The 72089-nt window shown below is 43.8% G+C and overlaps 1 long non-coding RNA gene across 1 annotated transcript; it reads right to left on the bottom strand.

Moving 5' to 3' along the window:
- Positions 1-40329: 40329 nt before the first annotated feature.
- On the bottom strand, positions 40330-53964 carry LOC143927045 (uncharacterized). The gene is made up of 2 exons (XR_013262222.1): positions 53829-53964; positions 40330-40525 (listed from the first exon to the last, which is right to left on the bottom strand). It is a non-coding gene; the product is annotated as an uncharacterized LOC143927045 (long non-coding RNA).
- Positions 53965-72089: the final 18125 nt, after the last annotated feature.

Here is a 72089-nt window from a genome sequence, read left to right as displayed (position 1 = left end):
AGTCTGACACCAACAATGGTTTTATAATGGCCATGGCAGCTAGGCAAAACGAAAGCCCCATACACACCATCAGATTTTCTTCAGATTTTTTCCTTCAGATATACAAAAATATAATATAAGGTCAAACCTTAGGCGTTTCAATTTGTATGCAATCAGGCAGGCCCTTGCACTACATGGTTTTGGTAAATCTGAAGACAAAAATCAGCAGAAAATCTGATAGTGTGTATGGGGCTTAAGAATTTTTATGGAGGTATTCCAGCACTGACATTCCAAAAAAAGTCAACCACACTAAATAGAAATATTGATTTTGAATGATTTTTGTATTTCATTTAAAATGGTAGCATAATGACGTCATGAAACTCAATATGAATTCAACTCATTTAAATACCAAACAAATTAAAATCACCCTAGCTCTTTTGATTATCTTTATGCAATCGTTTTTTAAAAGGTGTTTATTTTCTTATAAAACACGGGATATATATTCAGTATTCAGATACATACGTTATCAGTTTTTAATAAAGACATGGATTAGTGAGTTTGGGGTGGAGGAACTTGACTGAAACTTGTCCTGATCTCAACCCAATAGAACACGTCCAACATCAGTGCCTGACCTCACAAATGCATTTCTGGAAGACTGGTCAAAAAATTCTTATAGACGCACTCCTAAATCTCGTGGACAGCCTTCCTAGTAGAGTTGAAGGTGTTATAGCTGCAAAGATTGGGCCAACTCAATATTGAACCCTACACACTAAGACTGGGATGCCATTAAAGTTCATATGTGTGTGTAAAGTCAGGTGTTCCAATACTTTTGGTGTATATATATATATATATATATATATATATATATATATATATATATATATATATATATATATACACACACACACACACACACACACATATCTATAGATACACCCTTTGGATTTGCCTGGAATTTTGTTCTGAAGGGTCAGTCTACTCAAAATAGATATTAAAGCATTTGGTAGATTCGGGAGTACCAAATCACTGGACAGCTTCTTATATTTCTCAGGAACATTATTGATTAAATATCTGAGCTTGAGTTCCTGGATCTGATGTGAATGTTATGCTACTTTTGCAAATGAAATGCATCAAGAGAATTTAAAACACATAAAGTTGGGTGGTAACATCAAACACTCTCACGTGGACAGGAATAGAGACGGGAATTATGGTCAGTAGATTTTGTTCCTCGCATTCAAGACATAAGAATCCAGGGGATTCTAGCCCACCAGACTCCTATAAAGAAATAAACATTTTAGGATCTTTAAGGAGGACCTTAACTGTGGAAAGTTGTGCCCATAGAAGGCAAGCAGAGGGCCAAGGACTACTCATCACGATTGCCTATAGGTTTACTAAATCCGATTTTTCCTATTATTGACTTACCATGCCTTGTTCTGCACTGTACTGTTTTTCTACATGAAGACATCCATCTTGGCAGTGGCAGTAATTAGCTTCACGTGAGAGCTGCACCCTCATGCTGGAGAAAGAATATTCAAGAAAAAGAGATGGAGGAAGTGCAGGTCAACAGATTGGATAAAGAAGAAGCAGGGAGATCTGTGCACTTCTGTTCCTTGGATACAGCTGTTTCTCCAGTGAGGAGAACAGTGAGCAGTGCAGAAGTGACATCACCAAATTTAACTCCAAATCTCTTGAGACTAAGGGGTCGATTTAATAAAGGCAAATAGACAAATGAGCAAAAGATCTGTTGACTTCCATCATCCAATCATGTGCAAAGTGAAGCTTTACCTCATTTACTAAGCTCTGGAGCAACTGCACTTTGCAAAGTGCACAGCCTATTTGCCTTTAGTAAATCAACCCCTAATTGTCAGAGACAGCAGTGCCTTAGATCAGCCTTTTTCAACCAGGGTGCCCAGACACCCCGGGTGCCTTGCGGTTTCTTCAGGGGTGCCTGGCAAAATGCCTAAAAATGACCCCAAAATTGTATACAAGCCGGCGGGTGGAGGAAACCTGCCTTTTAGTTACACAAAGCCACAGGTTTTTATTGTACACCATTACAACTTTCTAGCTGCCGAAGTCCTAACAAACAATGACGTCATCAGTTGACAAGGAGGATGTCAATTGCCTGCATATCATCCTTGTTTGACCCTCCCTTGCCTCTCTTCATTAGCTTTGGGGTCTCATTAGCTAAGTGATGAAGAAAAACTGAGGGAGAAGAGAAACATTGGAATACTAGTCCATACCAGTTTGCAAAAGTGTATTTGCTTTGGGAGAATAAATCACCTCTAACATTGGGTGTCCTATGTTGATGTTGCTGCATTATGTAAAACTATTATGCTGCGTACACACGATTGGACATTCCGACAACAAAAGTTTGTTGGCTCAAACTTGCATACACACGGTCGCACAAATGTTGTCGGAAATTCCAAACGTCAAGAATGCAGTGACGTGCTACGCATACGACGAGCCAAGAAAAATTAAGTTCAATAGCCAGTGCGGCTCTTCTGCTTGATTCCGAGCATGCGTGGAACTTTGTGCGTCGGAATTGTCTGCACACGCTCAGAATTTACAAGAACGGATTTTGTTGTCGGAAAATTTGAGAACCAGCGCTCAAATGTTTGTTGTCGGAAATTCTGACAACAAATGTCCGATGGAGCCTACACGTGGTTGGAATTTCCGACAACAAGCTCACATCGAACATTTGTTGTTGGAAATTCCGAACATGTGTACATGGCATTAAAATATCTTTTACATTTTAGAATGGGGCACCTCAAGACTGTCCATATTTTGGAGGGCGCCTTGAGATTGTCTATAATTATAAAGGATGCCTATACTGTAAAAAGGTTGAGAAACACTTCCTTAGATGATCTCACATTGCAATCTCAATGCATAGAGATGCCTGAGCACACTCAAATACCAGGAAGTATACAAATATTTTTTAGGAAAAATACCAGATAAAAGATAAATCTTTCAGGCTGGGTTCACACCACAGCGATGCGGGAACGCCGCGAATCCGCTGCGTTTTCCCGCATCGCACACCTCCCGCCGGCAGTTCACACTGCCCTATGCGGACGGCTGGGAGTGTCAATGATATGTTAATGACACCCCCAGATCCGTCCGCATATCGCAGTGCGATCTGCCGACTCGCACAGGAATCGGATCGCATGGTGTGAACCCCCATGCGATCCGATTCTGTTGCGGACCAAAAAAAGGGTCCCGTGCGAGTTTGCTGCGGGAGCGATGCGAATTCAGCCATACTATCTGTATGGCTGAACTCGCATCGCTACGGAGATCGGATGTGATTTGCGGTGCGAATCACATCCGGATCTCCCCCCGCAGCAGTGTGAACCCAGCCTCAGGGTACTTATTTACGCATGTAGACTGCTAGAAGTTTCTTCTAAGATAACAATTTTCTTTTTTTGAGTTCAGATTCCCTTTAAAGTCCTTTACTCTCTCTTTTAATTCACTAAAATCCAATTTTCACATAACTCAACTGCCTTTTGCATCACAGGATTGTGTATTATTAGCTAACCAATCCAGTTTTATCTTTTTCATGGGGATAAACACAATGTTCTTGTACCCTGCCTACCAATGAAAAACACAAAATACATAGTAACATGATCAGTTTAAACTTAAGCAAAAATCAATATTAACTGAAAGCACATTGTCCCGAGAAGGATAATGGAAAGGATAATTAGTTTGAATGATGAGGATGCAGGTTAACAAAAGCATATGTTTGGAAGCCAGGGGAGCATTTTTAAGGAATCTCTAACATCCGTTTCTGTTATCAGCTCCAGGAAGTGTCCTGTCCAATTGAACCGCCGTACCAGATCTTTTGGCATTTCTGATTATCCTTGAACAAAACTAGGCTTTACTGAAGTATCCATTTGGAAAAGAGGATATCTTGATTTTTTTTAAATGGCAGTACCTTCAAATGTCTGAAACTAATTTAAGATTCATTATTTCCAATGCTCTTCAGGTAGCTAATACCCTTGAAAATCTAATGTCGATATTTTCCATTAAACTCTAGGAAAGCGATAGCTTACATACAGTATCTGTGATTATAGAAACTAATTATATATATATATTATATTCACGTACCATTTGGACTAATTAAAAAAATGATGACATGTAATGCCATGGAGTAACAAGGTACACAAATTGCTTGAAGCCATCAACGTTTTGGATTTTTGTGGAGCAACTTAATACTTTTTTAATTCATGTTTCAGGCAAGTTGACCCTTTTACCAAACAAAGCAATACTAATACAAAAATATTTCTTCCACTTTCTGTTTTGGGGGTCACCATGACAGGGACTAGAAGTCTTCCATAACAGAAACAAGATTGTAACTTTTTCCTTCCCTGTCCAAGCTAAAACTGAACTTTTTCCAGGGTCGCATTACACTTCACAAACATGCTCTGAATAGTGGGTGTCACTTAAAGCCCTGGTCAAAGTGAAAGGGAAAACCTTGACCGTGCTCCACCTTGGACCTTTGCCATGTCCATCCTGCCCCTCATTCTCCAACTAACCAATTTGAAAGCTTCCACAGGACAGAAACCCATTGAATGTGTCAAAGTCTGAGTTATGCTTGCATTTGGAAGGCTCCCTAATGCCACGTACACACGACCGGACTTTTCGAGGGACTAGGTCCGACAGACTTTCGACGGAGTTCTGACGGAGTTATAACAGAGTTCTGACGGACTTTCAGAATGAACGGACTTGGCCACACACAATCACACCAAAGTCAGACGGATTTGAACGTGATGACGTACAACCGGACTAGAATAAAGAAGTTCATATCCAGTAGCCAATAGCTGCCCTCGCGTCGGTTTTTGTCCATCAGACTAGCATACACACGAGCGGATTTCTCGGTAGGAACTGGGTCCGGCGGAGTTCCGGCGAAAAATTTGAAACATGTTCCATTTCTAAAGTCTGTCGGATTTTTGCAAATCAAAAGTCCGCTGCAGCCCACACATGATCGAATAGTCTGCCGGAATCGTTCCGTCGGCCCTTTGGATGTCGAAAAGTCCGCTCGTGTGTACGGGGCATTAGTGTACATAAAGTGCTTTGGGCCATTCTGAAGTCACATACAAGCACATTGTGGTGTCAGCTTTGAGGCTACTGTAACTGTACACTTTTGGCAATCCAAGCCCTAACTGAGCTGAAATTAAGTTTGATAAAGCAATGTGTATCATAAATAATTGCTATTTTTAAAATAAAATACTGTTTGTACATTTGTTCTTCTTTTTTTAACCCTCAGTACTGCTGATCTTTTTCAGCCTCTTCTTGTCTATATGCACACAGGTACCAGAGTACAACTGGGGGAATCAATGGTGGAGAAGGAACTGGGTGTTCTGGGAGATCATAAGCTTAATAATAACATGCAATGCCAAGCTGTGGTTTCCAAAGCAAGCAAAGTCATTTCTTGTATTAAGAGAGGTATGGACTCCAGAGAGAGATATCATTTTGCCCCTGTACAAATCATTAGTAAGACCTCATCTGGAATATGGAGTTCAGTTTTGAGCACCAGTTGTCAAAAAGGATATCAAGAAACTGGAGAAAGTACAGAGAAGGGCAACCAAACTGATAAGAGGCTGAATTTATTCTCTCTTGAGAAGAGGAGATTAGGGGGGGGGGGGGGATATGATCGACATGTACAAATATATAAGTGGTCCATATAGTGAACTTCACTTTAATGTTATCACAGAGGACAAGGATGCACTCTTTACATCTAGAGGAAAAGAGATTTAATCTCCAAATACAGAAAGGCTTCTTCACAGTTAGAGCTGTGAAAATGTGGAATAGACTCTCTCAAGAGCTGATTCTGTCCAGGTCAGTATATTTGTTAGGATCTTCAGATAGTGAGTCTGACTTAGTGGAAGGGGACCTCTCTTACGGCTCTGGTTCTGGTCTCACTGGAATGGGAACAGGGAGACCGGAGCGCAGCGGGGTAGGAGAGTCCAGCCAGGTGCAGCAGCAGATGCCAGGTAGATGAGGATCCTCTTGGAGCGGGAGCTCTCTGTAGCAAGAAGGCAGCTGGGAGAAGACCACGGACTGTGGAATCAGGATGGCTGGATCTCAGGATGAGGAAGTAGCAGACACAGGAACAAGCAGGAGCCAGCAGAGGAATCAGGTAACAAGCAGAGGTTCGGCAACAAGAATCAGTCCAAGAAGGGTCAAACAAGCCGGGGTCGGAGCAGGAGAGATCAGCAAGGTCAGACGGAGCCGGGTCAGGTATCAGATAAGGTTCAGGCAGAATAGCAGGTAACTTCGGGTACAAGCTGCAGACGAGACAGCACAGAACCCCTGCAGCTGTGCCTTTAAAAAGGGCCACTGGCGCCAATCGTGCCAACGCTCGCCCGTGCGTGCATGTACCGCGCGCACATACGAACGACGTGCACCCGCGCGCGTCGGAAGACGCTCGTGCCCACGACGACCCGCGGCACGAACGCGCGTGCGCGTACGGAGAGCCGATCGCACGGAACGGGCGGATTCCTGACAATATTGCTTTAAAAAAAGGCCTGGATTCTTTCCTAAATGTACAAAATATAACTGGACACTAATATCTATAGATAAAGTTGATCCATGGAATATCCGATTGTCTCTTGGAGGATCAGGAAGGAATTTTTCCCCTGTTGGAGCAAATTGGATCATGCTTTGCTGTGTTTTTTTTTTTTTGCCTTCCTCTGGATCAACTATGGGTATAGGATTTTGTATATAGGATTATAAAATGTTTTTTTTCCCCTTTTATTGGTTGAACTAGGTGGACTTGTGTCTTTTTTCAACCAGACTAACCATACCATATAATTGTTCTGGGCCTATTTCCTGATAGCAACAGTAGACCATGCCATGTATCAGAATGACTAATTGTACATGCGAAAAGGTAACAACAGAGTAGCTCAGTGAAACAGCTGTTAACCAATAACAGGAAGTGCCTTAGATATTACCTTTAATACATGATAATCAGGTATTTTGTAAGGAAGGTGCAAATATCAAAAACCTTTTTTTAAGCAATACATTTTTTTTTTTTTAACATATTACATGTTGAGATTTTAAGGATTAGGTCTACTTTACCTTAAAGAGGAGCTCAAGGCTCCGCAACAAAAATAATACTGTAGCTGCTGACTTTTAATATAAGGACACTTACTTGTCCAGGAATTCAGCAATGTCATTACCCAAGCCGATTCTTCAATTGGCTTCCGATGCAGGCACCAGCATCTCTAGTAGGCGAAACAGGAAACAAAAACGAAGGAACAGGAAACTAAGCCTTGCGGCTTCACAGCCGGTTTCCTCTTGTGCATGCATGAGCCACGCTGCACCTTGTGAATGGTCTCGTAGTGATGTGTCTCAGAAGACTGCGGGGGAAGGGGGGGAGGCGGAAGTGGGAGTGGGTACCTGTCAAAACCAGGTACCTGCTCCCCCCAAAACGTGGCAAATGTTACAGTGAAGGGGGTGGGAGGGTGCAAACAAGCATAACGTCCCCTTCTGGGTGGAGCTCTGCTTTAATATATTATCTTTGTCATAGGTTGCCTTTAAATTAGAACTGAATTCAAAAAGTGAAGACTAGCTATGTTATGAGAAACATCTAAAGTGAAGATGTCACCACTACAAAATCAGTTCAGATTTCATATTTCCGGTCCCTGGAGCACAGGGGTGTTCCAGTAAGTGTGTATTTGCACTGCAGCTTGTGACATGCAAGGATAACATTGAAGTAAGTGCATTTTAACTGGTTTTAATTGCTAATAAATACAGGTTTACAATATTGGAGACTGCCCCCTGGTTTCTTCCCTTATATGTGTGTACTGGAGGAGAGTTTGAAGACATGGTGGAACAAATACCTATGAGCGAGTCCGGAGGTGCGGCTGGAGGTGATAATACATGATGGTGATACATCTTAAAGCGCTACTGACCCACTTATAACAAATGAGGGGAAAAGGAGCTCCAGTGAATGGTTTGTCTTAGGAGGTGAAAAGAAACTACAACTATCATACAACAAGTTCATTGTACCCATCTATCTTAAGGATGTACACAAAGCAAGTGGAATTGGACTTTACACATTATTGAAGAACCTTTCTTTATTTGCACAAAGAGTGTTCGCATGATATTTACTGCACTTTATTGCACAGTGACTTCAATTGGATTTTTCAGAACTTTATAGGTTTGCCATTTTTATCAAATTTATATTCAATAGTGATATTGTGTACAATAGGGGTGGATATTTCTATGAGCACTGAGTAATATAACACTAGCACAGGAGGAAGGTGTAACGCCAATAGTGCCAGACCGACATTTTTATTTCTAAAAGTGTTAATTGTGACCAGGGCCGGTCCCAGTGGGTCCATTGGACCCAGACAACATTTTGGGGCTGGCTGGGTAGAGAATTGAACCACGGCAGCAAATTGAAACACAGCCGCTTCTCCTTCTCTTCTATTTAATCAGCAAATTGATGATCAAAATGTATTTTCCAGCAGTTTTTTGTGTGTCATGGTGACAACTGCCCCCCCCCCCGGCCACTCTGCCTGCCCCTATACTACCCTAGCTTGCCCCAGCCTGTCTATATACTACCCTAGCCTGTCTATATACTACCCTAGTCTGCCCCTATGCTGCCCTGGCCTGTCTAAATATCCCCCAGCCGGCCCCTATACTGCCCTAGCCTGTCCATATACTACCCTAGCCTGTCCATATACTACCCTAGCCTATCCATATACTACCCTAGCTTGTCTGCATACTACCCTAGCCTGCCCCTATACTACCCTAGCCTGTCTATCTACTACCCTAGCTTGTCTATATACTACCCCAGTCTAACCCCATACTGCCCCAGCCTGTCTATATACCACCCTAGCCTGCCCATATACTGCCTTATTACCTTAAATTACCTTTTGTCTTGAATTGCTCCAAAAATTTAGCAGTGCACTTCTTGGTATGTGCGGGTGCCTAGGAACCCTGCAGTTTGTGATCTAAGCAGCTGCTGCCTCTGACTTCTAGTCTCAGGAGATGTGGAGCGAGATTAGGTGATGTCCCAACAGTGCTGCTCACTGTTCACCTTCCTGGAGGCTCTGACGTGGGAAGCAAAAGCCTTGCCTCTACCAAGATGGCAGCCTCCACACAGACATAGTGCAGAACAAGGCATGATATGTCAATAATTGGGATAAAATGAGCCGGAAGGAGACCACAGGCAATGTTGGTAACTAGTCCTCTGGCCTCTGCTTGCCTTTTTTGGGTGCACCATTCAGAGTTCAGTTCCTCTTTTGGCCTCTAATGCAAATGTACTTCAGATTGCTCAATAGCCCACTTACATTTTATTGGACAGTCTGACCTTTGTAGAATGCTAGCCAAAAAATTTACATAAAAAAGTAACATTAATAAAAAAAAATACTTTTGACAGCAATGATTGGATTCACAAAGGCACAAGTACACAGAGGGTTAATGACTGTGTGGATAAAGGATGCCATTTCAGGCCATATTTTTATATACCCCTCTTGGGAGCCATTCGATATTTTTTTCCATACAGGAACTGAACGCAATGGCCTATTAAGTTGTAAAATCCACAATCATCGATGCTCTTTTGAGCCACGCTTTTACTTTTCCTACTAATGATTTGCAGATTATCGGCTCAGCCGCCTCTCCAGAGGCTTTCAGAACATCGCTCTGCTAACCTAACTAGATATATAATGGCATCTTTTTCAGAGCGTCTCGTACCCGGAAACATAAATAGTTTTAAACGTGCAATTACTCTGACCTCTTCTCCCTTGAACATCTGACCACAACAACCGATGCAATTAAATATGAGGTAACGATTATTAAAATAAGCAATACAATGATGGGGCCTTTATCATTGGTAATGATGTGTATGAATACTTTTACAGGTTGGGAGTTTTTTTTTATGGTTCACTTTAGTCATAGGTGAAAAGCAGATATTTTTTTTTAATAGAGACAATCCAGCAGGCCTTCTTTGTTCAGTTCAGACATAGTTGTAGTGTTGTAGGCTATCTCCAGGCTGGATTTACGCATAGCCAACATGGCCGTGGCCTTGGACGTCAAGGCTACCAGAGGAGGCAAGAAGCCACTTATACATTATATCACTGACTGTTATAAACATGTCACATTTAAAAGTGTCTGTGAAGGTTTTCATACAGCTCTTCCAAGACTGGTTCCAGACTGCCACCCTTCCAGCCATTGGCACCTGCCTTGGTCTCCCATGTTTTTATGTTATTAGTTTATTAGTAGTATTTTTTTGGCATTAAAATCTCATCCTTTTATTTATAATGTACAATAATTTCCAATAGACATAATTGCATGTAATGCATCTTTTTAAACAGAACGCTTATGTAGAAATTGGATAACCACTATATAACATCTTCTTTTGTTACATTTTTACCCCAAGGGGGGAGCGTTTTAAATCCCCTGAAATGTGTTGGCTGTCATTTTATTAACCACTTCAATACCGGGTACTTTTCCCCCTTCCTGCCCAGGCCAATTTTCAGTTTTCAGCGCTGTCACTTTTTAAATGACAATTGCTATTGCGGTCATGCTACACTGTACCCAAACTAAACTTTTATCATTTTGTTCCCACAAATAGAGCTTTCTTTTGGTGGTATTTGGTCACCTCTGCGGTTTTCATTTCTTCCTAAGCAAATAAAAAAAGACCGATAATTTAGAGAAAAAAAACGTTTTTCTTTGTTTTTGTTCTAAAAATTTGTAAATAAGTAAATTTTCTCTTTCACTGATGGGCACTATTAAGGCAGCACCGATGATGCAGCACTGATGAGGTGGCACTGATGGGCACTGACGATGAGAACTGATAGATGGCACAGAAGGGCTCTGATAGGCAGCACTGATAGGTGGCACTGATATGTGGCACTGATGGGCATTGACAGGCAGCACTGATGGCCACTCATAGGTGGCACTGGGGGCACTGATGGGCACTGATAGGCGACACTAATGGGCACAGAAAGGCTGCACTGATGGGTACTTATGGGGGGGCACTGATAGACAGCACTGCTGGGCAGTGATAGGCGACACTGATGGGCACTGAAAGGTGACACTGATGGGCATTAATGGGCACTAATGGCTGGCATTGATGGATTTAACTGACAGGAATCACTGGTGGCATTGGCAGGCATTTTGATGTGGCATTGATTCGCAGCTGCCTGGGCACTGATTGGTATTTCCCTGGTGGTCTAGGGTGGCATACCTGGTGGTCTAGTGTCTTGGCCTTCCCTGGTGGTCTGGTAGCATCCCTGGTGGACCTGGGCGGGCATCCGAGGGGTGGGGCTGTGCTGATAAACAATTAGCACAGACCCCCCCCTTCAGGAGAGTAGCCAAAAGGGCTCTACTCACTTCTGACAGACGCGAGTGAGGAAAAGCCAATCAACAGCTCTTCCTGTTTATATCGCGATCAGCCGTGATTGGACACGGCTGATCACATGGTAAAGAGTCTCCGTTAGAGGCTCTTTACCGAGATTGTAGTTGCGGTGTCTAATAGCACTGATCACTGTATAAATGACAATGGTCCCAAAATAGTGTCAAAAGTGTCCGATGTGTCTGCTATAATGTCGCAGTCACGAAAATTGCAGATCGCCGCCATTACTAATAATAAAAAAATAATAATAAAAATGCCATAAATCTATCCCCTATTTTGTAGACACTATAACTTTTGTGCAAACCAATCAATATACGCTTATTGCATTTATTTTTTACCAAAAATATGTAGAAGAATACATATCGTCCTAAACTGAGGAAAAATAATGTTTTATATATTTTTGGGGGATATTTATTATAGCAATAGGTAAAAAATATTGCTTTTTTTCAAAATCGTCGCTCTTTTTGTTTATAGTGCAAAAAATAAAAAAACGCAGGGGTGATAAAATACCACCAAAAGAATTTTGCTTTGGTGTAACAGCGCACGGCCGCGCAATTGTCAGTTAAAGCGACGCAGTGCCAAATCGCAAAAAGTGCTCTGGTCAGGAAGGGGGGCAAAATTTTCTGGGGCTGAAGTGGTTAAAAACTCAGATTAAAGCTCCATACACACTATCAGATTTTCTGCTGATTTTTTCCTTCAGATTTACCAAAAACCATGTAGTGCAAGGGCCTGCCTGATTGTATACACATTGAAACTCCTAAGGTTTGACCTCATATTATATGGTCTTGGTAAATCTGAAGGAAAAAGGGGCTTAAGATAAACTGAGGGGGAATATAAACAAAAAGCTTTGAGAACTCAGAATTCTGAGCTACTATCTCAGCTTAGGTTACAGTAGATATTAAATGCCCCATTTGTCATGTCAATGTCCCAGTCTAGCTGTTATCAGGAGACGATCGGATCCTTATGAGACAGGCATTTCCGGATGAGGGGTGACCAGACAGTTTGGAAAAAAGTTTCTGAATGCTAATCTTTTCTCTGCAGCCGGTCTCATCCACCTCTTTCCATAGGTCTTACATCTGAACTCTGGCTAAAATGCAAAGTTATCCTTGTAGTGGGGCTACAAAGGAGTTCAATGCTAGTTTTGCCTAGAGGAAAATTAAAAAGCAGTTTAACTTACTTTATCCCTCACACACGATCAGTGCCCCAAAACCCCTTTTCTTCACCGGTCATTCTGATGACCAGCAGTCCCGGAGAGTTGAAGAGAAGAGGAGTGCTGGGGATAACGGGATAACGTGAGTAAACTTGATTTTTATCTGGAGGGCAGCTTCAAAGTATACAGTATATATGCATTACCCAGATTTACTACAAAACCTCCCATCCCCTCTAGAACATGTTCTTTATTTTTTTTCTTTAGCTAGAAACAGCCTTTATTACTCTCTGCGACACGTTACCAGATCCCCCAGATACAATACTCTTGGGAGCTCATTTCCCATTGATGACATTGAAGGCATGCCCTCAGAACTATTTCTTCCAAGACCCCTTTCTCTACCTTTATGTACTCTGCTTCCAGGTCTATCAAATTGCTGGGCCAATGGCCAACTGAAGAACACAAAGCAGGCTTTAAATTGTGAAGCAGTGGCTTAATATTGACAGCCAGAAACAGGAAATGGTGTTAATGGCAGGGTCACCATATAAGAAAATTTGCAACTGATTAAGTAATAAAATGAGTTAGACAGCTACAGTTGAGAACTATAAACAATGAAGAATGATGTCGAACATACTGAAAATAGATTAACGGTTTAAAGCGATATTAAAGTCTTGTTTTACAAAAAAATAAAGAACATGTTATACTTACCTGTTCTGTGCAGTAGTTTTGCACAGAGCAGTCCAGATCCTCCTCTTCTTAAGTCCCACGCTGGCTTTCCTGGCTCCTTCCTCCTGTCTGGTGCCCCCACAGCAAGCAGCTCGCTCTGGGGGCACCCGAGCAGGCACGCTCCAGAGCCATGGCTCTGGGTGTACAATGGCTCCCGCTGTTGCCAAAAGCCAATCAGGAGTGCAAGTCCCCAGAAAGGCAAGGCTCTTGTGGACATCGCTGGATAGAGAAGGGGCTGCTGCACACAGAATTTTTTATTTCCTTCATGCATAGAATGTATGAAGGTAAAAAAACGTGTGCCTTTACAACCACATTAAATACACTTTAAAACTTTGATCATCGGTACTAACCAGTGTTCACCAGAGCTCCTGATGGTGGAGATGGATTTAGCTGCATGCTAGTACCAGGCCATCAGGTAGGTCAGGATCGCCCCACTAGAAGGTGAGCAAGCCGGGGTCCAGTAACAAATATAGCAGGTAGGGATCAAGCAAAAGTATAGTCAGCAAATAAGTCAAAGGTTGGTAACACATGGTCACAGGTTGGGATTAGGCAGAAGCGTAGTTGAGGAACAAACCAAAGGTCAGTAGCGAGTGGTAGCAGAGCTACAGACGGCAGAAGGAGTGACAAGTGGAGATATTGGCTGGAGAGAGAACAATAATCTGCTGAACAGGAAGTGCAAAGGCATGGCCTAAATAGGAGGTTCATGGGAAAAGCAAGGAGTCCATGGTTTAGCAGAAACAAGGCAGGATTGTCCAAGGGATCAAACATGATCTCAGGTGGCTCAGCAGCAACAGACATCGCCAGGCACAGCAATAGGTCAATAGTTTGAACAAAGGTCCTTACCGGCGAGTGCAGTTAGTTCAACATGCACACAAAGTGCTTAGTTTTGTAAGACGAAGTGGCATAAAATGAGTGAAGTACAGTTGATATTAAAAAAATTAGGCAGTTATAATATGAAAATGATTTTTTGATTATGCTGAATTTAATCTATAAAACTTAAAAGAAACAATTTATTTCAATACAGAATAAATTTATGATGGTATATGGGATACATTTTATTTGATACCAAAAAAACAAAGAGATTCTGTACTGCCAAGATGTCCATCCAGCCAATGTTGTTCAAGGGAAACCTAGGGAACAGCCAGAGTTATCGACACCATGTTTCATCCACCTTTAAAATGAGTGTTCTCCTCCGCTGATGGGCTCAGGAGATGTAAACATGTCAAGATCTCATCTGTGAAACACCTTGTATACTACGAGTAATGTCCTCCCAGTTATGGTAGCCCACTACTCACTCGTTTTATTGTGTTTGGCTGCATCCCCAATTTTCTTTTTAGATATAGAAAAATGTAACTAAAAACAGAACAATGTATATGTAGTATACAAAATCTAAGGACCTCAGACTTGAACTGAACTTGTGTTTTGCCAGTGCATTGAAAAAGCAACAGGTTCACTGCAATGCTCCTTCCTCAACAGCATGTAATTACCTTCCTATCAATAGCGACAATTCTGGCGCTTGCTTTATTGGCCCAAAAATGTCACATGGAGTGAAATACATGCTACTCCATGCCTAAAAGTACCAGGTAAAATAACAAAAATGTCATACTGACCTCCACTGTGCAGTTCTTTTTGCACAGAGTGGCCCAGAGCCTCATCATCTGGGGTCCCCCCAGTGGTGCTCGCAACTCCTACCAGAGGGTACCTTGCTGGCGCGCTCCCGAGTCTAGCATCCATAGACACAGAATGCCGGACTCAGCCCCCCAACCCCCCCCCCTGGTGCCCATGTCATTGAATTTGATTGACAGCAGCAGGAGCTGCTATCAATCTATCCAATCAAGAGCTGAGAACCCTGGGGAGAGAGGAAGAGCACGTCTCTGCCGAGGGATCGAAGGGTTTACAACCCCTTTAAAGCATTACTAAACCTAGGGCCCTGCATTCACTATATCTGGTCTCCCACAGTACACAGAACATGGAAATGCAATTATTTTAGTACATATAAACTGCTAAATACCTTTTCTCAGCAGTATATAGCAATCTGGTGACTTCTGTCAGTGTTTGGCCGAGCACTGGTTAAAGTTTGTAAGAGGAGTTTTCATTCTCCCCTGATTGTCCTATGAGGCTGCATGACTCCTGATCCTCTGTCTGGAAAGTGCTGATCACATGCACCCTCCCAAAAAAACAATATCTAGCAATACACACCAAACTGAGCATGGGCAGATGGCTCCCAAGGCTCTGTACTATCAGGAGACAGATTGGAGACTGTGGAAAAAGAGGAAGATCAGAGAAGACAGGATCAAACAGCCTTTTTACACAATGCAGAGGATTAACACCTTAGGTTCCACGGTGAGTATAATAAGCATGGAGTGTGCAGAATGGGGTGCTCTGGATAACAAGGAGACTTTAACAAAGTACATGACTGGCTCTTGAGATGTGATTAAATCACCACAACAGCCCTTCAGAAGAGGGAAGCACACTCTATAGGAAAAACAAAGCAGAGAAGAAGTGTAGTAATAAGTGCAGTAATAATACACTTTCATGACAAGGAAGGGTTAAAAATACTTACAAGATGGAAGTGAAAAACAGGCATATTAATAAATCCATAACGTCTAAGGGGATGCCTCCCTAGAGTAAAGAAGGCTGCAGGTTGAAGTTTTATCCGACCAGTGGTAGGAAACACTATGTCTCTGATCCAAGATGGAGAGCCTTGCTGTCAGGACCAGCATGGAATCCAGGCAACCGGAAGTGACATCGGAGTGGGCGGGACATGTTTCAAAGCATGCCCAGTCACTCCTTCTTCAAACCAATCTTGTAGATGTTTGAAGAATGAGCGACTGGGCATGCTCTAAAACATGTCCCGCCCACTCTGACATCACTTCCGGTTGCCTGAATTCCATGCTGGTCCTGACAGCGAGGCTCTCCATCTTGGATCACACAGTGTTTCCCACTGCTGGTCGGATAGAACTTTACTCCCAGGAGGCATCCCTCTAGATGTTATGGATTCATTAATATGTCTTCTTTTCACTTCCATCTTGTAAGTGTTTTTAACCCTTCCTTGTCATTAAAGTGTTTTTGTCACGTACCTAGTAGTTGAGCCCGGAATGCAGGGAGCGGCCCCTCGTATCCTCTGGCTAATGAACCCCTGGAGATGGAGACAGGTATTCAAAAGTTCAGAGGGCACAAGTGCCTGACGGATGGAGACCGGTCCGGATAAGCAGCAGGACACCGACAGCGAGTAGGTAGAGCTGGCGGTACTTGACTAAAGTAGACAGGCACAAGTGGATAGACTGGCAGGCAGGTGGACGTCAGGAAGTACAGGAAACCCAACGGGTAAGCAGGAACAGCAGGGTCAGGTGCAGGCCGGGTCAGCAGGGATCGATCAGCGAGGTACAAGAGGATGAGGCAGAGACGTGGTCAGACAAGCAGAGGTCGTAGGCAGGCAGCAACGGATCAGGGTCAAGGAACAAGCCAGGTATCAGGAACCAAAGTAACGGGTGCAGGTACAGAAAGCAAGGTCACGGACACGCTGTAGACTGGACAGCACAGATGGGATGGAGCAAGTGCCTTAAGAAGTCCTTAGGGTGCCAAGACGGTCGTACGACGGGTCAGCGTGCCCCCGCGAGTAGACGTGCGCCCGTTCGTGACCCCACGTGCACGCGTGCGCTCGTTCATGTTGACGCGAGTGCGTTCGTTCGCTTTAGCGCGCGTCAAGGGGAAACGACGGGTTCTCAACGGCAGGCTTCTGCGGGTAAGTCTCCTGTGTACGACCAGAACGCCAGGGTGATCGTGACAGTTTTATTACTGCACTTAGAAGAGCCTTCTTCTCTGCTTAGTATAACAAGCATGCTTTACTGCATATACAGACTCATTTAACTGTTGTGGGTTTAGTAGCACTTTAACCACTTGCCGACTGCCTTCCGCACATATACTGCAGCACAAACCAACGTACATGTACGTCTGTCCATGCATGAGATAGTGTGGGGATGCACGCACCGCCTACTGCACATCGGGAGGAGCACGTAGGAGAGAAGTACATGGTAGTTCACAGTCATTCAAGTCAGAGAACAGGCTGTATGTGTCTTTTTCCGCTTATTTTGCTAAAATAACTGGGATAGGAGGAGGTTAAAGTGGTTGCAAAGTCAGAAGGTTTTTTTATCCTAATGCATTCCATGCATTAGGATAAAAAACATTCTGTGTGCAGCAGCCCCCCTAATACTTACCTGAGCCCATCTTGATCTAGCAATGTTGCAGGAGTGTCTCGGCTGCCCGGGACACTCACTCCTCAGTGGCTGAGATGGAAGCACTTCGCCATTAGCTCCCACTGTTGTCAATGAAAGACAGTGATCCAATGAGGGGGCGGGCCGAACTGCTCCATATCTAAATGGGCACACAGAGCAGCAGCTCAGCTCGGGTGCACCATAGCAAGCTGCTTGCTGTGGTCAGGGCACTTGGCAGGGGGGAGGGCCAGAAGCCCCAGTGAGGGACCAGGGAAGAGGAGGATCTGGGCTGCTCTGTGCAAAATCACTACACATAGGACGTAAGTATGACATGTTTGTTATTTTTATAGAAAAATATTTGACTTTATTATCACTTTAAGTCTTGGGATACTCCAAAAACATCTGCAGCACTAGTCAACTTATGTACTTGTTGCCTATTTCCTGGATCCTCAGATGAGTTTTCTGCATACTTTCAGGAGGTTGGGTCATTGGGAGGAGCTGGGGTGCCAAAAATAATTATTTGAAGCTGCTGGTAATCTCCCAGGGATGCATTAGCTCTTAGGTTGGGTCTTACTCCCCCAGGAACAAGAAAAAGCTGTTCCAGGCCCAAGCCTATTTATACCCATCTCAGCCCCCTGCTGGTCATTCACTCTCCTGACCAGGGATTGGCTGAAAAGGCTACAAAAAACTAGGTTTCAAAAAACAAACAAAAGAGGGCACACCAATCTAGTGAATTATCCCACATTATTTATTTAAGATCAACAAGAATAATACTCACAAACGTGAATTAAAATTGCTCATCAAGCTACTCATCTATAGACCAGTAGTCCTAGACTTGGCACACTCCAGAGTGCAGGGGAACCTCAACAGGATCTTTAATAAATCTGTGGGATAATGCACTAGGCTAATGTGCCCTCCTTTGTTTGTTCTTTTGTAGTGTATTCAGGATATCCCCAGTCCCAGAGGGCCGCAAGGCTCAAAGCATTCCCCAGTTATGTGGTGTCATCTTTTACACCTGCACCAGGCTATCACACATATGTGCAGGAGACATTCTGTCATTATTGGCTAAAGAGGCATGAATATGCAGGTCAGGGTCAAAGCTCTTCCACCCACTATATCCCAGAGTTCAGTGGGATGCAGGGGGAAGTAGCTATGCCTGCACAAGCAGGAGCTAGAACGGGCACTAACAAATGATAACTGCTCTCTTGGAGGCCAAAAAAACGACATTTATCAAACATTAGTAGCCGAATTTGTTGAGGCTAATGGAATTTAATGGTACCATAAACTTGGAGATACACAAGCAGATAAAACAAGTAAATTTTTATTCAATAAGCATTCAGATGTTAAAACATATTGCTCTGTCTGTTCAAACATAAAAGGTACAACTGAGAAAGATGATAATACCAGTTCACCCTGTATCATTTATGTTAGCAAGGTCGACATGTTTCACGGATGTTCACCGCTTCTTCAGGAGATTTAGTTTGCATAGTATGATGTTATTGGAACAGAAACAATATATAGTACTACAAAGATGTAAAAATAGAATAAATAAGAAATGAATCATAATAGGCTTAATGAAAAACACATACAAAAACTGCATAATAATAAGGTAATGGTAATGGTACATATGTGGTTCCTCCCAAAGGTGATCATAGCCCTTACCCAGAGCAACAGAGCGTGCCACAGTCTGAAATGAGTGGGTCCGCCCTGGTGGGCGCAGAAACACCTGCAGACAAGAAATGAAGGCAGTAGGGAATCTATTTAAAAGGTATAATAAATAGGTTTTAGAAAATATATATATCTGCACTCCTCAAACATCATGAAAAAAGCTTTTCATTATGTGTTATGTCAATAGCCACGTGCCCATCATAATAGAAAGTCATACCAAAAATATGAAAGTTAGTGGACATCAAGAGATCAACAGCCAACATTTGCTGCGGAAGGAAAATTAGGAGCAGAGTATATTCAAATCTTCAAGTTATTATAAGTAGAAATACTTTTCTATAGGGATGTATCTGCAGATAGCATAAGGAGAGCAGAATATCATCTTTACCTTTGATCCCTTTCATATGCCAGATATCAATAAACGGTAGGAGTAATCATGCAGAGCAGGTAGATAATTATCTCAGCTGTATGAAACATTAGCAGCCTGTGGGGGGGCGCTACATGTATATATATATATATATATATATATATATATATATATATATATATATATATTTATATATATATATATTATTAGTATACATATACAAATAAACTGCTAAACTGTCTTTAAATTCCTTAAAATAAATGATATATAAATATATATATATATATATATATATATATATATATATATATATACATATATATTGTATATACCCATTATTTTGCCAAAGGCATTGGGAGGCCTGCCTTTACACGCACATGAACTTTATTGGCATCCCAGTCTTATGCCCGGTCGGATTTTCCTACGGAAAATGTTCGATGGGAGCTTTTTGTTGGAAATTCTAACCGTGTGTAGGCTCCATTGGACATTTTCCATAGGAATTTCTGACACAAAAATCTGAGATCTGGATCACAAATTTTCCGACAACAAAATCCGTTGTCGGAAATTCTGATCCTGTGTATACAATTCCGATGCACAAAGTTCCACGCATGCTCGAAATCAAGCAGAAGAGCCACACTGGCTACTGAACTTCATTTTTTTCGGCTTGCCGTACGTGTTGTACATCACCGTGTTCTTGACATTTTGAATTTCCGACAACATTGTGTGACCGTGTGTATGCAAGACAAGTTTCAGCCAACATCCGTCTGAAAAAATCCCATGGATTTTGTTGTTGGAATGTGCGAATATGTGTATGGGCATAAGTCCGTAGGGATCAATATTGAGTTGGCCCACCCTTTGCAAACATGGTCAAACATTCCCATAGACACACTCCTAAACCTTGTGGACAGCCTTTCCAGAAGAGTTGAAACTGTTATAGCTGCAAAAGGTGGGCCAACTCAATATTGAGCCCTACGTACTAAGACTGGGATGGCGTTCCCAGTCTTAGGATGTTCCCATGTGTGTAAAAGCAGTCTATGTATGTATATATATATATATATATATATATATATTTATGGTGTGGAGCCCTCTGACCGATACGGTTAAGGATGACAAACAAGGTTAACATAAACTCGCTTACTTGAAATGGACCTGAAAGTGTGCCCTGGTCTGACGTACGGTATACCAAAATAAGGGGGCATACCTTAGATAGAAAGTGGGTGATAAATGAAATGAATATGAATGGAGTGAAATGAGTACTCTCATGAGGAGTATGATGCTTGAGAAATGCCCTGAAAAAGGGGATGGGTGGGTGGGTATCGCGCACCGGAACCGACGAGGAAGACAGGCGAACGGGCTGGTTATATACTCCACCGGGCTCCTCCCATAATTTCAGGCCACCATACTGGCCTTTCTATTTATGGTGTGGAGCCCTCTGACCGATACGGTTAAGGATGACAAACAAGGTTAACATAAACTCGCTTACTTGAAATGGACCTGAAAGTGTGCCCTGGTCTGACGTACGGTATACCAAAATAAGGGGGCAAAAACATTCAGGTAGGGGTTGCATTTTATTGATCCAAGTTTGTTACTGGGTGAGCTCGACAAAGGCCTGGGTCATCTCCGCTTGCGGATTGGGTATGTAGCGGGCGAAACAGGTGGACCTCCATCTGCCCAACTTCTTGATAATGTGAGTAGGACAGAGGTGAAGGATACCCGGGAGTATCCTGACACGTTCCACCGGGCAGCGTTCAGAGGTTTAGTGAGAAATGGCAGAAGAGGACTAACTCCTGGTTGATCAGCCAAAAAGGGCCGACAGGCGCGTGAGAATGGCGACCGGGTACCAGCGGTTGTTGGACTTATAGAGGTGTATGTCCGAACCCGAGCCAAGCTGCTGCGTCTTGGAGACTGCTAAGTGTAAGACGAAATGGTCTTCGTATCGGACCAGGTGGTGCTCGCACAGCATGCGTGCTGTGAGGCTACAACAAGTAAAACTCGCTTGGCCGTAAGAAGCCGTAGAAGGCCAGGTGTATGGCTGCTTGTAAATGACACTAATGTGGAGACCGAAAAGGTGAAGTGGCCAGGAAATCTGACATATTTCTAAATGTCTCCTGTGACAGGCAGTCGTTTTGGTGCCGGCCATCGGCTGGCGCTTTCTGGATACCGCGCATAACAGCCCGAACGGCGTGGTAAAATAGGAAGGGTACGGTAGGGTCCTGGAGGGACGTGAAATGTTGTACACCGGTCAGGTATAGCCGGATCGTATTAAAGGATAACGCCAACTGCGAGTGGCAGTAGGCAATGAAGGCTATGACTTGCTTGACACGGGACGTCTCTGTACTGTGATACGTGATGAAGTTGGTTAAAGGCCCTCCAGGCTGATTGATAGGCTTTGAGGGTATTGCGGGAAAGGGAGTGATCAAATGAGTTGGGTAGCCGCTAGGAGGTGAGGGGCTAATCCAGGGTCAGTTGAGACCAGTCCGGGATAGCTGCTGATGTTAGTCCGGCTCCGGGTACCTGAACGAAAACGAGACAAGGTTAAAAGCGGGAGAGGGCGTCCGCTGCCTGATTGACTTTACCGGGGATAAAGGAAGAATGGATGTTGAACTGAAACAACAACAAGAGCTGGACCAGTCGACGTAGGAAGGACATAACCAACAGAGAGGGCGCCTTAACGCAGCCAGGAATTGCCAGTAACTGGGGAGGCCAGGGAGCTGCGAGCCAGAGGTGGCCAAAAAACAGCCGCAAGCCCGTGGAGGCCGCTGCGTCGGTCATCACCTGGGGAGAAAGGGAAGACACGGAGGGAATGAACAGGGAGACGTCATTCCCAGACGATAGGAATTCCTCCCGCATAGCAAGGACTGCTATTGCCGCGGGAACCCGGCTGAGGACTTGCTCTGGATCCTGTGAGAGGGACAGTAAGACCAATAGGCGTGACACAAAGGCGCGACCCCTGAGGGATGATGTGCATAGCGACGCTCGACATGCCGTGAAGGGACTGTAGGTGTCTTTTGGATGACTAAACTGGGGAATATGCGAGGATATTATATGTCCGTAAAGATGGCAGTTGTAATGGGCGAGCATTGGCCGATGGCTATGGGCTGATGCCTCTGGACGCCTCGTAGTGGGGATCTTGCTGTATGGGCCGTAACAACAGATGGCTCTCCGAGCATTGTAAGGATAAGAAATGTTGAACGCTGGCTAGAAATAGCCTGGGCGTGCTACAGGAAGAAGCCAGTCGCGTGTGTCAACATGATCCTGGTGCGGACGGAAGTTGAACTCAACTGTCCCAAGGAAGAGACGGACAGACAGGCAATAGTGAGTGGCTTGTAAGAAAAGCCACAGGAGACGAGTGGCCAATTAAGAGCTGCTGAAAATGACGTGTAGCCAGTTAGCGTGTCACTGAGAACGTGCTTGCAACAAATGATTGCAAGAAGTTATGCTAAGTCGCGAGCCTTGGCATGACTAAAGGTTGTGTTTGAACGTGTGCTTGCGACAATTGCCCGGGAGTTTGTCACAGGAGACGTGTACGTGGTGACTGTGAGCAATTCGTGTTACCGCATGTGCACTGCGAAGACTGCGGGAGTTGTGCTTGCATGTATGTTTGGATGCGTGCTTGCGATGGTTGCAAGATGTTACCCAGGATGCGTGCTTGCCATGATTACAAGATGTTATGCTAGGACGCGTGCCTGCAACGATTGCAAGGATTTACAGTAGGCTTCATGGGTAGCCAGGCCGGAAAAGACAGAAGTCCATCCCGGTCCAACCACAAATCAAAATAATAAGGTATCACACCACCCGACACCCCAATTCTACGCCCGCAGCTGATCCAGAGGAAGGCAAAAAACCCCAACAGAGCATAGCCCAATTTGCTACAGTAGGGGAAAAAATTCCTTCCTGACCCCTCGAGAGGCAATCGGATTTTCCCCGGATCAACTATGCCTATAAGTATAAGTACCCTGTAATACAACGAACATTTAGGAAGGTATCCAGGCTTTCCCCAAAGCAACCTATTGAGCAGCCAGAAGTGCCTGCCAGCAATGATTGCCATAAGTTGTGCCTGGACATCAGCTTGCAATGATTGCAAGAGGCCTATGCTTGAATGCGTGCTTGCCATGATTGCAAGAGGTCTACGCTCGAATGCGTGCTTGCAATGATCGCTAGAGGTCTAGGCTCGAATGCGTGCTTGCAACGATTGAAAGAGGTCTATGCTCGAATGCGTGCTTGCAATGATTGCAAGAGGTTTATGCTCGAATGCGTGCTTGCAACGACTGCAAGAGGTCTATGCTCGAACGCGTGCTTGTAATGAGTGCAAGAGGTCTATGCTCGAATGCGTGCTTGTAACGAGTGCAAGAGGTCTAGGCTCGAATGCGTGCTTGCAACGACTGCAAGAGGACTATGCTCGAATGCGTGCTTGCAATGAGTGCGAGAGGTCTACAATGATTGTGATTAGTCTATCTCTGGATGCGTGCTTGCAACGTTTGCAAGAAGTCTACGCTTGGATGTGTATTTACGATGATTGCACGAAGTCTACGCTTGTATGTGGAGAAACACAACGAAACACGCCTAAATGAAGCTGTGTTCTTCCCTTTTGAGGCAACTTTATAATGAAATGAGGCCGAGGAGCAAGGCCCCCCTGGTAGGCATCCAAACCTTGAAAAAATCAACTGGACCCAAACCGGGGAGCGGCATGTGACAGTGAGATGAGAGAACCTGCCATGACAGAGATCCGGATCGCCATGCCACAACTTGCGACTGAGCACGAAACGGATTCTGGAGCATGTACTGAAATGAGGCCATTCCTGGGGCACGCCGAGACGAATTTGGTACACCGATGTGACTATTCGTACCGGAACGTGATAGGTGAAATGAAATGAAAACCCATGACAAAGACAAGAATCAGAGGACGAGCCCTTGAACCAAACGGATGAATCCTGTCCTTGGAGCATGTACTGAAATGAGGCCATTCCTGGGGCACGCCGGGGGGGAATTTGGTACACAGATGTGACTATTCGTACCGGAACGTGATAGGTGAAAAGAAATGAAACCCATGACAAAGACAAGAATCAGAGGACGAGCCCTTGAACCAAACAGATGAATCCTGTCCTTGGAGCATGTACTGAAATGAGGCGTAACAGCTGGGCGCACCGGAACGAATCGGTGCGTAAATAAATGCAACAGGATTCGAATCGGAGCGTAATAAGTGACTGAAATGATATGCCATGACAGAGATAAGATTCAACGACTGGACTGATGGTTACAACAAAGAATCCGACTCTGGAGCATGTACTGAAATGAGGCGTAGCAGCTGGCACACCAGAACAAATCGGTGCATAAAAGAATGCGACAGGATTCGAATTGGAGCGTAATAAGTGACAGAAATGATATCCCATGACAGAGACAAGATTCAACGACTGGACTGATGGTAACAATAAAGAATCCGTCTCTGGAGCATGTACTGAAATGAGGCGTAGCAGCTGGGCACACCAGAACGAATCGGTGCATAAAGAATGCGACAGGATTCGAATTTGGAGTGTAATAAGTGACAGAAATGATATCCCATGACAGAGACAGGATTCAACGACTGGACTGTAGGTTTACAAAGAATCCGTCTCTGGAGCATGTACCGAAATGAGGCGTAGCAGCTGGGCACACCAAGACGAATCGGTGCATAGAAGAATGCGACAGGATTCGAATTGGAGCGTAATAAGTGACAGAAATGATATGCCATGACAAAGACAAGAATCAGGGATCGTGCGTGAACCTGCGAGTGATTCAGTCTCTGGAGCATGTACAGAAATGAGGCCAAACCCTGGGGCACTTCAAAGCGAATCGGTGCACCAGAGGTGCGACAGGATTCGCGCCGGAGCGCGACTAGTGACAGAAATGATTCGAAACGGAAGAAATGACTGGGACTGAAATGACTTGGAATGAGATGAAATAAAATACATAACATAACTGCATGAATGAAGAGATATATTCGAATTGAAGCAGACCAAGCGAAATGTGCGGACTGCTTGCCTTGTCGTAACAAGAAGACGGCTGTGAGTCGAACGATTCGACCGATACTAAATAGAAATGCTCAGGCAGTCGAACGGTTTCGAATGCCGTACCTGCGAATGAATCGCCTGACGTGGCGTAATCGAACGTGTCGAAAGGTGATAACGACTACATCGAAAGTAGAAAACAGTGACATGCGTACGAGGGCCACAGAAAACATTCGATTGAAAGCAGCGAGCGGCTCGTGAGCACAGGGAATGTTGACGGTACATCGAAATACATGAATTGAAAAGGGGGTGCCGAAGCCCTACCTGCGACAGCCAGCCCGACGTGTGACGATAAATTCGATGGGTACGACGACACTCCGACGGCGAAACCGACGGACGCTGATGAATGAGAAGACGAGTTGTCAAGACGGGAACGAAAAATGCGGGAACTGACGAACAGGCTCACTGCGTCTGGTCTGGATAGTCGGCCCTTGATACCTGACGTATCAGGTATCGCGCACCGGAACCGACGAGGAAGACAGGCGAACGGGCTGGTTATATACTCCACCGGGCTCCTCCCATAATTTCAGGCCACCATACTGGCCTTTCTATATATATATATATACCATCATGTAAAAATATGGCTATCCAGTGTTATGATAGAATGTTATTAATTTCCTTAAAAGTTCAATTATTATAAATAGCCCTCCTGTTTAACATGTAATGCGTTCAGTACTCTGGGAATCTTTTCCACAGCTGATGAGAGATCTGTGTGTTACTAGACAGAGACATTTATCAGGCTTTCCATCATCATGGACATCTTTTCCATCATACAGTTATAGTGTACTCAAAAATAACTCACACATCAATAAATCACACGTGAAAATGTCCAGAGATAATAATTCCATTTTGATAAGAAAATGTCCTTAGAAGGAAAGGAGGATTGCAGGCTGTTTTTGTAAATATACATGAACCATGTAACCCAAGGCACGACTAGGGACTTGTTAAAACTGCTTAGTTCTGGGTATTATGTTTAGTAAATTGCACTAAAATGCAACAAAGTTGTAGGCAGGACCCCCAGTATTGTCTATGTGGGTTTAGTATGGGTTAATTCAATAAAAATTGGTAAAAGACACAAGTGCTTTTTTACCACTACTATTCCTTTATATTGGTTTTTGAAATTCACAAACGCAGCAATTTAGAAAATGGATGAAAGGTTTAGTGCTCAAAAATACTTTTTTGATAGATAAGTAGGGCATTTTTTTATACAACTATATAGATCAGATGAAAATGAGGTTCAAATGAGGAGGAAAGAGGGACAGATGGACTTTGTTTCGAATGGGGGACAGTCCCTTGAAATCAGGGACAGGTGGGAGCTATGGTAATGGGCAGTTATTGTTGTGGACGGTAGTATATCAGCCTGAAGTTGCGTCACGTCCCGCTGGAGGGTATATAGGGGATAGGAATTTTCTCCCCGGTGCCTGGAAACTTACACATGCAATGATGTAGTCACTACTTAGCAGGGAGAATCTACCTGAGCCTTGGGACCCGAGCATGGGAATAGGGGAAATGGGATAGCCAGTTGCATGGGAAGTGATACAGCAAAAGCCTCAGGCCGCGTACACACGAGAGGATTGTCCGTCCAACTTAGTCCGCTGAAACGTGTTTCAACGGACAATCCGCTCGTGTGTGGGCTTCAGCTGACTTTTTCAGCGGACAGTCTGGCGGACTAAGTCTTTCGGAATTTCCGTAATTTTGTCCGTCCAAACTTGGTTTCAGTGGACAGTCCGCTCGTGTGTAGGCAAGTTGGACGGACTAAGTATGGCGCATGCTCAGAAAGTATTTACACGCCGAAGGTTGCATTGCAGTGTATTGGACGTCATATTTCTAGTCCCGTCGTACGTGCTGTACACGTCATCGCGCAAGCTTTCAGCGGACTGTCTGTTCATCGTGTGTGGTCAAGTCCGTTCATTCAAAAGTTGGACGGACTGTCTGTCGGATTGTCTGACGAACTTAGTTGGGCAGACAATCCGCCCGTGTGTACGCGGCCTCAGTCTATATTCCCTTTACAATGGTGTGTAATTATTTGATGAAGTTTGTAGTAGTCATTATATTAAAGCGGAGATCCACCCTAAAGTGGACCTTCCGCTCATCGGAACCCTCCCCCCCTCCGGTGCCACAATCGGCACCTTTCAGGGGGGAGGGGGGTGCAGTTACCTGGATAATCCAGGTAACTGCACCCACTTCCGGGATAGCTCTCTGCGGAAAGGGGCGTAACTTACGCCCCTTTCCGCAAGTGCCCGCCCCGTCCCGCAAGTGCCCCGCTGCCTGCTGGGATACACACAGATCCCAGAGGCAGCGGGGAGCGTCCTTATTGCGCAGCGCGATTCGCGCATGCGCAGTAGGGAACCGGGAAATGAAGCCGAAAGGCTCCATTTCCTGATTCCCATACCCAAGATGGCGGCGGCAGGACCTGACAGGCGACCTAGAGATCGGCTTCGGGTGCCGACATCGCGGGCGCGCTGGACAGGTAAGTGTCACTATTTTAAAAGTCAGCAGCTGCAGTATTTGTAGCTGCTGGCTTTTAAAAAAAAAAAAACGCGGAGTCCCGGTGGACTCCCGCTTTAATGACAAGACCTATTCACACATGTGGACAAATGACAACTTCAGTAAACAGGTTCTATTTATTCAGCAATACTTGGTCTGGTTACTATACTAAAGAATCAAGTGTGTGCTTCTCCAAATGCTAACGAGGAGTGAAGTATATAACTATGGTGTAAGTCAAATGAGTGAAGAAGTGTTATATCTGCAACCAGAAGGAATTTAGTTCTAGAGAGGTAGTAGTGGCAAGTGACAGAAGTACTGTCAGATGGGTGAATGTATTCCCTGTTGATCTGCCCTTCTTAGCGGTAGGGACCCTATCATAGGGCCCACTGCAGAACAGAGCCTTCCAGGCTTCAATGGCTTCCCTCCCGGCCTTCGGGATGAAATAAGCACAGTGAACTATGTGCGAAAGGACTGCGGGAGAATAATCAGTGTTTGGCACTGGACATGTGTAGATTAGGGGTAGATGAAGTCTTTTTGGTGTAAAGCTGAGTAAGGTGGTTTGATCAATGGCCACAAGGGGGTGCTGACTCCCATGTCATTTAACCACTTGCCCACGGGGCACTTTCAACCCCTTCTTGCCCAGGTCAATTTTCAGCGCTGTCACACTTTGATAGACAATTGTGCGGTCATGCAATGCTGCATCCAAATTCATTTTAAATAATTTTTTTTCTACAAATAGAGATTTCTTTTGGTGGTATTTAATCACTAGAAAACACAACAGCTAATGTTGATAGTGATGGACTTTTTAGGCATAAACATAGATAGAAGAGAATAATTTTAAACAATATTTCATTTCTAAAAACAAACAAATGTTCAATGCCTTGGAGCATAATAGTTACACTGTCTAGTATAATATAGGTACATCACATTTTACATATATTCCCATATACAGTATATCCTAAATCCGACACTGACTGTATTGCACATCCCCAACTCACACATTCTGCTTACAGTCTCACTAAACTGTTAATCGTTAACAGTTGCTAGTGGCTATGCAGTCCCTGACTATTTTAATGAAGTTAACCTCCCTGGCAGTATGATTATTTCGGATTTTAGCTGCTAAAAGCGGTACACTTATTTTGCATGAAAATTTGGCGTTTTATATTGTAGTCCTGTAATTCTTAGGAATAACTCTCTTAAATCTGTCCAAACCAGAGTCTAGCAGACATCCCGGGTATGATAAAGTTTGAAAAATGAAATCATAAATTATAATATAATAAATAATTGTACCAAATAATAATATAACAATAATAAAAATGATTCAGTAATGTAATCAAATCAAAAACACTGAAATTTGCTCAGTTGCAGAATTGTCACTGTCGTTACTTTTCAATATTTGATGACGGATCTCCCCACAAATCGCTATCGCTCAATTCTGCGAGTGATTCCAATTTATTCTCGCTGTTTTCTAGCTGGTCTAAACCCATTTTTGATGTAAAGGGACAGTTTTGGTTGCTATGGACAATCTCCAGTTTCCAGGCATAAAGAACAGTTTTTATAATATAAAACTGCATGCAGGACACTGGGCAGACCACTAGGGACAAAGGGGATGTGAAATTATTACATACAGCAATGTAATCTGTAAGATTACATTATACTGTATGTATAGTGAGTGTTTCACTTTTTGAATTTGGCGCCGATCTCCATCCCTGTGCGTTGCAATGCTCGCAGGGCACGGAGATCAGCTCCGTGATAGATCGCGCGAGACACGGCTCGCTCCTACAGCGCGGGGACATCGCTGGATCCAGGGGAGAAGGTAAGTAAGCGTCCTCCTGGGTCCAGTGATGCGGTCCCGAATCTGGCTCAGGGTTACCGCTTTTGGTATAAAAATTCCACCCCGAGCCAGACTCGGGAATACCGTCAGGGGGGTTAAACTGTGGGTATAGAATTGGGTATATGGGATTGTATGATATTATTATTATTTTTTTTTTTTTGTGGTTGAACTGGATGAACTTGTGTCTTTTTTCAACCTGACTAACTATGTAACTATGTAACTATGTAAGTTCTTCTTTAAGGTAGGCTCAGACAAAGTGTTAGCTCTTTGCATACTTTCAGTGTGTGCAAAACCGTAACCTTTTGACTCTTTTTTCTTTTAGTGATTGTGCTGTTTTTTTTTGTGTGAAATCATATTATAACCATGTACCCCCACACCTAATCATCTAATTATTAGCTATAAAGCAATTAATGTCTTATAATGTAGAATCAGACATGAATTGCTTTATAGAAAATTATTAGGTGTGAGGGTACATGTTTATAACATGGTTTCATACAGTGCCTTGAAAAAGTATCCATACCCCTTGAAATGTTCCACATTTTGTCATGTTACAACCAAAACCTAAATGTATTTTATTGGGATTTTATGTGATAGAACAACACAAAGTGGCACATAATAGTGAAGTGGAAGGAAAGTGATAAATGGTTTTCATAGTTTTTTACAAATAAATATCTGAAAAGGGTGGCATGCATTTGTATTCAGCCCCCTGAGTCAACATACTGTACCTAAGGGCAATATATTTTACCACCACTGGGAAGTGTAAGGAGATCATGATATTACCAGTTTTATATTTTTATGTTTGGGATCTAGATCCAATACATTTAATGGCGGTGGCTATAGTCCCAGTTCTCATGCTTTAGGGGAGGAACTTCTGGCCACTAGAGTATAAACACCTTTCCAATATGGTGCTGCTGGTTTTCCCGAAGATGCACTATTTGTGCGAAACACGTTGAGGGTAGCAGCGTACTATAGTCACTTCCAGGTCCTTCCCATCTATATCATGCCAGCTCTGAATTACAAAGCGGTGGTGGAAAGTGGTGCTGAGCATTGCTGGATGTACTAAGTGCTGGTCTAAGGGCACTTTTATATATGAGTTTGAATTTTATATTTTAGTGCATGAGTTAAAGTAATAAACATGTAGCACAGTGATGGATTTTTTGGGGATTTCCTGAAAATTCCATATGGGAGCATATTGAGATTGGTAGAGTATAAAGAGGATTTAAAGTGGTATAGAATGCTATATTACCCTAATGTTGTGTGTCATCTATGTGGTGGAGGAAAGTTTATAGCTTTTTTTAACTGGTTTACATTTCTATTTACAATTTGATAGGAACTGAAACATTGTATGGACACATAAGAAATTGAGCTCTAAATATATGTTGTTAGTGACATATATATTATTTTTTCTATTTTTTATTTCATTTTATAGCACACTGTATTCATTTAGTATAATAGTAGTGCGGCTTCTTTCATTAAAAGAGAAGTATGGCTTTCTAGAATATCTCATATGTCATATGTCTCATCTTGACACTCATTGGTCTTGGCCCTCACGGGTCTTTATGTCTAGATGCATTGATATGTCTAATTGATACTCACTTCCATTAATGTTATTTTGGATGTAATTAAACTGTATTATGACTGTACCTATGTATATTGCTTTATATTTAGTTTCTTGTACAATGGAAATCCTTAATAAAAATATTGAAACACAAAAGAGAAGTATGGGATTTTTTTTTTTCAAATCATACTTGCCTAGGTGGATGCAGCATTAATCCAGGCTGAGAAGCAAGCGTCCTAACACTGCTGATCGCTCAGTTCTCAGTGTTTCATGAGCATAAAGCGGGTGACTGCCAGTCAACCGCTCTCTGCTCTGCAATGACCCCACCCCCCCCTCTCAGTGGAGTACTGGGCTGTGGAGGGGGTGGGAATGGCTAGCTCAGGGTCTCAGCAACTTGCTGAGAGGCTGAGCCAGGTACCAGTCCAGGCATGTGGGCCGATCCTGACTATATGGTCGCGACATCTGCCGAGCTTTGGCTGTACTTCTCCTTTATTTAATAATTTATGCACAGGGGTTAGCACTATTAAGCTGCAGCTGGGAGGATCTAATTGCGCTGGAGGTAGACCACACCCACATTCTGCAGGTCACTTCTTCCTACAAATGTCCCTCGTTATAAAGTTCAAAAAGTGGAAGTTTTGGTTTTGCTGCACCCACCAGCTGCCCATAGCCAGTAAGGGGAAGTAGGTAATGTATAGCCCCGATCCTCATTACACATTCATGTTTAGTGGCAGTTCAGTAAAGCTTACATTTTGAATGCAATGTGAGGTCTATCACAAATACGGCATAATATGAAAAAGGTACCAGCCTGGCTGTAGACGGAGGGGGTTGGGGGTGGAGGGAGGACGGTGGGGATTGGGGGTGGAGGGAGGACGGTGGGGGTTGGGAGTGGAGAGAGGACGGTGGGGGTTGGAGGGAGGACAGTGGGGGTTGGGGGTGGAGGGAGGACGGTGGGGGTTGCACCTTTACCTGTGTAGACAAAAAAAATTGCACTGGCCCTGGTTTTAAGTGTACGAATAGTAATACCTAAATGGCTAAAATAAACATTGCCTTATTTGTATTTCATTTTGGCCTTTTCTCCTGCTTCCCCAGGCACTCTCCCAAGAACACCTTGTACAGATTTGCCTTTATAGCAAAAAAAATATCAAAGATAATTTTATTAGGTCAGCTGGAACAGGGTTAGGAAGCTGCAGCGCACACATAAACCATGTCCCATTGCAGCAGAACTGAGTACAATGCAATGCCTGTGATTGGTGACGTAGGTGAAGGTTCCATCTCCGTAGGTGGACCTTTGTGTACAACTGATACTAAGTCAATAAGCTTATGGGTGGTCGGGTTAAACCTCCATCATCAGCATTTCTCTCTAATGGGAAAACAAAAGCAGAGGGCCGGTGGAAATTACATCCAAAAAATTAATCAAACGAACTTGGACTGCGTGTGACCTCGGCAACAAGCATTGTTGATTGTGAGATTCCACAGACATAAAACGGGCTTGCTGGTCTGGGATTTTCCTCCGATATCTAAATATATTATTTTTGTTTTACTCTCATTAAAACTTTTGGCAGGGGAGAGACCAAAACTGCATTAATTTCGATAAATGGAAGTTGTCAAAGAGTTATTTATTATGCTCATCTGTTTCCTATATGGTACAGTGCAACTAAAGTCAAAACTTTTTTTTTTTTTTTTTTAGCTTTGGATAGGAAATGGAAAAACCCCTGTAAATTTACTGTTTGCAGCATGCATTCAGTTGGGGAGATTCCCCTTCACTTCCTGTCAGAAAGATGCAGCAGGAAGTGAGCAAAAAACTCTCCAAAGTGAGAGGAAATCCCCTTTCAGACAGATGTCACAAGAACAGGGGTGCCTACTGGAAGAATGCCTCATTTTTTAGCTTTGGATAGGAAATGGAAAAACCCCTGTAAATTTACTGTTTGCAGCCTGCATTCAGTTGGGGAGATTCCCCTTCACTTCCTGTCAGAAAGATGCAGCAGGAAGTGAGCAAAAAACTCTCCAAAGTGAGAGGAAATCCCCTTTCAGACAAATGTCACAAGAACAGGGGTGCCTACTGGAAGAATGCCTCTTTTTTTCCTGTTCAGGTGGAAACTGTAAAACTCCAAATTCGGCATCACTTTCTGTCCCAGTGACAATGGTTACCATGGCAAATTTAGATTCAAATGAAGAAAGTCTGATATTTGCCACAACATCCTTTTTTTTTTATTTCTTCCAAAAGCTTGGATAAATTCTCAAAAACAAACCAAATCACAAAGCTCTCATTCAGACCCTACTCCTTCTCCTTCATATGACTAAACTCCTGTTGGGGGGTGAAACATGTCGGAAAAGGAGCAGGATCTGGAGATATTGTATCCACTTGACCTCCATACATCATATATAATAGCCTAAAACAAGATGTAGCCATGTGCTTGGTACCATTCTTCTCAGCCGACTCTTGGTTTATCAGTGCTTTGCTGAACACCTTTGTAGTGGATGACATTTTGGACAAAGTGTCATTCATGTGTAAATTTCGTTTTTTGCCTCAGAGCGGTAATGGGGTTCTGAGGGTTAATTATGTAGGTTAACTTTGACATCAGTTTGGCTGGGCTGTGTTAGAAGTTCTGCCTGGTCATGTGTACAGTGAGGTGCACATGAAAAGCCAGAACCAGGCCTGGTTGGACGTTTTGAGTATTGGCTTCCTCAGAACCAATCAGTGGGTGTGCTGGGCTCCGCTGAGGAGTCTGGGAAGGGGTACTTAAGATGTGGAAGTCACGTGTTCAGTAGGAGTTTGTGAAGCTCAAGTGGTTTGTTCTTTTTTCATGGACGGGGGTAGCCCCGTGAGGGGTCCCGGTCACAGGGTGTTCGACATCCCGCAACATGCTTCTGTTGGTTACCCCCAATAGACCCGCCTGGTCTGGGGTAGGGATCCGTCTGTTCCCGAGTCTCGGAACCGGCTGGTCCGAGGCGAAGTAACTGAGGGAGGATTCAAGGTGTCCGGGTGTGCTCTCGGCTTGGAGGGACACCACAGCTCGTGGAAGTGACCGGTAGAGGACTCTTCGGAGGAGGGCCAACAAGCTGGCATCCTGAGAAGTGCCTGGTTACTGAGTTGGGAAGGACATTGATGAATCCACGCTTTTTCCAGTACTATCAAAGAGACAGAGAACATTCCAGGTACTGAGGAAAAAGGTTCCTGTTCACTTTCAGTTACAACTTGTTCAAGGTCAGAGATTTTTCAAGTTCTTAATCAAAGTGCTGACTGCCATAATCTCTGGCTAGAGATTTGTTCAGCCTTGAAGCGCCCAGCTGCGAGTGGCTACTCTCTAGGTGGTACTAGAGACTTTGTTATGTCTGCAGTTCAAGGTGCCTGAGTTCTGCACCCTTGCCCTATGTTCCTATATGAGACTGTATTGTTGGATGTTACCCCTGCAAAATAAAACCTTTCAAAAGGACTTTATTGGTGTCAGAGTCCAATTTGTTGGGTATCAACCCTGGGAACCCCTAAACATGGAAGAACAAGCCAAACGGAGGTAACCGGTAAGCCCAATAAGTTAAGGCCGCCCTACAAAGGGTTGTGGCCGTTACACCTTGTAAACACAGAACTGCCACAAGCTAAACAGACCATCTGGACCTCTATGCGTGTTTGCTGTACTGCACTGATATGCATGACATTTAAGCTCCATGTTGAGCAATATTACCCATCGGTCCACTCTTGGAAGCCCTTATCTGTGTTTATATTTTGACAGATATTTTCTGGCAAACACTAAGGGCCCAGTCACACCTATGCTACATGTTAATGCGAGTGTGACCACAACACGTGACAATGCATATTATACCTGTTAGTGTGTTGTGGTGTCATTCATTTTCTATGGGAACCCATTACAATAAAGGAACACATTACCAACGCATCAGAAAAAAATGGTACAGCTGGAGGGAAAAGATGAGTGGCACTGGATAGAAGCCATTAAATCGGATACTTAGATTTTCAAGATGTAGTATGTTGCTGGACATGTAGAAGATGGGTCGGAGATGCAGCAAAGATCATTGACCTATGCTTCAGAAGAGTTCACCTAAGTATAGGATACATATTTGTTATATATATTGCAGCATAAATGTTCTCAGAAGGTGATGGGTGCATTCTTTTTTTTTTGTGTGTTCAGGGTAAGTACATTTGCTAATATGTACTTATCATGTAGACTACAGAATTCCATACCCCCTATATATTAAAATATACTGTATGTGAGCCCTTAACCTTGTAAAATAACCAATTCTGTTTAAACTAGAAATGAAAGAAAAAGCATTTGTATATGTACAGTACTATACAAAAGGTTTAGGCAAGTGTGAAGAAATGGTGTAAACACTTGCACAAAATCAGGGATTTGGTCGGATCAGATTTAGGTGTATGATTAATCAGTTATACCAAGCAGGTTTCATATGTAGGTTGAAACACAGTCAGTGACAGAAAGAGCAGTGTAGGTGGATTAAAACTGGGTGAGGAACAGCCAAACGCTGCTACTAAAGTGAGGTTGTGGAAGACCGTTTCATGTCACATACACCATGTAAAGACTGAGCACAGCAACAAGACACAAGGTAGTTATACTGCATCTGCGGTCACTCCCAGACAAAGATTTCAAAGCAGACTGGGGGGTTCACGATGTGCCATTCAAGCTCTTTTGAAGAAGAAAGAAATGGACAACGTCGAGGACCATAGAGGCAGTGGTCGGCCAAGGAAACCTGTATTCAGCAGATGAAAGACACATTGGGGTTGATTTACTAAAGGCAAATCCACTTTGCACTGGAAGTGCACTTGGAAGTGCAGTCACTTTAGATCTGAGGGAAAGATCTGAAATGAAGGGAAGCTCTGCTGATTTTAACATCCAATCATGTACAAATAAAAATTCTATTTTTTATTTTCCTTGCATGTCCCTCTCAGATCTACAGTGATTGCACTTCCGAGTGCACTTGCAGTGCACTTGTAGTACAGAGTGGATTTGACTTCAGTAAATAAATCCCATTATGCTTACTTCCCTTCAACAGGCATGTACTGGCCATCGGGACTACAGGGAGTTTCCCGGTGAGCCGATGGCTCAGTGGGCCACTCTGATGTAAGGGGGCTGATGATGGGACACTCTGATGTAAGGGGGCTGCTAATGAGACACTCTGATATAAGGGGATGCTGATGGGACACTCTGATGTAAGGGAGTGCTGATGGGACACTCAAAATGTAAGTGGGCCAGTCTGGATGAAGTCCAGGGCCAAATTTCTGTCCCAGTCCAGCCCTGCCCTTCAATATTGGAAGATACCCAGCAGTGCCATCAGCACAGAAATGGCAGGAACCAGAGGGACCCAAGTGCATACATCTACCGTCTGGAGTGGTCTTCATGGAAAAATTGTGCCCAAAAAGCCATACCTTTGAAGTGGAAACAAGGCTGAACTCAACTATCCATGAAAACATAGGAATTGGGGTGCAGAAAAATGGTAGCAGGTGCACTTGACTGGTGAGTCAAAATTTGAAATATATAGCTGTAGCAGGGGGCAGGTTGTTGGGTGAAAGTCTGGAGAGCGATACAATAATGAGTGTCTGCAGACAACAGTGAAGCATGGTGGAGATTCATTGCAAGTTTTGTTTGCATTTCTGCAAATGAAGTTGGGGATTTAGTCAGGATCAATGGTGTCCTCAATGTTGAGAAATACAGGCAGATACTTACTCGTCATGCCATACAATCAGGGAGGTGTGTGATTGCCTGCAAACTTATTCTGCAGCAGGACAACAACCCCAAACATACAGCCAATGTCATTAAGAACTGTCTTCATTAATTCACGACTGGACTACGCAAACTCGCTTTACATAGGATTACCACAATATCAACTTGCGCGATTACAACTGATCCAAAACACGGCGGCAAGGCTGATAACAGGAAAAAAACCCTGGGAATCCATTTCTCCTTCACTGAGGAGCTTACATTGGCTAACCGTAAAAAATCGGATCAGGTTCAAGACCCTTTGCCTCACCCACAAATGCGTGCATAGAGAAGCTCCGCAATACCTAATGGAGAAAATAAATCATTACACACCAAACCGCAGTCTTCGATCAGCCAACAAAAACCTCCTCCTCGTGCCCAAAGCCCGGTATAAATCCAAGGGTGATCGGAGATTCGCTGTCCAAGGGCCTCGGCTATGGAATGCTCTACCAATCAACATCCGCCTGGAAGAAAATCACCTGGCTTTTAGGAAAAAACTCAAGACCTTCCTCTTTTAGCAGATGATCAAAGCTCGCCACAGCGCCTAGAGGCGATTCAGTTCGCATTGTGTGCTATATAAGTATTTCATTCATTCATTCATTCATTCTTCAGTGTAAAGAAGAACAAGGAGTCCTGGAAGTGATGGTCTGGCCCCCATAGAGCCCTGATCTCAACATCATCGAGTCTGTCTGGGATTACATAAAGAGACATAAGGATTTGAGGCAGCCTACGTTCACAGAAAATCCACTGTTAGTTCTCCAAGATGTTTGGAACAATCTACCTGTCAAGTTCCTTCAAAAACTATGATAAAGTATACCTAGAAAAAATTATGCTGTTTTGAAGGAAAAGGGAGGTCACACCAAATATTGATTTGATTTGGATTTCTCTTCTGTTCATCTACTTTCCATTTTGGTAATTGATAAAAATAAACTATTAACACTTCTATTTCTAAAAGCATTCTTAATTTACAGCACTTTTTTGTGATCACAGAATCTCTGGTTAGGAGTTTAGAGGGGTGGGGGTGGAGAATCAACAGTACAATGATCTCCCCAGTGCATGGCTGTGTGGGTGGGTTGATCAGCACAAGTCTTCCCACTGGAGGACAGGCAGGCTGTGCTCCCAGCACAGCCAGAAAACTGACCAGGCTTGAATGCTCACATGCCTTGCATGGTCAGTATGAAATGGGAAAGCAGGGGGACTAGAATCACCAGGGATTTCACACAAAGGGAGCAATACAAAAAGAACAGGATACCTTTTAATTTAACAACTTCCCACCCGGCCAATAGCAGAATGACAGCTGGGAAGTGGTTCAGTTATCCTAACTGGGCGTCATGTGACATGCAACAGGATAACAAGCCAGGCGTGCCCGCAGGGGCGCACAGCGTGGCGATTGGTTGTGTGGTATCACACATAGCATCTCCATTCTTAGTAGAGAGCCTCTGACGTAGGGCTCGTGATCAGCTGTGTCCAATCACAGCTGATCACAGTGTAGATAGGAAGAGCCAATTATCGTCTTTTCCTCCACTCGCACTGTCAGACACAAGTAGAGGAAAGCCGATCGTCTGCTCTCCTGACGAGGGGGGGGGGGTCTGCGCTGATTATCAGTGCATCCCCCCAAGGATGCCCACCCAGAAACACCAGGGATTCCCACCCAGGACCACCAGGTATGCCAATAAATACCCCATAGGGATGGCACTCAGTGTCTATCAGTGATGCCTGCCAGTGCCTCCTGATCAGTGCTGCCTGACAGTGCTGCCTATCAGTGCCCATCAGTGCCCACCAGTGCCACCTATCAGTGCCGCCTATGAGTGCCCATTAGTGCTGCACATTAGTACCCATTAGTGCTGCCTATGAGTGCCCATCAGTGCCACATATCAGTGCCCGTCCGTGCTGCTTATCAGTGCCATCCATAAGTGCCTCATCATCAGTGCTGCATATAAGTGCCTCATCATCAGTGCCCATCAGTGCCACCTCATCAGTGCCGCCTCATCAGTGCCAATCAGTACGGCCTCATCAGTGCCCATCAGTGCATCCTCATCAGTGCAGCCTCATCCCTGCCCATCAGTGCAGCCTTGTCAGTGCCCATCAATACAACCTCATCAGTGCCAATCAGTGTTCATCAGTGCAGCCTCATCAGTGACCATCAGTGCTCATCAGTGCAGCCTCATCAGTGACCATCATTGAAGGAGAAAACATACTTATTTACAAAGTTTTGTAACTGAAACAAAGAAATACTTTTTTTTTCAAAATTTGCAGTCTTTTTTTATTTGTAGTGCAAAAAATAAAAACCCCAGTGGTGATCAAATACCACCAAAAAAAGCTCTATTTGTGGAAAAAAAAATGATAAACATTTTGTTTGGGTACAGTGTTACATGACCGCGCAATTGTCATTCAAAATGCAGCAGCCATGAAAGCTGAAAATTGGTCTTGACAGGAAGGGGAGAAAGTGCTCGGTATTGAAGTGGTTAAGTATATGGTACGACAGGCACATATCATAAATATGATATGTTGGGGGTCACATATTCTTTAGAGACATGAGGAGAGGGACGCTGTTTTGCATTCCGAGGTCACTTCCCGTTTCAGGGTGACACCGCCGCTCCTTTATAGCTACAGTACAGCAAGTGAGTGTTGACACACTAGGCCAGGAAGTGTAATACTGGATAGACAACCAGCTGAAAAAAAATGGGAAAAGGCCTCAAAACCTAATGTAGCCATCACATCTGTTTGTTCATTTGTTCTTAGGTTTAGATACATGCTATAAGGAGACATATAAGAATTGCATGCCATGGGCACATCTTGTTATTGCCTGGCATCCTGTCAGATGACCAACAGCTCTGGCAGGGCTCTGTGATAGAGCTGCCGGTGCTTTGTATATTTACTAGCAACTCTGTCATACAGCCCTTCACTGCTTATTGTTAATTTATAATAATAAAAGACCAGTCGGCTTGGGGGGGGGGGGGTTAATGCTGGCTGTACACCCCCCCCCCCCCACCCACAGGAACATCCATAAATTGGGCTTCAGACTGGGGTGTAGCAATAGCCAACATTGACATAAATAAAGAGGTGCTTTTAATCTGCAATGGGGCCATCGATCAAAAATGGGATTGGATGCTACAGGTACTTTGTTCTCTAGTGAATTTAATTAAAGTTTACACACATTCATGGGAGTACTTCTTTAAAAACAAACCTCGGGACTGAAGATCCAATGGAACAGACACAAGAGGGGCAGCAGCCAGATTGCTTTTTTTTATTCTTCCAGGCAAAAAAAAAAGTTAAGACAAGAGTATTTGGCCATTGGCAAAACTTTTATCTTTTCTTTGTTCCTTTTTCCATTATTCATCTCTTGAATTAATTCAGTCCTGATCAGAGGAAACTCTCTTGGTCTGGTCAAGAAGTGGTTAAGCAGTTGTTTAGTTCCAGAACTAGAAATAAAAGTAGAGATATTTTATTACATATGGCCTATTTAGCATGAAACTGCATGTGATATTAACTACAAATGGTTCCAAAATTCCAAGCGAAAGATTTGTTTAAGTAAAACAAAATTAGGCCTTTTATTTATGAAATTTTGACCTGTTTGGAACGTTCGCATTTATGTTCTCTGAAGGCTTAAATACAATGCACATGTGGGTGACACTACAGTGAATGGATACAATTTAAAATAATAAAAAGCTCCATCTTGTACCAAATAAGTTTATACAGAGTAGAAGTTCTCTAATACACAAAAACATTTTTTCAATATCAAATAAATGCTCTTTTATAAAAGAAGAAAAAATATCTTACTCTCCCTCCCCATCCTGGTCTCTGTAATGCTTATGTTGCATACTGCCAATCAGTAGAAGTGCCACATGGCATGTCTGGCTTGACTAAGTGGGGTGCAGTCTTTACTCACTTAAAATGTATCCAAAGCCATAACTTTTTTTTGGTTTTGGTTACTTTGTTTGGATTTTTATGTGTGTTATGCAGTGCCAAAACTACTGCCATAGCAGTTCAAGGGGCTGCTATGGGACCTGGACCAAGTAGGGGTCTTGTTGGGGCTTGCACGGTCCCCAAGTATAAGTAGCAGTGGGTAAGAAGTTAATCTGACTGGGTAGACACAGAGCGGGATGAGGAAATGATCTATGTTGTACTACTAGTTTTTTGTGCAGCTCGGACTGATGATATGATGTAACGCAGAGCCCGGCAGAGGAACTAGTAGTAGATTATTTATTATTTATTTAAAGAAGAAATAAACCCTGATGGGTTTACTTCCTCTTTCATTCCCTGCAAAAGTAAAGCATAATGGACTACTATGCATCGCATAGTAGTCCATTATGTGTCACTTACCTGACACAGGAGCCAGCGAAGTCACTGCTGTCCACTGTAGTCCGGCGCATCTATCTTCTCGGTGGGTCTCGCCGTTCTGCCGCTGTCATTCGGCGAAGCCGCGATGACGTCACTCCCGCGCATGCGCACAGGAGCCGCCACGCGCGGCATATCACCGTTGACAGGTGCCGCGCTCAGTGCGCCTGCGCGCCGCTGTCTGCGGCGCGAATGCGCTGTAGACAGCAGTGCCTGTCTTTCGCCAAATATCTCCTAAACTGTGTAGGTTTAGGAGATATTTCTGGACCTACAGGTAAGCCTTAATCTAGGCTTATCTGTAGGTCAAAGTGTGTTGTAAGGGTTTACAACCACTTTAAGGTACTTATATAGCGCTGTCAATTTACGCAGCACTTTACATATACATTGTACATTCCCATCGGTCCCTACCCTCAAGGAGCTTACAATCTAAGGTCCCTAACTCACATTCATATACTAGGGCCAATTTAGACAGAAGCCAATTAACCTACCAGCATGTCTTTGAATACCCCGTAGATAGTAAATGACTTCTTCTGCCCACTCTGTGTTTACAAATGACCGTATCAATCAGGTGAGCTAACATACAATATCTGGGTGTAGGTGGAGTGGACAGGGAGTTCACCCACAAAAGGGTAGATTAGAAACCGCAAGACATCTAAGTAGTTTTTCCCCACTTTGGTTCCTGGGCACTTAACCTGTTCACACCTGGAACCAACACATACCAATGTTGCACTCTCACCTTCTTAAGATGATTAGCCATTGTAGGATGGGGGTGCAGAACATGCCCATATCTCACCGGTCTCCCATGGCTCTCCCTGGACACACAACATTGGACACATACTGGTATTCAGTATTACTAATTCTCTTTGAAATGAAGGCTCACACTTCAGGAAGCCACCTCTTTATAGTATTGCAAGGCCTTGCCCTAGTGACCACCCAAACCAGGTCCCTAGGTAAACCCAGGGCCCAGTATGAGTATCCCACTGTGAGATGGGGGGCATAAAGCGCAACTGTCCTCTCACCCAATAGGACCACAGTCTCCCGCCTGGAAGTTGTTGCAGAGAAAGCATATGAAAAGTTGGCAAACGTCAGAGGGAAAGATTAGGGTCAGTTAGGGAACTGAACTTTAATTCTGATTTCTATCACTTTGGGAAATCAGTCTTTTTTTCCGCCTTCTTTTTTTGTGTTCTTATTATTGGAAGATTTTTTTGTCTTTCATTTTATTTTGTGGTTAATCAACGGTCAGTTTTAGCTTCTATTCTGTTCACAGCAAAACGGTTACATTTTTATTTTTATTTTACAGCAAGGTTTACCTTTTAAAAAATGGGCTTTTGATTCATGGGTTGGTATATTGGGGTTTACATTTATTGTGGGGGTATACTGGTTTCTATTTTATGTTGACAAGGCCTTTAATTGTTATGCTGCGAGGCTTGCCTTTAAAAAAGGCTTAGTATGGGGGATGCAGAGAAGGCTTGTGTTAGGGTTTTAGGGAGGGTATGTATGGGGGTCACAGGGAGGATTAGTGTTAGGGTTTTAGGGAGGTTTAATATGAGAGTCAGAGGGAAGGTTAGTGTTAGATTTACTGAAAGGTTTAGTATGTGGGTTGTGGGGAGGGTTAGTATTGGGGACTGGGAGGATTAGTATGAGGATTTCAAGAGGGGTTGGTGTAAGGGGTACAGGGAGGGTTAGTATAAAGGTTACACGGAGGATTGCTGTTAAGGTTTTAGGAAGGTTAATATGGGAGTCACAGGGAGGGTTAGTGTTTAGGGTTTTAGGGAGGGACAGTATTGGGGTCACAGGGAAGGTTAGTGTTCGGGTTTTAGGGACAGTTAAGCCGCGTACACACGGGCGGACTGTATGGCCTACTTAGTCCGTCGAAACACATTTCAGCGGACAGTCCGCTCGTGTGTTGGCTTCAGCGGACTTTTTCAGCGTGCAGTCTGGCGTACTAAGTATTTCGGAATTTCCGTAATACTGTCCGTCATACTTTGGTTTCAGCGGACAATCCGCTCGTCAGTAGGCTAGTTCGACGGACTAAGAATGGCGCATGCTCAGAAAGGATTTACACGGCGAAAGGTTGCATTGCTGTGTATCGGACTTCCTATTTCTAGTCCCTTCGTACGTGCTGTACACGTCATCGCGCAAGCTTTCGACGGACTGTTTGTGCATCCGTGTGTGGTCAAGTCCGTTCATTCGAAAGTAGGACGGACTGTCCGTCGGATTGTATGACGGACTAAGTAGGCCATACAATCTGCCCGTGTGTACGCGGCTTTAGTATTGAGGTCACAGGGACTGTTAGTGTGTGTGTTTTAGGGAGAGTTATCATGGGATCACAGAGAGGGTTGGTGTTAGGGTTTTAGGGAGAGTAAGCCCTTGTACACATGGTCGGACATTCCGACCACAAAATCCGTTGTTTTTTTCCGACAGATTTTGTCCGAAACTGGTGTTGCATACACACGGTCGGACAGAGTTGACAGAAAATCCAATCATTCGGAATGTGATGACGTTCGTTCGTTAAGATGGGACTACGTTCAGGCTAGTAGCCAATAGCTTTGGTCTCGTAGTTTGATCTGAGCATGCGTGGCACTTTGTCTGATCAGAATTCTCTACAAACGATCAGACTAAGTCGGATCATGTTGTCGGAAAATTTTATATCCAGCTCTCAAACTTTGTTGGTTGGAAATTCCGATGGAAAAAGTCAGATGGAGCCCACACACAGTTGGATTATCCGACAACAGGGTCCGATCGTACATTTTGCGTCGGAATGTCCGACCGTGTGTACAAAGGCTTAGTATGGGCAATACAGGGAAGGCTAGTATAAGGGTTTTAGGGAGGGTTAGCATGGGGGTCACAGGGAAGGGTTAGTGTTAGGGTTTTAAGGAGGGTTGGTATAGTGGTCACAGGAAGGGTTAGTGTTAGGGTTTTAGGGAGGGTTAGTATGGGGTCATAGGGAGGGTTAGTGTTAGATTTACAGAGAGAGCCAGTATTAGGGTTACAAGGAAGGTTAATAGGAGGGTTAGGGTTCCAGGGAAGGTTTGTATTAACATTAGAGGGAAATTAGAAGTATACTGTACAATATGCTGCAAATTTCTTTATATTGACATGCATTTAGACATTTAAGTTCATACAATCCTTTCAAAAGATAAAGCTCAGTATAAGACATCTTCAAAGCTTTTCAGTACTGTACATGTGATTGATGTGGTGAATGAGCTGTCTGTGTTTCTTTTCCTCAACCTTGAGACATTTGCCCTCCTACAGTCCAGTTTTCCCTACCTGCCACCCCTGTTCAGTGGCAGATATCTTGGCATAGCTGCTCTAAGGCAGGACTTTTATAATAGTTTAAAATGGATGACAAGTTTACAAGCTAAAAAGCTAAAGTACAGGCATATATGTTCAAAGCAAATAGGTATAATTACCTGATTTAAGGTTGGAATCAATATCATCCAATCACTCGTACAGCAGAGCTCAGAACAGAATACACAGTGAAGCAGCACATGAAGCCAATCAGTTGCACTGAAATGTTCATGTACTACAAATTTACAATGTTGACAGTGGAGAACAGAGTGACACGGTGATAAGTTCATCAATCTGCTGCTTTCCCATCCCTGTCACTGACTGGGGCAACACTTAGTTGTATTAACAAATTGCAATATAAAAAGTAAAATCCGTTTTCCACATTTGTTGAGTCATCTGGCTGGTCTGTATAAATCTTAGGACTGAATGGGCAGAAATACAAACCCACTGACAGGTAAACAGTTCTTAAATATATTTCATCTCTGTAATTAGCTTCAAAGCAAAACTTAACTCTCTCAATCAACATTGACTATATTTAATCTCTATACTGCTAGCCTAAGTAAATAGATAGGAAGGTATATTATACTTACCTGTTTTTTTTAAAAAAAATAGTTTTTTAAGTCCTTTAGTTACTTCCTGGTTTCTGGCCTAGGCCAAAATGATGTCATACATCCCAGGAGGCTTTATGGTCATTTTATTTCTTACATCTGGAGGAGGGGAGGAGAGGCTTCATCATCTGAGCACACCCTCCTGTTTGCATGCCTGAGCTAAGGGAAGGTGGATTCCAGGAAGTAAATGCTACATGAATCATCTGCCCCTACTGAAGATGGCTATGGCTAGAAATGCTAGAGGGATGTTTCTCAAAGTAATTTTTCAACAAAATAAAGCATGGAGACATGGATGGACGAGTGAGTTTGCTTTGCATATTAACCTCCCTGGTGGTTTTCCCGAGTGTGGCTCGAGGCTAAATTTCATTACCGTTAGCGGTAACCTTGAGCCACACTCGGGATTGCATTGCAGGATCCTGGTGCAGGTCACTTACCTTGTCCCCAGGATCCTGCAATGTCCCCCACTGTGTCTGCAGGCTGTGTCCTCCGCCCGATGCCTCTGTGAGCCGGGCTCCGTTCTCTGCGAACGTCGCAACATACGGGGGCGGAACCCGGCGGCAAATGATAAAAATAGAAAATTCATAACACATATAGTACACTGTAATCTTACAGATTACATGAACCCCCCTGGCGGTATTCCCGAGTCTGGCTCGGGGTGAAAATTCAGCACCATTAGCGGTAACCCCGAGCCAGACTCAGGATCGCATCGCTGGATCCAGGATGAGTTTACTTAGCTTGTCCCCTGGATCCAGCGATGTCTCCCCGCAGTCCGAGCGAGCCGTACTCCGCTCGATCTATCACATCGCCGGGCTACATTCCCTGCATTGCGACGCATGGGGATGGAGAACGGTGCCAAATTAAAAAAGTAAAACACACACATTACATACAGTATAATGTAATCTTACAGGTTACATTGTTGTATGTAATTATTTCACATCCCCTTTGTCCCTAGTGGTCTGTCCAGTGTCCTGCATGCAGTTTTATATTATAAAAACTGTTCTTTATGCCTGGAGATTGTCCATAGCAACCAAAACTGTCCCTTTACATCAGAAGAGGTTTTAGACCAGCTAGAAAACAGCGATAATAAATTAGAATCACTCGCAGAATTGAGCGATAGTGATTTGTGGGGAGATCCGTCATCAAATACTGAAAAGTAATGACTGACAATTCTGCAACTGAGCGAATTTCTGTGTTTTTGATTTTATTACATTATTGAATCATTTTTATTATTATTATATTATTATTTGGTATAATTATTTATAGTTATTTATTTTATATATATATATATATATATATATATATATATATATAATTTATGATTACATTTTTCAAACTTTATCATACCCGGGATGTCTACTAGACTCTGGTTTGGACAGATTTAAGTGAGTTATTCCTAAGAATTACAGGACTACAATATAAAATGCCAAATTTTCATGCAAAATAATTGTACCGCTTTCAGCACCTAAAATCCGAAATAATCGTACCGCCAGGGAGGTTAATTTATCAAATCATTTCACCTCCCTTTTCTCCCTAATGCTTTGTCCAGTGCCCTGCATGCAGTTTTCTATATTATATATACTGTTCTTTCTGCCTGGAAACTTGAGATTGTCCATGGCAACCAAAAAGTGTCCCTTTATGTCAAAAGTGGTTTTAGACGAGGGGCGTGGCCTGACGATGTGCTAGATCGGACGTGTTCCCCGGGAGCTCCGGCGCTGGCACGGCAACTTTACCTCTTTTTGCTGTGATCCTCTCACAGCTACCTTGCCCGATGATGGGGAGGAGGACGGGAAAGTCCCTGCCCAAGAAGGGTGCCGCTGCGGGCACGATCAAGCAGTTTTTAGCCGCAGAACCCGAGGACGGGGATGAGCGGGACGGTCTAGGCCACTCACCACACAGCGCATTGCTGAGTACTAGCCCCGCCTCTACAGATAGGCCGGCGCTCAGACCATTCTTGCCTGAATCCTCGGCCGAGTCGGAAGACGAGGGCGACCTGCCTGCACCTTCTAGAGCAGTACCTACGGTGAGCGACCTTCCTACCAAAACGGACTTGGCCTCTATGCTGTTGCATTTGGAGAAGGTGATCAAAAAGGAGGTTTCGGCGGTGCGCTCTGACCTGTCGCAGGTCCTGGCCCGCGTGGAGGAATCTGAACAGAGATTGGACCGCCATGCCACTGCCATAAGATCCCTGCAGACGACCACCCACCAGCTTGCGATTGCCCACCGGACAGCTCTCTATAGGCTCGAGGACCAGGAGATCCGGAACAGGCGCAATAACATCCGGATCCGAGGCCTACCGGAGGCTACCGGGGACGAGGACCTTTTACCATCGGTCAGAGGTATTTTTAACAGTCTCCTGGGTCGGGCAGCTGACGCGCCCCTTAAAATTGACCGGGTCCATAGGACTCTCCGTCCCTGCAGTATGGCTATGGACGCTCCGCGCGATGTTATATGTAGAGTCCACCATTATCCAGATAAGGAACTGATTATGCGGAAAGCTAGGGATACTACGCCATTCGACTTCGATGGCGCCTTCCTTACCCTCTTCCCGGACCTGGCAAAGGAGACCCTGGACAGACGTAGGGCTTTGCGCCCTCTTACAGAATGCCTGCAAGCAGCGTCCATAAGGTACAGATGGGGCTTCCCCGCGGCACTCTTAGCCACTGTGAACGGCAAAACCTCGGCCCTCCGGTTCCCTGAGGACCTTGCGAAATTTTGTGCGGACCTACACATTGACGTTCCGGACCTTCCCGGCTGGCAAGATTCCATCCCGCCAGTGCCAGGCGGCTCCGATAACAGATGGCAGAGAGTAGGTCGCAAACCGCAAGCTTTGACACAGGGCACCCTGGACCGCCAATAGAAGTGATTCCTCACGGACCCTCGCAGCAACGCCTTCTCCTTCCCCGACTGGGAGGGATTCATCGTTCCCCGCAAGTATAACTCATGGGTAAAGTTTTATTTTTCCTCCACCGGGCCTGTTGTCTCAGTTCCACATTTTGTTTGGCTTTACTGCCCGGTTTCTTCATTTGCTACCCAGAACTTGCGAGCAGGACTGCTCGACTGCTCTGAGTGGGATGACCTATGAACATTCTGGGGAAGCTGTCTTGTGCCGACCCGCGGGTCTGCTCGGGGGGCTATGTGATAATTTGCCCATTGATCTCCTAGTTCAGTTTTCCAGTGGCTGTTCCACATATGTTGCCTATTCATTTGCCTTTTGCCTTTATTTTATCTTTTTATCGTTATGTTTATGTTATGGTGCTGTGAGTTTGTTTGGTGTGCTGGCGCCGGACGCTCCGGATGCATTCCTAACCCCCATGGCGTGGTTGGCATCCGGCTGTCCGACTGTCACCTCCCTCCTTCATGGTGGGGACCGTCTGGGGCGGCATCCTTGTGCCCCTGCCCTACCTGGGGTGGCGGGCGCGGGGGCGGCGCCCCGGGCCGGAGCCCTGCCCCTGCACCGCAGATTTCTGCGTGCACTTAGCGTTATTGCTAGACTATACTTTTCTTTCTCTCTGGTGCTCTACCCTTCCTTCTTCCTTTGTTTCTGTTTTCTCTCTCCCTACTGGCTCCCCTTCCCCTTCCCACCCTCACCGTCCCCTTTCCCCTGGGTGGACCTGTCTATCTACATATTATCGCACTGGGTTTGAGCAGAGCGCGGTTCCTCTATCTGTGACCCCATGGCTACGGTAAACCTTATTTCCTTTAATGTGCGGGGTCTTCATGCCCCTGGGAAGAGACACAACCTGTACAGGGAACTGGACCGTCTACGGGGGGATGTGGTTTTCCTTCAAGAGACCCATCTCACCCATACGACTCCGGTCAAACTATACTCCCCCAAGTACCCCACGTGGTATTATAGCCTGTCCGATATTTCTAAAGCTAAGGGGGTGGCCGTTGGGTTTCGTAGAGGAACCGCGTTCACCTTGGAGTCTATGCTTAGTGACCCGGCTGGCCGCTTCTTGTTCCTGCGAGGCACCCTGGGTAGCATGCCATGTACCCTGGCTACCCTTTACTCCCCCAACAGGGATCAGGCGGGTTTTATCGCATCAACGCTTACCTCGTTACGAGACTTTGCGCGTGGGTGCGTGCTCCTAGCAGGAGATTTCAATATTGCACTTGAGCCCACCCTGGACACTTCCAGGGGGGGATCAACCCTGTCCCATAAAAAGCTGAAGTTAATTCGTGCACGGCTTCATGAGGCTCAGCTGATGGACGCCTGGCAGATCATGCACCCACGTGAACGGGATTTCAGCTACTACTCGTCGGTACACCGGACATACTCTAGAATCGATTTATGCCTTATAGATCACCGACATCTGCCACTACTAGTGAGGTCGCGTATAGAAACGTCCCCCCTATCGGACCATGCTCCGATTTCACTTACCCTTAAAGTGCAGTCAATACCACTTAAATCTGCTAATTGGAAACTAAATGAAAATCTGATTTTGGAGGACATAGATAAAAAAATGATAGGTGAGGAATTAGACTTTTATTTTAAAACCAATGCGGACACCGAAGTTTCCTCTGGTACGTTGTGGGAGGCCCATAAAGCCTTTATTAGAGGTAGACTTATTGAACTGGGCACCAGAAAAAAGAGGGAATGGATAGCACGACAGGACACCCTATTACAGGACATTAGGAGGCTGGAACAGCAACACAAACTGAGTCAGACTCTGGCCCTTTTCCACACCCTAACGGAGAAATGGGAGGCCTTAAAGGCCCTACTACACTTAGAACACAAGAGGCGCTCTCGACTGGTATCCCAGCGTTTCTATGAATGGGGGGATAGACCCAGTAGATTGCTCGCTAACTCCGTGAGGCAGCGGAAGGCTGCTGCTTTCGTTTCAAAAATTAAGACTCCTCTAGGGTCAATGGCTTTTGACACTCCGCATATTGCCAAAGAATTCAGGGATTTTTATCAACGCCTTTATCATGTTTCCCAAGGGGTTGCGGATGGCAACATCCGGCGTTCGCTCATCCAGGAATACTTGGCCAAGGCTGAGCTCCCGCAACTCCCTCCGGAGACCCTTGCTTCTTTGGAGGGGGAGTTCACCTCGGTGGAGTTGCTGAGTGCCCTGAAGGGCATGGCGAGTGGAAAGGCACCGGGCCCTGATGGCTTTCCGGTGTCTTACTACCGCTCTTATGCTGATATCCTATTCCCACACTTAACCAACTATGCTAATGTAACTTTAAACGGGGGGACTCTCCGACCGGAGACTGTGCATGCTAAGGTGGGGAAGGACCCGACCGATTGTGCGAGTTACCGCCCCATCTCATTATTGAATATCGACGCAAAAATCTATGCTAAAGCCATTGCGAATAGGTTGCTCCCCCTGGTCCTGAGATGGATATCGGGGGACCAGACGGGTTTTATACCAGGGAGGGAGGCGTGTGACAATTCCCTGCGCACCTTTTCCCTGATGGCGCACGTGCGTCGGCTCTCCCAGCCCACCCTGTTATTATCCACGGATGCTGAAAAAGCGTTTGACAGGGTGGACTGGGAGTATCTTATGGCAACATTGTCTCATCTAGGGGTCGGCCCTATCCTCCGATCTCAGATCGCGGCCCTGTATCGTCATCCCACGGCTCAAATACGAATCAATGGTACGCTTAGTGACTCTTTTACCCTACATAACGGCACGCGTCAGGGCTGCACGCTCTCCCCAATCCTCTTTGCAATCTCACTAGAGCCTTTTCTTTCCATCGTTTGACGTAACCCAAATATACACGGAATATCAGTCGGGAGCACGGAACATAAGTACGCGGCATACGCAGATGATATCCTATTTTATGTACAACAGCCTCTAATTACCCTCCCCAATCTTATATCTGAATTCGCTGCTTACGGTAAGGTTTCTAATTTTAAAATTAATATGTCCAAATCCGAAATATTGAACGTCTCGGTCCCCACGAACTCCACATCCCATATGAAACAAAGTTTCCCCTTCACTTGGCAGACGCAGCATATGACATATCTCGGTATTCAACTTACCCCCAATCCACTCGCTCTCTTCCGCGCAAATTTCCTACCACTTCTCAACACACTTAGGTCAGATATCCAGAAATGGTCACAACTGAATCACTCATGGCTGGGAAGAATTGGACTGGTCAAAATGAACCTGCTACCCAGGGTGCTTTTCCTGCTTCAAATGATCCCATTTGGGATACCAGTTGGCTTTTTTACATTATTGAATTCGTTGGTTTATAGGTATGTATGGAACAGGAAGAAGCCTAGACTCCCCAGGTCCTTGCTCGTACGGTCGAAGTGTGATGGGGGCCTAGCAATGCCAGACTTCCGGCTTTATTTCCGCGCTATAGTATTGGCTCGGTTGTCGGACTGGAAGTATAACATTCATACTAAATTGTGGGTCGCATTAGAAACCGAACTCAGTGCTACCGACCTTTCTAAACAAATGTGGATACCGAGGAAATATAGAGCCTTCTCTGCCAACTTGTCACCATTGACAAGTTCCTCTCTTATGATCTGGGACTCTTTGTGTAAAGCCCAGGGCTGGGCCTATAATTCTCCATTACTGCCCCTGTCTGGACATAACTACTTCCCCCCTGGCAACATGGACCTGCATTCACGTTCCTCTTGGCATCTGGGGACTAGAACTCTCTTGCATCAAGTCACTGGCCCATCTGGCACTCTCCCACTCTCTGCCATTATGGGGGACTCGCATATCTCTTATATGGACCATTGGAAATATCAACAACTGGCGGCCTTTGTCTCCTCGCTACCCAAGCCTTTACGCACTGCTACTGACCTCACCCCCTTGGAGACCGCTTTCTCGGAAGACCGACCCATTGAGAAACCTATTTCATATTTTTATCATGTCCTGCTATCTCTGATGTCTACTAACACCCCTACCTTTATACGTAATTGGGAACTGGATCTCCATAAGGAACTTACCACCCACCAAAAATCCACTATCCTCACCATGGCGCATACTGCCTCTGGATCTTCAAAAATGTCGGAGGTGGCTTATAAATTGTTGACCAGGTGGCATTACACACCCGTGACGTTGCATAAGGTCTTCCCTCAAGTCTCCCCGCTTTGTTGGAGAGAGTGTGGCGAAGAGGCTACCCATGCCCACATCTGGTGGTTCTGTCCCAGGATTCGCCCATTCTGGCTTGCTGTCTTACATTCTATCCACCAGATTCAGGGCTGGGAGGTGCCTAATGACCCATGGTATGTTTTGCTCCATTGTACAGGGGAACCAGCAGGCTCATATAAAAATTCTATCACACCTCATCTCCTTAATGCCGCAAAAACACTCATCCCACAGTTTTGGAAGCAGAGAACGACCCCAACGCTTCGACGTTGGCTGCTTAAGGTTGACAATATTTATTCTATGGAGGACTTGACTCTCTCCCTGCGCGACAAAGCCGATTTAGCGCAAAAGATATGGGCCTGCTGGGTCGCCTTTAAATATACTACTGCTTATGCGGATATTATGTCTCAACCTGTGTGAATCTCAACTGCCTTTTGCTATATATGTACTGAGGTTGGCCTCTGCGGAGGCGGGTTCGCAGGCCACCCTTATCCCCCCCCTCCCCGCCCTCCCCTACCCCCCTCTCTTTATCTTTAGTACTCTACACTCTTGCTCTTCTCTTTTTCTGACTCTTTTCTTTCCTAATTTGTTGTAGATTTTCCCATATTGGAAAGAGGGATATACTCTCTTTTGACATGTTACCTAGGGAGTTTCCGTCGAGGTGCCTAAGGTACTGGTTACTAACGTGGGGCTCTCAGGGTGATACCTGTGGCCTATTATCTTTGCCTTACCTCCAGCTGGGGGTCTTATGTGCCTCATAGCCTACCTCAAGAGAATGTGTATATTTTACGTGGCTGTTTTCTCCTGGTGACCGATTGTTTTCTTATACTGTATATGCTTCTTTCCTTCAATAAAAGTTTATTAAACAAAAAGTGGTTTTAGACCAGCTAGAAAACAGCAATAGTAAACTAGAACACTTGCAGAATTGAGCGATAGTGAATCGTGGGGAAATTAATTTTATTATTATTATATTATTATGATTTGGTGTTTCAAACTTTATCATTCCCGGGATGTCTTCTAGACTCTGGTTTGGACAGATTTAAGTGAGTTATTGCTAAGAATTACAGGCCTACAATATAAAACGCTAAATTTCTATGCAAAACAATCGTACCGCTTTGAGATGCAAAAATCTGACATAATCATACCGCCAGGGTGGCTACAAATGAATAAAATAGTGTTGCGGTGCTCAGATACAGTTGAGTTCCGCTTTAAGGAGTGAAATGTCTGTATTCTGTAGGATTATGGTCAGGAAATCGGCTATAAGTAGGAAAAAATCTTCATCTTTATTATATTCCATTCTGACGCACTTCTGAACTCTTTACCTTGAATGTCATTAAAATCTCTGACGTAAACGGCTCCGTAATGTGCTCAGTGTCCGTTGAACCTCAGATCTGCTAACGTTACACAACACAGCTGTTCCTCGCTATTTTATTTACCTTGATAAGAACATGAAAAAGCCTTCCTTTCATCCAGATGTTTTGAATCCTGGACTTGTCCCATGTAGTGAACCTTGCTGATGATATCCAATTAGATTGGTATGGAATTACACGGTGCCTTATTAACATGATAGCCTGTATAATGAGAGTAGGGATTAGAATTTGCACCAGCCATTGGGCAGGTGATTGTCTGCAGACCTTCTAGCTCTCTTTCCGAATTTCGGATAAAGAGTGCCTACACTTTCCTTGGGCTATTGGGTAACACAATAAAAACTCATTTGTTCCAGGTAAGCCTCTGGGCTTCCAGGGTGCCATGTACAATAAGAACCATCCAGGAGATGTGCACCCCGCTCATTATGTTACCTAATGACTTTTCTGCCTGTGCATCGGCAGCTCTTGAAAGAATAATCATGTTACGGGGAGTATTGTTCCAGCTCCACTCTATGCCATGACTTCATCTTTTAACAATGAAGATTTGCAGCTGCATGTTGCTCATACAGGTCAGGCAATGAAACAAATTAACCGTAAGAAGGGGAAAACATTATTTTTTGAATCCTTGGGGGGGATCTATAGGGTGACTTTCAAGATCTAAAAGTTCCTTAAAGTTAAACTGACACTAAACTCTGGTTTAAAAAAAAATAAAAACTATATTCTAGTATGTATTTTTAACTCAAAAGGTCTCTTCTATTGCTCTCAGCCTCTTCCAAAACGCCAAATGAATTTTCTTTTGCTGCTATGATCCAGATGGTGGATACGTTCCTTCTCCATGGTCCCATTGAATGTAGGAACGTAGCCACTCTCACTTGCTTCCTCCCAAGATGGGCTATGGACTATAGGGTTTGCTGTGTGTGTAGAGCAGTGCACATGACCGCAACTAGCGTGTGCTGCTTATTCCAAGTATACTTACCTGAGCCCAATCCAGAGCTGTGCCCGAGAGAAGCGCCTCTCTCTGCTCTCTCCTTCCTCATAGGCTCAGATACAGCAGCAATTGGCTCCTGCTGCTTTTAATCACAGCCAGTGAGGAGGGAGCAAGGGGATGATCTGTGCTCCATGTGTCAATAGACACACAGAGCGCGGCTTAGGATAGAGCCTGCACAAGTACCCTAATAGCAAGTTGCTTGCTATGGTAAACACTTGGGGGAGGTGGGGGGCAAGGAGCACTGATGGGGGATCCCAGAAAAGGAGGATCAGGGGTGTTCTTTGCAGAACCATTAGTCTGGGTTCACATCTCTGTGCGGAGCGGTTAACAGCAGGGGTCCGGAGCGTCCCTGTTCACCGTTTCAGGTCTGATTTCGGTCCACATTTTTGGCTGAATTCGGGCCTGCAATGGACCAGTAGATGCACAGGACTCCTGTGCAATCCACTCCACAACCGGCCCTGGAGCTGTGTGAACTGGCTCAATTGATCTCCTGAGCTGGAACTCAAGGGTATTGGTGACGTTATTTTGGTTATATTAGTGAACGATGTCACACCCATATTGGGTAAGGTGTTTGCTAAGGACAGGAGGGCTCCGGTAAAGGTCTTGGCTGGGCTATAGCCACAAGCGTGAACGACCTCTTGTAGTGAGAGGTCATGTGAAGCTGTAAGCAGACATTCCTGCCTTTGGTGGTGGGATTGGTGCACCAGATCACTTTTATGGTGTTGGATGGTGGAGATGCACAACAAGATTATCAATACTGGAAATAAGATTTATTGTCACGTCACTTGTGGACACTTTTTTCATCACAGTTTTTTTGGTTTTTGATTATATTGTTTATTAACCTATTGCAACTCGTTACACTTATCCAATTTTTGAACTGTACATATGTCTTATAGGAGAGCTGCTGCTTACAGTAAATAAGTCATTGGTGTAGCGTGTTTTTTTCATAATTTTTACGTTTTTAGCAGTAAAAAACCTGACAGGTGTTCTAATCCATCTCCACTCTTTACAAACTATAAAAAGTTTTGCCTTTGGTTAAACTCTATATAACACTTACAGGTCTTAATTCAGGTGTTTTTTTGGCTCTTTTTGACTTTCTGCAGCTTCTAAACACTGAAGCTGAACACTGTGTAAAGCTCACAGTGTGCAGTCAAATTAGAGCTGCCTGCGTTCCCAAAGAAGAGATTTCCCATTCTATCTGAAAGCTGTCACCTGGACAGGAAGTAAGAGGAAATATCTCCCTCAAACACAGCATAATGTCCTGATGGAGGTTATAACCCTTCTTAGCTCTCAGATGTCTTCTTTCCATCGCTGAAGCCTTAGCACTTTAAAGTCTCGTTCACATGGGCAACCAGGGCACAGTTACCAACCTGCCACCTAAAGAAGGGCATGCAGCTGCTCAGGGGTGTACACATGCAAATAGCACTGCATTGTGGCTTTGCAAAAAAAATTATGCAGCATGTCGCATTTTCTGGGTGATACCGACGCTGAACGTGACCCTATTAAGTGTTTTAGCCTGCGCTGCAACAGCCCTGCAACTGCGTGGTGGCAAGATTTACAAGGTTAAAACAGGTGGTGAGTAGGCCTCCTTCCCAAACTTCTCTGAAAAGCAATCCAACATGGATTGCTTTTCAGAATGGCAGCAAGGGCTTAAAGTGACCATAATATCCATAATATATTAAATATTGTTAAAAAATAAAAATAAAATATATATATATATATATATATATACAGTATATGTATAATATATATGTGTATATATATATATATATATATATATATATATATATATATATATATAAAATATTAGAAAGACGATTTCCTACCATTATGTCATCATATCTAACTGAAGATCTCATCCTTTCCATAGGCTATATGTGTTGGGAAAATCTTTTCAAGCTTACTAGCTGTCTCTGGAGGTGTGCCCGGAGGTGCTGACATCATGATGACTGATGCAACCTGGAGTCCTGTATTCACACCTAGCTGAATGAGAAGAGATCAGATTATAGAGATAACATTCAGTCCATCAAACATTCTAGATAAAGCGAATATCTCTTGAAGGGAATGTGTGATCTCTTCAAATATATATATATATATATATATATATATATATATATATATATATATATATATATATATATATATATATATATATATATATATATATATATATATATATATATATATATTATTTTTAATTATAATTTATTTTAAAAATGCCTTTAATATAATATTTTATATTTTTGATACTTTTATCTTAACATTTTTATTGATCTCAATTATCTTTTTTGAAGCTGTGTTAGTATGCCTAATTTGTAATACACATGGGTGGGGAGGGGTTATATGGGCAAACCATAATGTATCATTATACATGCAGGGTGCAGGGAATACTTACTGCTTTGCATTGCTGCACAATATTTATGCTTTACTGCTCCATCCCACAACGTCTGTATATCAGTTGGATCAGTTGGACAACTATAGAGCTCCCTCTAGTGGATATTCTTTACATTTGTATAGTTATTACAATAATACAAATATGGAAGAGCAAACCTGGACAGATGTGAAAGGTAAACACTGCAGTAACAATTCAAAGCATTCACTGAACATATGTTATTTCCCATTAAAGCCTAACTTCACCTTTATGGCGTATTCTACCCATTATATACTTTCATATGTGTTTTTTTTATTTATATTTAACTGCTTTTCTTCCCATTTTCCCCAGTTTGTTATTTTGCTTTCCCCTATTGTTTGTTCCAAAGTGATCCGATCTTCCGTCGTCTCTCCGGACCCCCCACGCTTACTTCCATAGTCGGTAATCCCACCTTCAGCCCTGGACTACATGACCCCATATTCCAGGACTTAAAATCCGCTGGCTTGTTCCAGGCCCGGCATTTTATAGTGGGTGGACGTTGGACTACCAGACAGAAAATTGCAGTTGAATCGACCTTTGCAAGATTGGCAGCAGCCACAGCTGGCTCACTTCCTCGGTTCTTTACCACCCCTTTGGACGTAGCCTTACTACGTTCAAGCTCTTATGTCTGGAGAAATCTCCATTGCGCCATGCGGTCTCTCAAACTTGTCTGCTTGTGACCCCGTTGCCAACCCTTTGACTCTCATATATTTCCAAATGGTAAGGAGACCTGGGGTTGAACTTTATGGATAAACAAGTAGAGAGAATACTCCTGTTCTCTTATAAAACGTCTATCTGTTCCAAACATCACAAATCGGGCTTCAAAGTGTTAACTGTGGTATTAAAGACCTGTTAAACTCCACAAGATATTCCCTCAATGCCCAGATACCTGCTGGCGATGTGGAGAGGAGACTGCTTTCCTTCTTCATGTTTTCTGGTCCTGCCGTTTACTGCATTCATTATGGATGGAGGTTCACCTTATAACCCAGAAATTTACTGACCGTGAGCTACCGAGGCACCCTACTTATAGGCGCTCCATTCTACAGCTATTGACCACTGCGGCAAAGAGTGGAGAGTTGGTGGAATGATTGGAGCACCCCCATATCTCTTCCTCTTCCACCTTCTTTACCCCTCTTTGGTTTCCCGTTTTTTTTTTTTTGTCTCTTTATCTCTTCGTCACTTTCTCACTGCAATAGATTTTTCTATGTGACTTAGGTTTGCATATGATCGTCTTGCTGAGTCTCTTTATGCACACGTCATTATTTGTGACGTCTCTATTATATGGTCTCTGCGTCTACTGTGTAATGCTTTCAAATAAAGTACTGGAAAAAAAAAAGGATTGGAACCCATTTACACCTAAAATGCATATAGGAAAAAGGGAAATGTATAGTAATTGGTCCATTGAGGTGTGTTGGTCGCCCATTCATAATTAATGGACTACCTTAAAGCACATGCATTAATCTACCACAGCAGACCAGATAAATATGTATGAGCCATAAATGTCTAAGCTCTTTTACACACGGTCAGACATTCCAACAGAAAATGTCCGATCGGACCTTGTTGTCGGATAATCCAAACGTGTGTGGGCTTCATCTGACTTTTTCAGTCGGAATGTCCAACCAACAAAGTTTGAGAGCTGGATATAAAATTTTTCCGACAACATGATCCGATCGGACTTTGTCCGATTGTTTGCAGAGAAATCGGACAAAGTGCCACGCATGCTCAGATCAAATTCCTAGACCAAAGCTATTGGCTACTAGCCTGAACGTAGGCCTGTCATAACTAAATAACGTCATCACGTTATGAACGATTGGATTTTCCGACAACTTTGTCCGACCGTGTGTATGCAACACCAGTTTCGGACAAAAAAATCCGACGGATTTTGTTGTCGGAATGTCCGACCGTGTGTACAAGGGCAAAGAGTGATTCTATATGAATCTAAAGCATCTTGCTGATGGATCCAGTGAGCACATACAGAGAAATGTTTCACAAAAACCTATCCAGTCCACACTTTTACCAGTCCGATATGGCAGAATATATTGCGTTGGACCAAACAAAATAATTTTCACATTTATTTCATTGTTAGGCTTATGTCTTAATAGCAAACTTGTAATCAAGGATTTAATCCTTTTATTTTACTCTTGTTATTCCAGAATGTCTAGTGTTAGCATGTGGTCACATCGGTTTAGCACCTGATGGATTATATACATGTACAAGCTATTGTGATTGGAGCTCACGTACAGTATATCTAATTTCTGTTGCATTGCAGGTAAGTGGCCAGACCTAAACCTAGTGGCTCTCCCCCAGTTTATGTCTGTTTGTCCCATGTTGGCATTGTGTCCACTGTATCATTTTCATTTTGCAAAGGAGGTCAGGGACTTGTCATAGACGAATTATATAGATGCATTTGGTCAACTTAAACATGTGCATAGTTGCCGACAGTACCTATTTGCCCGGGGCATTCCTGGAAATCAGACCGATGTCCCTATCTGAGGCTGTCCCAGGCAAAATCCTGAAAAACTGCCTCTGTCACGGACCTCGGGATGTGACCGAGTTCTGGGGCATGGCAGGGGCATGGCAGGTGCAGGAGCATGTGGAGAGGCAGCCCTGCTTGGTGAGTGGAGTTCAACAGGCATGGCCAGGACCAGTTGTACTGATGAGACTAATCTGATAGACTGCACTGACTGCTCTAATAGACTGCACTGATGAGCCTACACTTATGAGACTGCTCTGATAAACTTCACTGATGAGACTGCTCTTATAGACTGCACTGATGAAACTGCTCTGATAGACTGCACTGCTGAGACTGCTCTGATTAGACTGCTCTGATAGACTGCACTGATGACACTGAATCAATAGACTGCTCTGATAGAGTGCACTGATGAGACTGCTCTGATTAGACTGCTCTGATAGACTGCTCTGATAGACTGCACTGATAAGACTGCCTGACGAGACAGTGCCGATGAGATTTATCTGATGAGACTGCACTGATGAGACTGCTCTGATAGATTGCACTGATGAGACTGCTCTGATAGATTGCACTGATGAGACTGCTCTGATGAGATGGCATTGATGATGGGCACTGATGATACTGCAGTGATAGACTGCACTGATGAGCATTGATAGGCTGCACTGGTGACTGTGCACTGATGGGCACTGATGAGACTGCACTGATCGTAGGAGGGCTCTGATGGTAAAGGGGAGCTCTGCTGTTACAGGGGGACTTTAAAGGTAAAGGTTTTTTTTTTTTTATCCAGCAGTCACTGGACTGTGAGAAATTAGGTTTAACATTGCACTGGCCAATTTCTCACAGTCAGGACAGTGCTACATGTCAACATATTATCTTATGCCCTGTACACACGGTCTGACTTTCCGAAAGGAAAATGTGCGATCAGTTCGTGTTGTCGGAAAATCCGATCGTATGTGGGCTCCATCTGACTTTTTCCGTCGGAATTTCCGACACACAAAGTTTGAGAGCTAGCTTTAAAATTTTCCAACAACAAAATCCGATCGTTTAAATTCTGATCGTGTGTAGACAATTCCGATGGACAAAGTGCCACGCATGCTCAGAATAAATTAAGAAACCACAGCTATTGGCTACTGGCCTCCTTATAGTTCCGACGTACGTGGTTTACATCACCTCATTCTGAACGATCGGATTTTACAACAACTTTTTGCGACCATGTGTATGCAAGACAAGTTTGGGCCAAAATCTGTCGGAAAAAATCAGACGGATTTTGCCATCGGAATGTCCGACTGTGTGTACAGGGCATTACTTTTAGACTTTTAGATAGACGTAAAAAAAAAAAATGCTTTTAGCTGACAAAGATGATATCTCCTTTTTTCGGTAGCATTGTCCTGACTGTGAGAAATTGGGCAGTGCAGTTTTAAACCCAGTTTCTGACAGTCACTCCTTGCTGACACCATTGGCTCCTTTCACACAGCTGGCCTGATCAGGTCTGCCTGTCAGTTTTTCAGGCGGATCTGATGGGAAGGTCCATGCGTCCCTATGGACAGGTGGATGTAAACAGCCTCTATTTATCTATACCCCTTTTATTAAGCTATGCCCAATATTTAGGGTAACCTAAACCACCCCCGTTTTTGCGCACCAAATTTTTTTAAACACCAGACACGACCACAAAAATAGATGCCCCACCCCTAATTAACATACTGCTCTGCCTACACTTATTTTCTGCAAAAAAAATGTCCTTAAAATCTTGGGAAATGTTGGCAACTATACATGTGTTGCAAATCTGATGAAATAAAAATCCCTGTTTTTTTATTACAAAGTTTGCTAGAGAGAGTAAGGTATATAATAATGCACAGGGGGTTCATCAAAAAAAAAAAATCTGATACAATAAACATTTATTTTAACATCTAAGACCAGTGGATACCTCAAGGCCTCGTATAAATCAGAAGTATTTCTTAATAAAGTTACAGTGCCTTGAAAAAGTATTCACCCCCCCTTGGCATTTTTTCATGTTTTTTTTTTGCCTCACAACCTGGAATTAACATGGATTGTTTGAGGATTTGCATTATTTAATTTACAGAACATGCCCATAACTTTGAAGATTTTTTTATTTTTTTTTTATTGTGAACCAAGCAACAAATAGGACAAAATAGCAAAAAAAGTTAATGTGCATAACTATTCACCCCCCTGAAGTCAAAACTTTGTAGAGTCACCTTTTGCGGCTATCATAGCTCCAAGTCACTTTGGATAAGTCTCTGAGCTTGCCACAGCTTATCACTGGTATTTTTGCCCATCCTTACTTGCAAAAGTGCTCCAGCTCCTTCAAGTTGGATAGTTTGAACAGCAATCTTTAAGTCTGACCACACATTTTCTATTGGATTGAGGTCTGGGCTTTGACTAGGCCATTCCAACACATTTACATGTTTCCCCTTAACCACTTGCCGTCCACGCTAAAGCCGAAAGACGGCTACAGCGCAGACTTAATTTGCTTAATGTGCTTGAGTGGCCTGCACGCCCCCTGCAGGACGTGCATGGCTCGCTCTCGATCACCAGCGGCTGCGAGAGGGACATCGGTCCCGATCGCGGAGGTGTCACAAGCGTCACCTACCAGTGCCCACCAGCATCACCTACCTGTGCCCACCATCGCCACCTACCAATGCCCAGAGTACCACCCATCAGTGCCCCCAGTGTCACCTATCGGTGCCCACAGTGCCGTCTATAAATCACCAATCAGTGCATCATTACCAGTGCTGCCTATCAATACCACTTACCAGTGCCCATCGGTGCCACCAACCAGTGCCCATTAGTGCCACCTATCAATGCCCATCAGTGACATCTATCAGTGCCACCCATCCATCAGGGCCCATCATTGCCAACTTATCCGTGCCCATCAGTGCTGTCTTATCAGTGCCTATCAGTGTCATCTTATCTGTGCCTATCAGTGTCACCTTATCTGTGCCCATTAGTACAGTCCATCAGTGCCCATCAGTGCAGCCCATCAGTGCAGCCTCATCAGTGAATATCAATGAAGGAGAAAAATTAACCGTTTGCAAAATTTTATAACAAACTATGAAATATGTTTTTTTTATATTTAACCACTTGAGACCCGCGCTATAGCCGAATGACGGCTACAGCGCGGGCCTCCTTTTCCGGGACTACGTCTATTGACGTCGTCCCATGCACGAGCGGCCTGCGCGCCCCCTGAGGGGCGCGCGCGGCGCGCTCTGTGATCGGCGAGTCTATGAGACTCGTCTGATCATCGATCCGAGCAAGGGGTCGACCCTGACCCCTTATCACATGATCAGCTGTCAGCCAATGACAGCTGATCATGTGATACAACGGAGCCGGTAATCGGCTATTATTCCGATCTCCGGCGGCCGTGATCGGGACATCAGTCCGGATCACAGCCAGCCCTGCCAGTGCCCACCTGCCCCCTGCCAGTGCCACCTCAATAAAAAATAAGTTCCCCCCGTCAGTGCCACCCAGCAGTGCCCATAGTGCCACCCAGCAGTGCCCACAGTGCCACCCAGCAGTGCCCACAGTGCCACCCAGCAGTGCCACCCAGCAGTGCCCACAGTGCCACCCAGCAGTGCCCACAATCTGCCTCAACAAAGGTGCTGCACCCCAGTGCCACATATCCGTGCCCATCAGTGTCATCTACCAGTGCCCATCAGTGCCCATTAGTGCCGCCCATCAGTGCCCAGCAGTGACACCTATTAGAGCCACCTATCAGTGCCACCTATCAGTGCCCATCAGTCCCATCTATCAGTGGTACCTATCAGTGCCCCTTAGTGCCACCCATCCGTGCCACCCATCCGTGCCACCCATCCCTGCCATCTTATCTGTGCCCATCTTTGCCCATCAGTGCCACCTTATTTGTGCCCATTGGTGCCGCCTTATCTGTGCCTATTAGTGCCGCCTTAACTATGCCTATCAGTGCCCACCAGTGCAGCCTATCAGTGCCCACCAATGCAGCCTATCAGTGCCCACCAGTGCAGCCTATCAGTGCCGCCTCATCAGCGCACTTCAATAAAGGAGAAAAATGACCTGTTTGCAAAATTTTATAACAAACTATTAAAACATGATTTCTTTTTTTTTTTTGCATCTTTTTTTGTTTGTTTAGCAAAAAATAAAACTCCCAGCTGTAATTAAATACCACCAAAAGAAAGCTCTATTTGTGGGAAAAAAATGATAAAAATTTCATTTGGGTATAGTGTTGTATGCCTGCGCAATTGTCATTCAAAGTGCATCAGCGCTGAAAGCTGAAAACTGGTCTGGGAAGGAGGGGGGTTTAAGTGCCCAGTAAGCAAGTGGTTAAAAAAAATTATTTTCTTGTTTGTTTAGCAAAAAAATAAAAACCCACCAAAAGAAAGCTCCATTTGTGTGAAAAAAATGATAAGTACAGTGTAGCATGACCGCACAATTGTCATTCAAAGTGTCACAGCGCTGGAAGCTGAAAATTGGTCTGGGTAGGAGGGGCGTTTAAGTGCCCAGTAAGCAAGAGGTTAAACCACTCAAGTGTTGCTTTAGCAGTGTGTTTGGTGTCATTGTCCTGCTGGAAGGTGAACCTCCGTCCTAGCCTCAAATCACACACAGAGTGCTACAGGTTTTGCTGAAGAATATCCCTGTATTTAGCACCATCCATCTTTCCCTCAACTCTGACCAGTTTCCCAGTCCCAAATGCTAAAAAAAGATGGTGTTCTTTGGGGGATGTGATGTGTTGGGTTTGCGCCAGACATAGCATTTTCTTTGATTGCTAAAAAGTAACATTTTAGTCTCATCAGACCAGAGCACCTTCCTCCATACATTTTGGGAGTCTCCCCACATGCCTTTTTCCAAACTCAAAATGTGCCATTTTGTTTTTTACTGAAGGTAATGTCTTTCTTCTGGCCACTCTGCCATAAACTCTATGGAGCGTACATCTTATTGTCGCCCTATGTACAGATACTCCAGTCTCTGCTGTGGAACTCTGCAGCTCCTCCAGGGTTACCTTAGGTCTCTGTGCTGCCTCTCTGATTAATGCCCTCCTTGCCCGGTCAGGGAGTGGTGTGCGGCTGTCTCTTGCCAGGTTTGCTGTTGTGCCATATTCTTTCTATTTGGTTATGATAGATTTGATGGTTTGGTTATCATCAAAGATTTTGATTTTTTTTTTTATAACCTAACCCTGACTTGTACTTCTCAACAACATTGTCCCTTACTTGTTTGGAGAGTCCCTTGGTCTTCATGGCAGTGTTTGGTTAGTGGTGCCTCTTGCTTAGGTGTTGCAGCCTCTGGGGCCTTTCAAAAAGGTGTGTATATGTAATGACAGATCATATGACACTTAAATTGCACACAGGTGGACATCATTTCATTAATTATGGGACTTTTGAAGGTAATTGGTTGCACCAGAGCTTTTTCATAACAAAGGGGGTGAATACATACGCACATGCCAATCATCAGTTTTTTTTTTCTGAAAAATTATTTTACGTATATATTTTTCTAATTTTATTTCACCAGCTTAGACTATTGTGTTCTGATCCATCACATATAATTCAAATAGATAAAAAGCCAAGGGGGGTGAATACTTTTGCAAGGCACTGTATTATACAAATTTCAACTGTATTATACATTATATTATAACTATATTATACATATAATACATTATATCGTTATTAATGGTTTAATTATATAAACCTAAATATTTGAGTTGTTTTATAATTGCTATATATTTATATTAGTATTATATTTTATATTTTATTATAATAATGTAAATATGTATAAATTATTGAATATTATATTCAATTGTTATAAATGATTAATTATATTTATAATAAACACATGTTTTATTTATTATAATTATAATAATTATAAGTAAGTATAAGTCAAGGTTAAAGGACTATGTCACCAGCTTTAAAAAACTGCGGAAGCACAGACAAATAATGTATTTTAAATGTAATTACAGTGTTTTTCCTTTTTATACATTATTTTTTAAATCACTTGCTAGGTGCTTTTGAATTTGCTAAATAAATGTGATTAGGTCATTCCCTAGTGTACCGCTGGCTCCTGAAGAGCACGTGCTGTGTTTTTGAAAGTTAATGTTACACCTGAACTGTAGTTTGGTTTGGGTACAATTGTTCTAAATTTGGACCTCAGCATCAGTCTGACTGGACTACAGGATGTTCAGCCTGGCCACAAGGGTCACTGTCTCTTCTGGCAGGCATGGAACCACAGTCTAGTTGGGTGCTTTAAGTTTACTCTCTTTTGGAGCCTGCCCAGTGGAAATGTCACTCTTGCTGTGCTTTCTGGGAGAGGGTACTTAAGATGCGGATGTCACGTGGTTCAGGGTTCCGGTCCAGAAGTACGTTCTGACTCCATGGTCCTGGTCCTCCTGACCAGCCCCCAGGAAGGCTATGGCCTGGGGTGCAGATCCACCCGACTTGTTGCCTTGGGGCTGGCTAGTCCGAGGCAAGGAAACTAAAGAAGGATTCCAAGGTGGTCCGGTGCCGTCTCTGGTAGTTGGAGAGGCCCAGTAACTTAGAAGCTATCCAGGGGAGGACTCTTGAGAAGAAGGCCACGTACGGGTTGGCTTCTTAGCAAGAGCCTGGAGTGGCTGAAGTACCCAAGTGAATCCTGTCTCGTGGGTATCGTCAAGCTGGCTGAAAGATCCAGGTATCACACGAGTGTTCCACAAGTTTTAGTTTCCTGAAGTTCTACAACAATGTCTGTGGCAGAGACTTGTTCCTGAGTAAAGCACCTTGTTGTCTGCTAGGCCTTGTGAGAGAGGGACTATCCAACCTGAGTGAACATCCAGTTGTGAATGGCTATTCTCTGGATCTAGTCAACGTAAGCAAGTCCTTCATTATTGACTTTGACATTAAGAGTACCTGAACTTCCTTCCAAACCCTCTGATCCTATTTTAAAGAGACTGTTCGTTGTCTACGTTTTTGCAATAAAAATCCCTTTATGCAGATCTGTCGTCAGTCTCTAGAGTTACTGGGCATCTACCACAGGAACCCCTAGACACAAATCGAGGAGAAGAAGGTAACGGTAAGCCCTATCAAACCAGCAGCTCCTCCGGGGGTTAGTGCTACACTAGTGAAGCCTCCTCTCTCCTTTGCCACTTTTCATCTACAGTGGTGTGAAAAAGTGTTTGCCCCCTTCCTCATTTCCTGTTCCTTTGCATGTTTGTCACACTTAAGTGTTTCGGAACATCAAACCAATTTAAACAATAGTCAAGGACAACACAAGTAAACACAAAATGCAATTTGTAAATGAAGGTGTTTATTATTAAAGGTGAAAAAAAATCCAAACCACCATGGCCCTGTGTGAAAAAGTGATTGCCCCCTAAACCTAATAACTGGTTGGGCCACCCTTAGCAGCAACAACTGCAACCAAGCGTTTGAGATAACGTGCAATGAGGCTTTTACAGCGTCCTGGAGGAATTTTGGCCCACTCATCTTTGCAGAATTGTCCTAATTCAGTTACATTAGAGGGTTTTCGAGCATGAACGGCCTTTTTAAGGTCATACCACAACATCTCAATAGGATTCAGGTCAGGACTTTGGCTAGGCCACTCCAAAGTCTTCATTTTGTTTTTCTTCAGCCATTCGGTGGTGGACTTGCTGCTGTTTTTAGGATCATTGTCCTGCTGCAGAACCCAAGTTCGTTTCAGCTTGAGTACACGAACAGATGGTCGGACATTCTCCTTCAGGATCTCTTGGTAGACAGCAGAATTCATAGTTCCTTTTATCACGGCAAGTCTTCCAGGTCCTGAAGCAGCAAAACAGCCCCAGACCATCACACTACCACCACCATATTTTACTGTTGGTATAATGTTCTTTTTATGAAATGCAGTGTTCCTTCTACGCCAGATATAATTGGATACACACCTTCCAAAGAGTTCCACTTTTGTCTCATCGGTCCACAGAATGTTGTCCCAAAAGTTTTGGGGATCATCAAGATGTGTTGTGGAGAAATTGAGACGAGCTTTGATGTTCTTTTTGCTCAGCAGTGGTTTTCTTCTTGGAACTCTGCCATGCAGGCCATTTTTGCCCAGTCTTTTCCTGATGGTGGAGGCATGAACGCTGACCTTAACTGAGGCAAGTGAGGCCTGCAGTTCCTTGGACGTTGTTGTGGGGTCTTTTGTGACCTCTTGGATGAGTCGTCGCTGCGCTCTTGGGGTAATTTTGGGCGGCCGGCCACTCCTGGGAAGGTTCACCACTGTTCCATGTCTTCGCCATTTGTGGATAATGGCTCTCACTGTGGTTCGCTGGATTCCCAAAGCTTTGGAAATGGCTTTATAACCCTTTCCAGACTGATAGATCTCAATTACTTTCTTTCTCAATTGTTCCTGAATTTCTTTGGGTCTCGGCATGATGTGTAGCTTTTAAGGATCTTCTGGTGGACCTTACTGTGTCAAGCAGCTCCTATTTAAGTGATGCCTTGATTGTGAACAGGTGTGGAAATAATCAGGCCTGGGTGTGGCTAGAGAAATTTAACTCAGGTGTGGACAACCACATTATAGTATGTTTTAACAAGGGGGGCAATCACTTTTTCACACAGGGCCATGATGGTTTGGATTTTTTTTCACCTTTAATAATAAACACCTTCATTTACAAATTGCATTTTGTGTTTACTTGTGTTGTCCTTGACTATTGTTTAAATTGGTTTGATGTTCCGAAACACTTAAGTGTGACAAACATGCAAAGGAACAGGAAATGAGGAAGGGGGCAAACACTTTTTCACACCACTGTAGGAGTGTCTAATTATTATCTGTGCTGACCCAACTCCTCTGTCCCTCCCCTCACCTACCTACCTAACCTTTTATTTAGATGCCAGGAAATGAGCGAAGGGCAATACTATATTGTCACTTGAGTGATAGCTCACAAATGGCGGCACCTAGCAGCAATCTTTGTAGGTCTACACAAAGGAGGCTTTTACAGGTTAACAACATGCATAAAATATGTTAAAAGCACATAGAATATTTTTTTAAATAAATGGCCTGGCGACAAGGTACCTTTAATGTTCATGCTTTCCAGAGCTTCTTTGAGTTAGTGTCTGCTGTCAATGAATATGTTCATTCATGGCGTGAAGCCTGTCCATTATGTGGCCAGTGTTCAGTTTGTTTTGTGCTTTTATCGCACAATTATTAGTTTAGCCCGGATTGTGTTTATCTTCTGTTGTGTTTGGCTCGAAAGTCCAGCAGCTCAAAGAAAGTTCCATATTGATCTCTGCAGACCTCACAGCAGGTAGTGTTGCTGAACCCTTCAATTGTTTATTTTGACTAGTCCTACCATAGCCTCACATAGACTCAATCTGACTTAGTGAATAAGTGAAGGGAATTCACATCACGTTAGCGTCTTAGAACCAGGTCAGGCAACAGTTCTTCAGTTCAGCAGGATAAACTGTCTGTGGAGGACATTTGGCAGGATGGTTAATTGTTTGCTTCCAAAAACTGGAACAATTGTTCTCGGCATGGGAATATCGGTGTATGAAGTTTTTGGTACTGGTTACTTTGCACAAATATTTGTTGCTGACACCTACTGTATATGTATTTGATACATGATATATAGACATGGCAGTCATTATATCCAAAAACCTTAAAGTTGGGATAGCCAGTCCCTGTTTTTTGCCGACAGTCCTCAATTTAAGGCTGTTGTCCCAGGAAAAAAGTGTCCTTGGTTCTCCAATGATGCCCGCAGCCTGTGAGATGCAGCATAATCTGCTTAGCAAAATTTTGTTTGGGAGGCACTTTACCTACTTTTGACCTCTTCACTTTGTGCATTATTTACTCCTCGCCCCTCTGACCCAGAGAAGAGTAGACTTAGGTTTTATTTACCCATACCTCTTTAATCCCTTGCCACCCTCCATGGCATCCCTTTAAATAATTTGAAACATCCGAGGATGGGAAGGATCAGCGATCGTATGACAACAGTGGTCCCATGATCGGCAGCTGGTCCCACTGGCTACTGATCATTGCTGTCTTTGACAACTTGGTACTGAGATAAACATTGGCTGCCCAGAGGCGTATAGGTGGGGCATGTGGGCCTTAAAGTCCACCTTTTTGCCACCATACATGTGTGTTGGGCGGGGAATTAAGTCCCTCCCACTGTACAGTTTGGTCATATGCACCATTGGGCACTGCACACTTTGTGTGCTGCTATTAACTCCTCCCCTGCCCCACTCATTAAACATAGCAATGGTGCATCTACCATGTAAGAAATGGGTGTATGTTGCTCACATCCCAGGTATATTCAAAAAAAAAAAAGAAACCCCCATAGATGGATGTGACTCTAATGGTAAACAATCATCCAAGTGTTAAATAAAACGTAAACATTTATTGGTACAAGGTAACATTCATGACACAATAATACAATTCCAATGGTAAAAAAACATATGATTCCAATGACATGCTTAGAAGATGTGAATCAATGTTGTCTCCACTCCCCCTGAAGCGTTTCAGGAACACCTTTCATCAGGGGTGCAGTGGGGGAGATACTGTACATATAGAAATAGTATTCTAAGGATAAAAAACATAACATTAGAAAATCCTTGTTAAAAGTATAAAACATAGAATGGTAAATTATATAGTGGTTAGTCCACAAAGTGTGAGGAATACCTACCACATAAGCAGATTGTGATGCAGTGAATCGTATGCAACATGGTGCCCAGATGGAGGGGGGAGAGGGTCAAAAGACCACACTCTCACCCATGGAGGTCCTTATGTAGAGATGCCGCTAAAATTCACATGAAAGGAGTTCTATAAAACGACACGATGGACACACATGTAGGTAGTATAATAAAGGAAGAGAGGTGACATACCTGTCCTCATATTATAGTATGCAGGATCAAAAGTGGGAGGTGAGGCTGCATATCAGACATGCAGTGCCATGATTAAATGGTCCCATTCAACAAAATTAAGAAAGAGAACCAAGATTGAGAGATTCCTGTATGTTAACCAAGCAGAATTTGCCAATGGGGTGCATGGATATATGAGCATGCCTGCATCGTATGCCGTATCAACCGATACCCCCCATATATAGTATTCTTATAATAAGAGTATTACTAGCAAGAAAAAAACAGGCCGATTACCATGAGAAGTGAAGACTTTGCATGAGTCTATGGGTGAGATTTGAAAAGTTGCCTGTGTCAGATGAGAAGGGAAGTTAGGATATACAACAATATGGTAATACAGCAGTCTTGGTCACATTCAATAGGGTTGGGCGAGCTTACTTATGTGGGTGACAACAAGTTGCATCCAGGCATGGTGGTGTTTCCGTGGAATCTCTCCCTCACTAAACCGGAGCAGTAGCGAGCGGTGGCACCAAGGGAAGTGACGTGTTTAGCCCAGGCATTGGAAGAGGCAGATTTTGAGGGACCGCGTAGCAACAGGGATAACAAGGTAAGTAAAAAAATAAAAAATATTATCCAATTTATTTTTTGCCATTGATTTAGTGCACAATAAAGAATTTATGTTTTTTTAGGGAAAACACCACTTTAATTAGACAAAGATGACAAGGGAAAAGGTGGCAGTAGTTTTCACCCTCCTAGATGCTATCCAAAAAAAGAGTTTGGGCTTTAGGTATTCTTTAAACTAAGCAAATTATTTATTCCCAACCCATAAATCTAACTCAAATCTGAACCATACTAAAGCCGGCCATAGACAGATCGAAATTTGGCCAGTTCAGCAGGAACTGGTTGAATTTTGATCCATCTATGGGCAGGCTGGCACTACTGAAGTCAATCCATTCTTCAACCCATGATTATAAGAAAGAAAATTGCATAATGTATGGCCTACCTAAGCTTTAATCTTACCTCTAAGCCCAAAACTCTCTTACCAACAGCCCAGCACTAAAATCTCCATTGCACTGGAAATGTCTTAAACCAAAAGAAATGTATTCCATAAAACAATACAACAAATATCTTGGTAACTAAATATGATATACCAGAAATGGACACCAAAAAAATCTCCATTAAACACTAATTTTAATATTTCCCCAAGGTGAAACTATATACAGTATATTGTCTTTTTAGGGAAATGTGCAGATGGCGGGGGGATCTCTGTTAGCTAATGGAAGCAGGATCCATTTGAGTCACACCTACTCATTTAGGTCAAGGAATAATGAACAGCTCATGCTCTGACACAGGCCTTTCATGCATAGTGCAATGGCATCAGAAAGGGCTCTGAAGGATCTTTTTACCAAGTCACAGATTGACTGGTCAGGAAGGGTAAGCAATCTGCAATGAACTTTAACTTGCTCTCGATTAGCCTAATGTTCCTTCCCAAACTTCGATACAACCGGAATTATCCATGGTTATCGACCATGGTTGAAACTATTTTGAACACTGAAAACTAGTATGATGCAGATTCCTAATTTGCAACAGACATTGCAATAAATCTTACAGTAGTTCAAATATTCTTCAGTGTCATCCATTGGAATTTGGCATTGATGGAAGCTGTAACTGAAATGTGCTTGTATAGATC

Source organism: Lithobates pipiens, unplaced genomic scaffold (assembly GCF_037356315.1).
Source record: "Lithobates pipiens isolate NorthernLeopardFrog02 unplaced genomic scaffold, aLitPip1_a1.2 Scaffold_23, whole genome shotgun sequence".
Lineage (NCBI taxonomy): Eukaryota > Metazoa > Chordata > Amphibia > Anura > Ranidae > Lithobates > Lithobates pipiens.
This window is presented reverse-complemented; position numbering and strand designations above follow the sequence as displayed.